Source organism: Ursus maritimus, unplaced genomic scaffold, assembly GCF_017311325.1.
Source record: "Ursus maritimus isolate PB19 unplaced genomic scaffold, ASM1731132v1 scaffold_16, whole genome shotgun sequence".
Taxonomy (NCBI): Eukaryota; Metazoa; Chordata; class Mammalia; order Carnivora; family Ursidae; genus Ursus; species Ursus maritimus.
The window spans coordinates 1,063,590-1,134,592 of NW_024424008.1; the positions used below are offsets into that span (position 1 = coordinate 1,063,590).

General features: G+C 40.6%; 8 protein-coding genes across 9 annotated transcripts; all 8 read right to left on the reverse strand.

Annotated features, from left to right (window-relative positions):
- Positions 1-1,793: 1,793 nt before the first annotated feature.
- Positions 1,794-2,806, reverse strand: LOC103680077 (olfactory receptor 52A1-like). The gene has a single exon (XM_008709617.2). The coding sequence runs from the start codon at positions 2,730-2,732 to the stop codon at positions 1,794-1,796; it is 939 nt and encodes a 312-aa protein (XP_008707839.2). The 5' UTR covers positions 2,733-2,806.
- An 11,834-nt stretch (positions 2,807-14,640) lies between these two features.
- Positions 14,641-15,606, reverse strand: LOC103680121 (olfactory receptor 51I2-like). The gene has a single exon (XM_008709657.1). It carries the CDS (start codon positions 15,604-15,606, stop codon positions 14,641-14,643), a length of 966 nt encoding a protein of 321 aa, XP_008707879.1.
- A 7,405-nt stretch (positions 15,607-23,011) lies between these two features.
- LOC103680075 (olfactory receptor 52Z1-like) lies at positions 23,012-23,983 on the reverse strand. Its single transcript, XM_008709615.2, has one exon. The coding sequence runs from the start codon at positions 23,981-23,983 to the stop codon at positions 23,012-23,014; it is 972 nt and encodes a 323-aa protein (XP_008707837.2).
- Positions 23,984-25,305: 1,322 nt separating this feature from the next.
- On the reverse strand, positions 25,306-26,244 carry LOC103680074 (olfactory receptor 52A1-like). Its single transcript, XM_008709614.2, has one exon. It carries the CDS (start codon positions 26,242-26,244, stop codon positions 25,306-25,308), a length of 939 nt encoding a protein of 312 aa, XP_008707836.2.
- Positions 26,245-33,153: 6,909 nt separating this feature from the next.
- Positions 33,154-34,113, reverse strand: LOC103680073 (olfactory receptor 52Z1-like). The gene has a single exon (XM_008709613.2). It carries the CDS (start codon positions 34,111-34,113, stop codon positions 33,154-33,156), a length of 960 nt encoding a protein of 319 aa, XP_008707835.2.
- A 9,686-nt stretch (positions 34,114-43,799) lies between these two features.
- On the reverse strand, positions 43,800-45,179 carry LOC103680072 (hemoglobin subunit beta). Its single transcript, XM_008709612.2, has 3 exons — positions 45,011-45,179; positions 44,660-44,882; positions 43,800-44,053 (listed from the first exon to the last, which is right to left on the reverse strand). The coding sequence occupies exons 1-3, from the start codon at positions 45,100-45,102 to the stop codon at positions 43,925-43,927; spliced, it is 444 nt and encodes a 147-aa protein (XP_008707834.1). The 5' UTR covers positions 45,103-45,179; the 3' UTR covers positions 43,800-43,924.
- Positions 45,180-49,828: 4,649 nt separating this feature from the next.
- LOC103680071 (hemoglobin subunit beta) lies at positions 49,829-57,046 on the reverse strand. Of its 2 annotated transcripts, none has more exons than XM_040630710.1 (3): positions 56,940-57,046; positions 56,606-56,828; positions 49,829-50,084 (listed from the first exon to the last, which is right to left on the reverse strand). In XM_040630710.1, the coding sequence occupies exons 1-3, from the start codon at positions 57,029-57,031 to the stop codon at positions 49,956-49,958; spliced, it is 444 nt and encodes a 147-aa protein (XP_040486644.1). In that variant the 5' UTR covers positions 57,032-57,046; the 3' UTR covers positions 49,829-49,955. The 2 variants fall into 2 exon arrangements, with proteins under 2 accessions (XP_040486644.1, XP_008707833.1); XM_008709611.2 differs by lacking the exons at positions 56,606-56,828; positions 56,940-57,046 and adding exons at positions 50,962-51,184; positions 51,313-51,481.
- A 5,042-nt stretch (positions 57,047-62,088) lies between these two features.
- LOC103680120 (hemoglobin subunit epsilon-like) lies at positions 62,089-62,385 on the reverse strand. The gene has a single exon (XM_008709656.1). The coding sequence runs from the start codon at positions 62,383-62,385 to the stop codon at positions 62,089-62,091; it is 297 nt and encodes a 98-aa protein (XP_008707878.1).
- Between the last annotated feature and the right edge of the window lie 8,618 nt (positions 62,386-71,003).

Consider the following 71,003-nt stretch of genomic DNA (forward strand, 5'->3'; position numbering starts at 1 on the left):
ACAATCTAATATTTTTATATATACCTTGATTTTAATGTCATAAATCAAAGAATCTGCACACATGTGAATATTTTCCATAATCTTTAAAAAGGTGATCTAGGAGCTGAGGTTTTCAGGATCCGCCCACAAGTCTTAAGTTCTCAAGCCATTAATTTAGATGGAATACTCTATATATTCATTAATACAATAGTCTTGAGTGATTATAAAGCATAATGTTTTCTATCCGCTGAGAAGATATGCTGCCAAATGCCACGTAGGTCTACACAAAGACAAACACATACACACCTGCCTTTCTTATAGTAAAAAGCTCACCAGTGACATATGATAGCTTTCAGAATAAAGTTCAACAACTTGACACAGTGTCCGTAATCATTCTTGATATTTGTATTTGTCTTATCTCTACAAATTATACATTACACTGAAAAAGACCTGTGCAGTTTCCTGAATCTCTATTTAATCTCCAATATCATCTACCTGTCATGAATGCCTTACCATAAATTTGTCTTTCCTTAAGAATCAGACTCTTTACAGAGAAAGACAAATACCATATGATTTCATTCATATGTGGAAATTAAGAAACAAAACAAGCAAGCGAAAGAAAAAATTAAGAGTGAGAGAGGGAGAGAGAGAGAGAGGGAACTCAAGAAAGAGACTCTTAACTACAGAGAACAAACTGATGGTTACCAGAGGGGAGGTGGGTGGGGATATGGGTGCAATAGCTGATGGGGAGTAGGGTACACTTGCAGAGATGAGCACACAGTGATGTATACAAGTGTTGAACACCATATTGTACACCTGAAGCTAATATAACACTGTATGTTAAATAACTGGGATTAAAAATATAAAAATAAAAGAAGAATCAGACTCCCTAATTTAAAAAAAAACAAAGAAAATAAAAATAACTCTACAGACTGCTGCTTTCCGCTGAATTTCAGTGCTTCACTGATTTGCTAACCCACATTCCATTGGTAACTCTACTACTTTTCTCACATTTTCCTCTCTCTATCTCTCTCTTTCTCCCAGAATATAAAGCTATGGTGGCTATAAAATCAAAACATGTAACACTATGTCAAATTTACCATTATGCCTCTATTCTTTAATATAGCATTTATAATATTGTAGGTTTTCTCTAACACTTGATGAATTAATAAAGAAGTAATGGTGAGGGTACAGAAAAAGTAGTAAAGTGTTAAAAGGAACACCGGATTGTTCAGGATTTTTGTGTCTTAATGCCCTGAATGACACTGCAAATGTTGAAATTTGAAGACTATGTTTCATCAGATATATAGAGTTTTTGCTTCTTTGTTTGGTTTTTTTTATTTGAAAAAGAATAAAAAACTTCCTTTCATTTGTTTTAAAGATAATTGGGATGATCCAGAAACAAACAGTATCAATGATTTTCTTCACTGACCTGGACAATCAAAAACAATGAGACATGAGTGCATTTAAATTCATTCAGAGATACATATTTGTTAATCCTTCTGGAGAGGATATTTAGAGAACAAAGTTCAATCAAGAACTAAAAACTTAAAAAAAGGAAATGATATATGTTCACTAGTTTGCTCTTTCCTCATTGCTCATCCTCACTACCCACTAGGATCTAAATCCCATGACCAATAGGTATCACGGGCTGTGATGAGAAAGCCATCTACAAGGCAGACAAATTTCATGAAAGAATTAAATAGAAAACTCGAGCATCACAATTAGCACACATTTTTGCTGTTTTATTAAGTTTTGAGAGATTGCTACTATTGCATAGAGGGGAAGGCTACAGGTGTTAATCACAGTGGATTTTAGGAACACAACATCTTTACAACATTGATGCGAATCTGCTTGGTCTTGGCACCATAGACAAGTGGATTGAGAAATGGGGGGACCAGCAAGTAGAGGCTAGAAAAGAGGATATGAATATAAGGGGGAACATGAGCACCAAACCTATGTGTGAAGAAGGAGAAGAAGGCGAGGAAGTAGAGCTGGAGGAAGACACAGATGTGGGCGATGCAGGTATTGAATGCCTTCCACCGAGCCTCCTTCTGGGGCAAACGAAAAACTGTGATAAATATCTGTATGTAGGACAAAGTGATGAATATCAGGTCAAATCCTGCAACAGCAAATGCCACAAACAAGCCATAGATTTTGTTAACCTGCACATTTTCTGCAGCCAGTTTCACTATGGCCATATGCTCACAGTAGGAGTGGGAGATGATGGTTGTATGGTAAAATTGCAACCGGCACTTTATTAGTATTAAAGATGGGGCTACCAGAATGGCAGCCCTGAGTGTTACCACAGCCCCTATTTGGGTCACCAGCTGGTGGGTGAGGATAGCAGTATATCTGAGGGGATAACAGATGGCCACATAACGGTCCAGAGCCATGGCCAGGAGGATACCTGACTCTATGCACTCAAACGTGTGGATGAACCCCATTTGAAGCAAGCAAGACTCAAAATAAATCTCCGGTACATGAAACCAGAAGATGCCAAGCATCTTGGGAACAATGCTTGTGCCAAGTACAATATCTGTGACTCCTAGCATGCCTAGGAAAATGTACATGGGCTCATGGAGGCTGCGCTCTGAAACGATGATGATCAGAAGCATGGAATTTCCAAACAAAGCAAAGAGATACATGGCACAGAATGGAATCCCGATCCAGCACTGCACAGACTCTAGGCCTGGGATCCCTATTAGTGTCAACACAGAAGGCATGAAGACTGTCATGTTGGAGATGGACATAATGTCTTTGGGTCTCCAGAAGTGAATGAAAGAAGTATCTCAGTCAGTGGTACTCTTCTCCTCTACTCATTTTTTTTTTTTTTAATCCAGAGTCATCGTAGTGAGTCTCTCTGATTCTGGCCAAAGTCTAAGATCATATCATCCATCTCATGTATGTTACTGATGGAAAAAGACGGACCCATTGATGCACATCAGTATATTGAGGGAGGGCATCCCCAAGCACTGGTTCATAATAAGAGGTTATGTGCCTGGCAGGCCAAATGCATTAGAACCACCAGATCATCTGAGTAAGGGAATCAACTGCTGAATTTTCTGTTATGTCCTTCTGGACCTGCAGACAAAATAAATACTTATTTATCTTGTTTGGAAATTATACATTAATCAGATTTTCATCAATCTCTCCCTATCCCAAATTGCAGCTAATCCTTAGTGCTCATTTTTTTTTCCTCACTGTCCCTGAGTCAGGAACAGTTTAGATAAGCAAGTAATCAGACTCTAACCTATATACTGGTATCAAAAGCTTCTTATGAAAGAGAAGAATCGTAGACACAGCTCCACCCAAGAATATAATATATTTAGATATCTTCATCTATATATTACATATCTACATAAGAATGGATGTTCTTTCAAAAGAATGTAAGGTAGAGCTTGAGAAAAGATGACGCAAATCCATGTAATTTTCACAATCTGGATCAAAGTTCCATGCTATATTTTACCTTATTAGTAAAACTGTGCTTTATTTTTGTGTTTATTAGTAACATGGAATTACATAAAATGAGGTTCATGTTAAAATAGCAGAAATGCTGTAATACACGTTTCAGAATAACCAGAGGCAAGAAATATCTAGGAGGCAAGGAAATCCAGAGCAAAAATGTAGAGGCAAGAGGAGACATTCTTGGTGATTACAGGACATAGGTGAATAGGTAACTTAGCCAAAATAGAGGTTAGTTTCTAGGGTTTAAAGTGTTTATATTTACCATTAGCAAAAAATTGGCAAATTTAGGTTTGTTGATGTTTAAGAATATACACATCATTTGAATGCTTTGATCATTTTGGAGGTCAAGCATCAAAAATCAATAGAAAATAAAGGGGTGAAAACATAGACTCTTTAAATGGAATCCAATCTAAAAGTAGAAATGGAAGACAGAGGGCAGAACTTGGGAAACCAGAAATGATTCAGGAGAGGACTGTAGAGCAAGTAATCATTTGACCACCACAATTCACTGATGACTGAATTTTCTAAAATCTCATAATCCCCATATGAGAGCTCTTCTCTAATAAAGACCACTGCTTAAAAAATTGCATATCTAGAATTATGAAATTTTCCAGTTGTACAATAGAAAAATAGTTGCTATCTTATAGAAAACGGGGTTCAGTTATGTCGTTCCTTCCTAGACTCTCCAAAACTGTTGCTTTATGTCAGCAAGCTCACGGTGACCTAACCATGTACTGACTGTCACCAAATATGCCAGTAGTTCAAGAACAGCTGTGGTTTCTGCAGCTAAAACTCTAGGGAAGCATCATAGTCACAGGGATCATTTGTGAAGAAAGGCTGTATTCCGCCAGCATGCATTTAGGATAGACTAGTCAGTCAGTCAGCTAAGTCCTGGGTTTCCACAGCTTTGCTCTCCGGTGCTTCATTCTACAAATCCATAGGCCACAGATTGTTTCTCAGAGGCTTGACTTTTTCCTTTCTCATAGTTAATCAGAATTAGAATAGGAATCCTTTAGTAACAATCCCATTGACTGACTTACTCAACAGAAAGCAGCTGCCAGGGGAGCATTACCTGACAGGTACAGATGGTGGGAAGGCAGGTGGGAGAGGACATAAGTGAGTACAGGGCGGGTGGGAGGGAGTGCTTATCATTGCAACAGCCAGTAGGGAAGCATCCTCAGTCTTCATAGCACTATCCCTCATTGCTTACCTCTCACCCATCTTTCTTCCTCCTGAGATTCTGGTCTCATTCCCTGGTATCATGTGCTGGGCAGTGCCTCTTCTTTCTGTCCGCACCCTCACTAACAGCCCTCATAGTGTCATGATCTCTGATCCATTTGCTGCTGGGGCCATTTCCAATATGTGGACATCTCTGGGAGAACCTTTCCTGCTTGTCTTCTGTCCCTGAAAAAAATTTTACCCTATCCTGTAAACGTCTGTCTGAGATCACGTTCATGGGTTCACCCTCCAACAAAACTCACAGCAAGGTCTGTGTCGTGCTGGGGCAGCAGCATACATTTATTGAGCTTGACTGTAGAGCAAAGCTGCTGACTACCAATTAAAATGTTCCCCAGTGAATATGGAGAAGGAGGAGTTCTGAATATGAACTGAGAGATTTCCTCACCACTAGCCCGGTCCCGGAGGGGCACAGCTGCTCAGAATGATACTGTTTTGGGTCCATCCACAGCTCATGTCTCTGAAATGATTTCTCTAACTTGCAGAATTTCATTGCTCTTCTCTTTTCTCTTTCCCCACAGGATAAATGTAGAGCAATGAATATACACCAGTTGTATTTTTGTGAGTTCAGTCCCTTTTCTGCTGTCCTCATTTGGAAAAACATCTATTTGCAGATGACATATCACATAAAGGACTAGTATCCAAAATATATAATTTATCAAACTCAACACCCAAAGAGCAAATAATCCAATCAAGAAATGGGCAGAAGGCATGAGGAGTCCTTTCTCCAAAGAAGACATACAAATGGTGAACAGACACATGAAATAAATTTTGCTCAGTGTTACTCGGCATCGGGGAAATACAAATCAAAACCACAGTGAGATACCACCACACACCAATTAGAATGGCTAAATTTAACAAATCTGAAAACAACAGATGCTGGCGAGGATGCAGAGAAAGGGAAACCTTCTGACACTGTTGGTGGGAATGCAAGCTAGTATAGCCACTCTGGAAAACAGTGTGGAGGTTTCTCAAAAAGTTGAAAATAAAGGTACCCTACAGCCCAGGAATTGCAGTACTGGGTATGTACCCCAAAGATACAAATATAGTAAATGGAAGGGGCACCTGCACCCCAGTGCTTATAGCAACAATATCCACAACAGTCAAAGTATGGAAAGAGCCCATTGATTGTATACACACACACACACACACACACACACACACACACACACACAATTGAATACTACTCAAATATCAAAAAATGAAATCTTGCCATTTGCAATGACATGTATGGAAATAGAAGGTATTACGTAAGCAAGATAACTCAATCAGAGACAGACAATTATATGATCTCACTGGTATTTGGAATTTAAGAAACAAAACAGAGGCTCATAGGGGAAAAGAGGGAAAAATAAAACAAGGTGAAATCAGAAAGGGAAACAAACCATCAGGAACACTTAATAATCGGAAACAAACCGAAGGTTGCTGGAGGGGAGTTGGGAGATGGGGTAATTGAATGACAGACGTTAAGGAGGGAACATGATGTAATGAGCACAGGGTATTATATAAGACTGATGAATCACTGACCTCTACCTCTGAAACCAACAATACATCATATGTTAATTGAATTTAAATTTTTAAAAATGGAAAAAATATAAAATAAAATATAATATAAAAATAGAAATCTAAAAAATCAAAAAACAAACAAAGTGATTATACCATTTTACACTCTCATCAGTAATATATGGAAAAACATCTAAAGGACACTTAGATGTGGCCATGTTCCTTTGCCATGAACTCTATAAATATCCTTATGACCCTTCTTTCACTGAGACACTTCTGGAAAAAAAGAAAATCTGTATCCACACTGGCTCTTTACCACACATTTAACTCTCATTCTCCTGCAGTCTCATTCATCAGATTTTTATTATATTGAAGCTATGTTTGTAAATTCAGTAATATTCTCAGAATGACCAGCTAGGATGGACATTTCTAAATCCTTCTGTACTGAGCTCTGAGCCGGTTGTTGCCCATTTGATGAAATTTCTCTCTATCCCTCCCTTTTATACCTTTCTTCCTCTCTTCTTCCACTCTTCCCTCAGAATGCAGGTGTTTTGTGTCTCATAGATGTGGAGGAATCATGTTATCTGCTCTTGATGCAAGTAAAAAGAAGATACAATATATACTTTCAATTTTTTAGAAATGTGGGAAGAAGAATCAATGCATCTTTTATCATTAGAACAAATGATGAAATCAAAGAAATACTTATGTACATAGTACCTTTCTCATTGACATGATTCACCTGGTTTCTAGACTTTCTTGTATGTTGCTAACTTAAGATGTACTTGAGGTAATGTTGAGATGCTGGCGAATTTAGGAAGAATCCTTTCAGTAGGATGGAGATGGCATTCACAATGGATTTCAGGGAGAAGAAGAGATAGAGATGAAAGGGTGAGGAATCTTAAATGCTTTTTCCAGAATTTCATCTGTGGAGGAGACAGACACAATGGTACTGATTCATGTCGAATGGAATTGATTCAGAGGTCAGACTGGCATATGTTAATCATTAGTTCAGTCTTGAGACACCAAAGAATAATTTAGACTGGTTTATCATTTTGTTTTCCTCCTCTTCTTCTCTTCTACTTATTTTTTTTTTTAATTTTGGTGCCCCCCCCCCAATATTCTATCCTGGGTCCCTTTCACTCTCAAACTATGCATTATTGCTGGTAACCAAATCTCTCTTAATAACTGAGGTATCAATTTTGTTATGCCAACTCTTATAACAATATTTTCAGCACATATCCTGATGCTGTTCCTGGTTTGTCATGTCATCCAAATTTCAGTTCGTGTTAAACATACTTTGAAAGACTGTCCTGATCATTTCTTTTGCCTGTAGAAAGAGAAACAACTTTTTTCCACTTGATCGCAATACCTGGAAGTATCTTCACAAACAGATCAATACCTATTTGTTTTCCTTTTTATTTGTATTTCATGGGTTTCTTGGGGGGGAGTAGGCTAATGAATCATCTTTAAAGGATCATCATTCAAAATCTTTCTCAAAAAAATATTGATATGTATTCATTATGAAGCATACACCAATGTGGCAATCCAGGTTTTAGCAGAGTAAAATCAATTACATCTATTTCCTGTCCATCTTTTTTTTTTTAATAATCTAGTCATTAAGTAGTTCATATTGCCAATATCACTGATAAATCATATGAAATAGAGAGTCAAGAAATTAATGTCTATGTAGGTCAATTGACTCTCAAAAACAATATCTAGATCATTCAACAGAGAAAGAATAGTCTCCTCTACAAATAATGCTGAAACAACTGGATATTGATATAAAAAAATCAACCTTTTTTTTCTATACAACAATTAACTTGAAATGGATTATAAACCTAAACAAAATATCTAAAATTATAAAATTGCTAGAAGAAACCAGAACAATTTTGTGACCTCGTAATTAGGCAAATATTTCTTAGAACAGACCAAAAAGCATAAACTAAGGAAAGAAAATGATACATTAGACTTCACTACAATTTATTTTTTTAATTATATTATGTTAGTCACCATACAGTACATCCTAGTTTTTGATGTAAATTTCCATGATTCATTACTTGCGTATAACACCCAGTGCACCGTGCAATACGTGCCCTCCTTAATACCCATCACCAGCCTCTCCCATTCCCTGACCCCCCTCTCCTCTGAAGCCCTCAGTTTGTTTCCCAGAGTCCATAGTCTCTCATGGTTCATTCCCCCTTGTGTTTACCCCCCCTTTCTTCTTCCCTTTCTTCTCCTACTGATCTTCCTACTTTTTATGTTCCATAAATGAGTGAAACCATATGATAATTTTCTTTATCTGCTTGACTTATTTTGCTTAGCATTATCTCTTCCAGTCCCGTCCGTGTTGCAGCAAATGTTGAGAAATCGTTCTTTTTGATGACTGGGTAATATTCCATTGTATATATGGACCACATTTTCTTAATCCAGTCATCTGTTGAAGGGCATCTCGGCTCCTTCCACGATTTAGCTATTGTGGACAATGCTGCTATGAACATTGGGGTGCATATGGCCCTTCTCTTCACTACGTCTGTATCTTTGGGGTAAACACCCAGTAGTGCAATTGCTGGATCATAGGGTAGCTCAATTTTTAACTTTTTAAGGGACCTCCACACTGTTTTCCAGAGTGGCTGTACCAACTGCATTCCCACCAACAGTGTAAGAGGGATCCCCTTTCTCCACATCCTCTCCAACAATTGTTGTTTCCTGCCTTGTCCATTTTTGCCATTCTAACTGGTGTAAGGTGGTATCTTAGTGTGGTTTTCATTTGAATTTCCCTGTGGCTAATGATTTTGAACATTTTTTCTTGTGTCTGTTAGCCATTTGTATGTCTTCATTGGAAAAGTGTCTGTTCATATCTTCTGCCCATTTCTTGATTTGTTTATTTGTTTCTTGTGTATTGAGTTTGAGAAGTTTTTGTAGATCTTGGATACCAGTCTTTTATCTGTAGTGTCATTTGCAAATATCTTCTCCCATTCCGTGGGCTGCCTCTTAGTTTTTTTGACTGTTTCCTTGGCTGTGCAGAAGCTTTTTATTTTGATGAAGTCCCACAGGTTCATTCTTTCTTTTGTTTCTCTTGCCTTTGGAGAAGTGTCATGAAAAAAGTTGCTGTGGCTGTCATAGAGGTTGCGGCCTATGTTCTCCTTTAGGATTTTGATGGATTCCTCTCTCACATAGAGGTGTTTCATCCATTTGAAGTTTATCTTTGTGTATGGTGTGAGAGAGTGCTCAAGTTTCTTTCTTTTGCATGTAGCTCTCCAATTTTCCCAGCACCATTTATTGAAGAGACTGTCTTTTTTCCACCTTAAGTTTTTTCCTGCTTTATCAAAGATTAGTTGCCCAAAGAGCCAAGGGTCCATTTCTGGGTTCTCTGTTCTGTTCCATTGGTCTACGTGTCTGTTTTTGTGCCAGTACCATGCTGTCTTTGTGATCACAGCTTTGTAGTACAGCTTGAAATCTGGAAACATGATGCCCCCAGCTTTGTTTTTCCTTTTCAACGATTCCTTAGCAATTCGGGGCCTTTTCTGGTTCCACACAATTTAAAAATACATTGTTCTTTCAAAGATGCTATTAAGAAGATTAAAACAAGCCGTGGACTGGAGAAAATACTTGTAAAACAATTATCTAATCAATTACTTGTACCTAGGATAGATTAAAAAAAAACATTTTCAATAAAAAAACAAATTCTATTTTTTTCTAAAATTTTTCTTTGTTAACTCTTTAAATCCATTTTCTCATTATCCCATGATATCGGTGGCACAACAGAGAGCATATTGTTAAGACAGGCTTGTCATCTCAAAATGAAAAATCTAGAGACAAACAGACTTTAACTTCCTTTGTGGAGCCAGAAATATTTAGTCTATTTCGATATATTTAGGAATATTTATTAAGCCATGCCCACTGGATTTGAAGTTACTGTGCATACACACACAGAAAGATAACGAATGGGTCATAAGCTCATGAAAAGGGTCAGCATGTTCATTCATTAGAGAATGCTAATGAAAATCACAATGAGGTGGGGCAGCTGGGTGGCTCAGTCGGTTAAGGGTCTGCCTTTGGTTCAGGTCATGATCCCGGGGTCCTGGGATGGAGCCCCACATCCATAGGGCTCCCTCCTCAGCAGGGAGTCTGCTTCTCCCTCTGCCCCTCCTCAGTGCTTGTGCTCCTTGTCTCCCTCTCTCTCTCAAACAAATAGTAAAATCTTTTTAAAAAATCACAGTGAGATGTATCTACAAATCAGCTACAACAGAGGAAATTGAAGACCAATTTTGCCAAGTACTGGTGATAATGTGGAACATCTGGAACTCTCACATACTGCGGATGGGAATGTAAAATTGTAGAGCCACTTAGAAAGTGGTTTGAAATTTATTTTTTGTTTTTGTTTTGTTTTGTTTTGTTCTAATGTTTTTTTATTATATTATGTTAGTCACCATACAGTACATCCCTGGTTTCTGATGTAAAGTTCGATGATTCATTAGTTGTGTATAACACCCAGTGCACCATGCAATACATGCCCTCCTTACTACCCATCACCGGCCTATCCCATTCCCCCACCCCCCTTCTCTCTGAAGCCCTCAGTTTGTTTCTCATAGTCCATAAAGTTATCCTTACACATAGCAGAAGACCCAACATTCCTACTCCTGGTACTTACCCAAGAGCCATAAACAAGCTAGCGTGTGCAGGATTTCTATCCAAATCATCATACAGTATTTTTCATAGCAGCCTAAAATTTTGGACGTGTGGTTTCTTTTCAAAAATGTGTTAACATTGGACTTTTATTCCTAAAAGATAACAGCTGTCTGGAACTGAAGCGTATCTGCCTTCTTCATGAAGGGAAATGCCTGTTCATTCTGCTTCAGTCCTCACTAGTCTCTATCATTTTATATCCAGTCTGTTCCATTTTTGTGATGTTTCTGGGCCTGTTAGTATTTTAGGTTTTTGTGTTGCTGTTGTTCTCCTGGCTTTTCAGATCGGGATGATAAACATAATTTTGGCATCATGTCCCCTCTGTGCCACTGACAGGCTCTTATGCTGCAAACAAGCTCAGGGGATTTCTGACAGTTATTTCCTCTTTCCTGTCAGACCGTGATGGCCTGTTTGCACTCACACACTCGTGCTGTTTACCAGTATTTCTCGGTTTTCTTCTTTTCTCTGCTCATCTGTAAATTTGTGGCTTTTTAACTGCCTCTGCATCAGTGACTATGAGCGCAGACGATGTGTCACAGATGAAAGCATTAGCATTCCGGTGTGCGCTCACCGTCTTTTTTTCATTCACGTGAATCATCTATTCTAAGAGCTTCATATTGAAATGTTAAGAGGCTCCAACAACTTCTCTTACTCATACTTACATGGTGTATAAATTCACCCTCCACCCACTACCCACATTGTAAAGAGAGAGAGAGAAATTTTATGTCCCTTGAGATTTGGGGGCTATTTGTTACTGTAGCATAAATTAGCCTAAACTGATTTGTACAACCATGAGATGAGGCATATTCTTGGTGTGATCCTCAGAGTGAATTAAGTCTGTCACCTGCAAGAACTAAACTCACAGTGAATATCATGTAATAAAATGTTACAATAAAATCGAGTTGCTGTTTTCAACATTTCTCTATCATCAGTGTAAGAATGAAAGTTTGACCCATAGGATCACGGGTGATGTTTCTGGTGGTTATAGGGATTGAAGAAGAAGAGAATCCCTTGGAAGCCAGACTGGTTTAAGGGGAAGCCCATTGTATAAAGATCCTGTTGAAGAAATATTTAGGTGACATCATTACAGACTATAATTAGTTAATTATAATTAATAATGTTATATTTGAATTTTAAGATATAATACACCACTCATAATATGATTGGTTGAAAGCTTAGTTTTTTGTGATGTCTAGTTTAGAATCCAGATTCTGCCACAGGCTAGCTGAGATTTGGAGCATTACACTTGACTTCTCTATGTTTCCATTTCCATATCTGCATGCTGTAGAACATACTGATAATGGCTTCATATAACTGTTCTACGGATTAAATGATCTTCATCTATGTAAATCACTTAGTATAGTACACCACATAGAGCTTCTGTCAAATAAATTCAGGCTTTAATTATGATACGTTTGAACTTAATATTAGGATACAGAGCTACTATTGGGCAGTGTGAAATTTGCACGGTGTTTCACACATTTCTCTCAGATATTGTGAGAGAGTAATGACTAATAAAAATCTAAGTATTCATGGAGCAAATTCTACCAGGAACTTTGCCAATTGCTTTATTTACATCATTGTATTTCATTTTTAAACCATCAAGTTGAAACTCTATTTTATTCCCTATTTACAAATGAGGAAATTTATTTCAAACAGGTCAAATCACAGAAAAGTCCCACACATATTAAGAGTTAAAATAGCTAAATTGTGGAAGGAGCTGAGATGTCCATCAACAGACAAATGGATAAAGAAGATGTGGTCCATATATACAATGCAATATTACTCAGCCATCAGAAAGAATGATCACCCAACGTTTGCATCAACATGGATGGGACTGGAGGAGATTATTGTAAGTGAAATAAGTCAAGCAGAGAAAGACAATTATCATATGGTTTCACTCATTTATGGAACATAAGAAATAGCAGGGAGATCGGTAGGAGAAGGAAGGGAAGAATGAAGGGGGTAAAGAGAAGGGGGAATGAACCACGAGAGACTACAAACTCTGGGGGAAAAAAATTGAGGGCTTCAGAGGGGAGGGGGTGGGGGATTAAGATAGGCCAGTGATGGGTATTAAGGAGGGCACATATTGCATGGAGCACTGGGTGTTATACGCAAACAATGAATCATGGAACACTACATCAAAAACTAAGGATGTATGGTGACTAACATAACATAATAAAAAAAATTTTAAAGAAAGAGTTAAATAGGTATAATTTGGACTTAATTATAGCTGATTTAATCATCCACCATCAAATTATAGACTTTGTTCTTGCAAGTACCACCTTATCACTGTGTGGCTTCAGTAAAGTTACAAAAATTCTTTCAACTTCTTCATTTATATAATGAGAATAACAATACTAATGAATTCACAGGACTGCCATGGAGATCCGCACTAATTATTGTTATGAAATGGCTTCTGAACTACCTTGAAAAATTAAGAATTAGGTCAGTAAAAAATATCCTTACCCATTTTCATGATTCCACCGAATTGAGCACTTTCAAACATAGGTACATAAAAAATGGAAGAGAACTCAATAAATCGAGTGAATTGGGTAATAACAGAAAAAAATGGTATAAATGATGCCACCCATTGCCTTATACACTTACCACTTTTTCTAAGGCAGGGACCTGTCTTAATTACTTGGCTGACTGGTAATTAGTCAAAACTCTTGTTTATGAGGATATTCATTCTGGTTTGTGGAAAATCAAAACCACATGGAAAAAGAAGTTGAATCTTGCAGACCCCATCTAGGACGTTTACTTCAAGTTGTTCCTTCCCTCCCTGACTTCCTGTTCCTCACAAGCATGTCTACTGACATCTACTACTGAGTGATTCATGTTAACCAAATTTATTACAAAAGTTAAGGAAGGCATGTGATAGGATGAGCACTGGGTGTTATATGCAACTAATGTATCATTGAACATTATATCAAAAACTAATGATGTATTATATGTTGACTAATTGAATTTAAATTTTAAAAAGTGGAGGCTTATTTTTTTGAGTTCTTTCCTACTGAACCCACTATTTTCAAATCATTCTTTTTTCATGCCATTAGTTAATTAAAAATAAAATGGTTTCTTAAAGTCAAAAACATTTTTTTACTTTATATATTTGTTCTGTGGATTAAATTATCTTAATGTATGTAAATCACTTAGTAAGGTACCAATTGAAAGTTATCTCTGCTTCACAGGCACACATTCAATGAATACTTAATATCAGCCCAGGATGTTTTTAAATTTTTTTATTACAAAAGCTTTGAACATCTACAAAACCAACATTATAATGAAACCCCATCTACCCATCATCCAGCTTCTATAATGGGCAACATTATGCTGTTCTTCTATCTCCCACACTCTATACACTCCCCTACTATACACACTCCTTTGTGTCCTCACAAATTGTATCACAACTATGTACCACTACATTGTACATACTTGGAAATACAAACCTGCCTAAGACCCATTCTACCTATTCCCAAAGGGAAAAACAAATGAATCAAGTATTTAAGGACTAGTCAAACAGTGTCCTTACCAGGGTAAAGTCTGGAGACTGTGTCTCCTTCTATAAGCTTACATCAAAGTAAAGACATTCTGTATTTTCAGGGAGAAAGGGTGAGGCTATTTTTCTTTTCTCCATCTATTAAAGCTCACAGATTTCTCAAAAGCAATAAAAAATTATGGAATTTTTTCCCATTTGTTGGACTAATATCCAGGCAATAAGGTCTGATCCAAATTCCCGCATTCTTAGGGTATTATCTATCTGGATTAGACCCCACGCCTCTTTCTAGGCAGTGTTCGAGCAATGCTATTGCGAATTTCCTTGGTTTTCATACTATAGACAATGGGGTTGACGACAGGTGGGAAGAAGAGGTAGCCATTGGCCAGGACAGTCTGGAGGAGTGGAGGTAAGTGCCGCCCAAAACGATGCAGCAAGGAGAGGCTGATCATGGGCACATAGTACACAAGAACAGCACACATGTGTGACACACATGTGTTGAGTGCCCTCCACTGCCCAGTCCCAGAAGCTATTCCCAGTACCGTGTGAAGAATCAACACATAAGAAACCACAATGAGCAATGAGTCCAGCCCAAATGTGGAGGTAATGACAAACAGACCCAGGATGCTATTGGGGCGGGTGTCTCCACAGGGCAATTTGATTAGATCTGAATGGAGACAGTAAGAGTGTGTGAGGGTATTGTGGCCACAGAAAGGTAGGCCCTTCAGGAGGAAGGGCAGTGGGAACATGAGCACCACACTTCGAAAGGCAATGGTGGCACCCATTCCAATGATGCGGGGAATTGTCAGGATGGTTGTGTAGTGCAGTGGGCTGTAGATGGCCACAAAACGGTCTACAGACATAGCCAGAAGGACACCTGACTCCATGATGGTAAAGGAGTGCATGGAAAACATCTGGAGCAGACAACCACCAAAACTGATATCATAAATTCCACAGAGGAAAATGCCTAGCACAGTGGGCATGGTGGAAGCAGAGACCCCAAGTTCAACAAAGGCTAGCATGGCCAAAAAGAAGTACATGGGTTGGTGCAAAGCAGGGTCAATCCGGATGATATGAAGAATGATGCCATTTCCTAGGAAGATGATGGCGTACATCAGGCAGAAAGGGATGGATACCCAGATGTGCTCTGTCTCTAGCCCTGGGATGCCAACCAGAGTGAACGTCGCAGGTGTGAACGCAATGGACCCATTGAAAACGTCATGGTGAGACTTCATTTGACGATACATGGAAGTGCATGGGGACTGGAGAATATAAATCTCTGGTCAGTTATTATACATCAAATTTCAAGCTCTTAATAGTCTTATTTAAAACATTTCCTTACCAAAGAGATGGAAACTTATTTCTGAAACAAGGACACATGGAAACCATCCTGTGCGGAAGAGAAATCTATTTAGATATGAGTAAAGATTATTTCTCCATGGGCTACATGCCAAACACAAAAGGCATGAACAGAAATCTCCACTGGGCCATTTATGGCAGTGAAAGGCAGTGATAATAAGCATGGAAATGACAGCTTTCCATGGAAATTGAAGACTGAAGAAGGATCTGGTAATTTTCTGCAGTTTGTGCAGGAATGAATGTAAGTAGCAAAAGAAATATAACACAGTAGTAAAGAGAATTCATGGTTCCAACACTTAATAGACTTGTGATCTTGGGAGAGCCACTTAAGTATCTGAGATCCAGGTATTTGATATAAACAGAATAACAGTTAAATAGGATAATGTATGTAAATTGTTTGTCATTATATTTGGGACAGTAAATACTCAACACAGGAAATCAAAGGAACAATTAAGTATTAGAAAATGGGGCTACGGGTGGCACAGCGGTTAAGTGTCTGCCTTCGGCTCAGGGCGTGATCCCGGCGTTCTGGGATCGAGCCCCACATCAGGCTCTTCCACTATGAGCCTGCTTCTTCCTCTCCCACTCCCCCTGCTTGTGTTCCCTCTCTCGCTGGCTGTCTCTATCTCTGTCGAATAAATAAATAAAATCTTTAAAAAAAAAAAAAAGAAAAAGAAAACGGGGCTACTTTCTCCCAGTTTTTAGTATTTTTCAATGTCTTTTTTTTAACTTATCAGTTGACTCTTTCTCCACCTACTACCCACGGATGATGGGGAAAGCTTCTGTATTTTGTAGAAGGGTAAGTGTCTCCTGTCGGAACCTGGGGTCCAAAGCCATCAGGATCTCACAAGCTGAATATGATGGCAAGAGTTCCTTACTGGGGAATAAGTTCATTAACACTTAACTCTACGCATCTGTAGCAGAGCCTTGGGTGTGAAGGTGAGGAACCAGAGATGGAATTCACGATAGGGCTTGGCATAGAGGTGCTGCATGAAGGTGAAGTCTTTTTCTCATATTGGGCTGGTGCTCTTGGTTAGGTATAACCAGTGGAATGCTAATAAATGTTTAAAAACCAACTGTCTGAGTAAAATACCCTGATCTGTACCAGTTGCCAGTTTCTCTAGGTTAAATACTCACACTGTAAGCAATTTCAGGCTACCAATGTGATACAGAGCTGAGATTTTTATGAACAGCCTTCCCAACCTGGTGCAAGGCAGTTACCACAATAGCATTAAACATAACTCAACTGATCCTAAATTTGAGATATTTTCTTACCAGGTGAACTGGCAGCAGGCACATCAATCCATGTCTACCCTTTCTTGCTGTTTCCTTCTAACCAGGCCATAAGCACAGTTATTACTGTCCTTTATATGCACTTAACTGATCAGCATGGGAGGCAGGATGAGACAGAATCCTTCAGGGAGCAATTATCGAAGAATAATTATCCTTGGAAACTTCATCTAGATTCTGGAGAAGGGGAGAGAACCAGTCCCGCTGACAGGCTTGCCAAGAAACATATGCTAAGGGTGTATAGATGCCAAAGAAGAAAAAGAAACAACAAATAATTAATTTTAGCATTAATTACTATTTAAATATAGAACATTTGTTTACATTTTAATATGTCTGTCTTTCTATTGTCTTTTGACTTAATTTTTGTCCTATACAATATACATGTCGTATGTAATATTTATGTAGTAAACATTTTTCTCTATGACAAAATTTTTTATCTTAAACAGCTATTCCATACACAAATTCAAAAGTAGAAACAATTATGGAGTTATAGATAAAGATAGAACTGCACATGGAGATGGGAAGTGATCTGGACAGTGGTAGACATAGAGACAGGAATAGTGATGGAGATTTTACTAGAATCAAGAGAAAGCGAGGAGAGTGTAGAGAACTTTAACTCCATCTGGAATTTGATTTGGGGACGTGGGTAACTAAGGGTTTCATTTAATTATTCACACATGTAGAAACCATTTTTTCAATACATGTATTAATAGATAATCTGGTGCTCCCTTGATCATTTTGAGGGAATATATGTTTTAGTTTAAATTTGTATATAAATACTGATCTATATCTTGACTCCGCAGTCTGCTTTTGGATCTAAATGTCTATTATGTCATATTTACACTGCTGCAATTATTGTTTTTATAATATATAAATTCATATTTAACTGGTCAAGGAATTTTTAAAAATTGTCTTACTAACATCTATGTTTCTTCTTTTAAATAAACAGGACAACCCAGCATATAGAAAAAGAGAGCAATGGCGCATATATACACATTAAAACCATAAAATTCTTAGGAAAAAACATAGAGGTAAACTATCATGACCTTGGATTGGACAATAGATTCTCAAATGTGACACCAAAACATTAACAGCAAAATAAAAAACCATAGCTCAATTGTATTTCATCAGCATTAAACTTTTTGACATTATTAGATGACATTATCAAAAAATAAAATAATAACCTACAAAACGGGAGAAATATTACAAATGATATATCTCTAAGGGTTTAAAACCTAGAGTATATAAAGAACTCAAACAATTCAAAACCAAGACAAACAACCCAATTTAAAAATAGGCAGAGGAAAAAAAATAGGCAGAGGACTTGGGTGATTATTTCGCTAAAGACAATATGCAAATAACCAACGGCTCATGAACTAAAAATTAAAACCATAATGAGATACTACTTCACACTCACTAAAATGTCTAGAATTTTAAAATTAAAAACTAACAAATTGTGGCAAAGATAGGGAAAATTGGAACCATCATAAATTCCTGGTGGTGATGTAAAATGGTGCAAATTCTGTGGAAAACTGTCTGGCAGGTTCTTAAAAAAATTAGGCATAGAATTCCATATAACGCAGTAATTCCACTCCTGAGTATGTCCCCCCCAAATTAAAAGCAGGTATTCAAACAAATACTTGTACATGGATTTTTCCCTGTAGCATTATTTACAATAGCCATTTGGCGGAAACAACCAAAGTGTACATCAACAGATGAAGGTATAAAACAATGTATAGACATACAAATGAGACGTTATTCATCCATACAATGGAATGAAGTATGGATACATGCTACAAGGTGGTTGAACCCTGAAAACATTATGTTGAGTGAAATAAGCCAGACACAAAATATAAATATTATATTATTCCACTTATACAAGTAAGCAAATTCATAAAAATGTATAGTAGATTAGAGGTTACCAGGGGGGTGAGGAGTTACTGGTTAAGAGGTATAGTTTCCCAAAGCGATCTGATCTGTCAATCAAAGAAAGACAAATAGCGTATGATTTCACCTATATGTGGAATTTAGGAAACAAAACAGATGAACATGTGGGTAGGGAAAAAAAAAGAAGAAGAAGAAAGGAGGAAGGGGGAGACAAACTATAAGAGACTCTGAATGATAGAGAACAAACTGAGGGTTGACCAAGGGAGGTAGGTGGGGGATGAGCTAGGTGGTGATGGGTATTGAGGATGGCATTTGGGATGAGAACTGGGTGTTATATGTAAGTGATGAATCACTGAATTCTACTCCTGAAACCGATATTGCAATGTATGTTAACTAGAATTTAAGTAAAAATTGAAAGAAAAAAAATTTGAGTGTTCCTCTGTTTTAATAAAACTGTATTTCTTCCCCCCAACTCCCAAAAAAGAAAAAGAGGTATAGAGTTGCTGTTTTGGGTGATGAAAAATTTTGGAATTGGTGTTGATGGTTATATAACATTATAAATATTATTAATTTCATTGAATTGTAATTTTAATAAATATTATAGATAATAAATGTTATGGCACATATATTTCACCACAATAAAAAAATTGAAAAAAATATCAGTAGGCAAGCAATAAAATAGGTTAGCATTTAACTGGGATTATGCTGAATTTATGGGTTGTTTTGGAGTCAGTATTATTACAATGAACAATATGCAATGAACATCTATTTCAGGTACACATACCTTTTTGTTTACCAAGTCATTTTATTTAATTTATTTTTTTATTTTTTTAAGTTTTTATTTATTTATTTGTGAAAGAGAGAATGGGCAAGAGAGGGGGAGGGAGAAGCAGACTCCCTGCTGAACAGGGAGCCCTGACACAGGGCTAGATCCCAGGACCCTGGGTTCATGACCTGACCTGAAGGCAAACACTTGAGGTACCCAGGCACTCATTGTTTAGCATTTTAAATGACATCATTTTCTATTTCATTTTTCCATTTATTATAGCTGCTATAAAACATTATGGACTTTCCCACAGCTTTTTTGAAGTATAATTGGCAATCAAAAATCATTTATATTGGATGTGTGTAACTAATGACCCAGTATAAGTATACATTATGAAATATTCACCAAAACCAAGCCAATCAACATATCTATCACTTCACACCTGTACCATTTTCCCATTTTTTTTTCTCTTTTGTGGTGAGAATACCCAAGATCTACTCTCTCAGCAAATTTCAAGTACACAATACACTATAAAAATATATGGATTTGTATGCTGCTTTTCTGGAACTCTGTTGACTTTCCTATGCTTTATAAAGCCTAGGAAAATAAGTAAATAAATAAATAAAAATCATTTGATAAAATCTAGAATTTGTTTTTTTTCTTTCCCCAATTCTTATACTTCTTTAACTTGTGTTAGCTAAAACCCCAATTATAACATGATATTCTGCATGAGTCTTGACGCTGGGTATACTAGTCTATTTAGCCTCTTCACACTTTGGGATACATTTTCCTGATGCCCTGTTCTTTCCGTCACAGAGTTTCACCATTGCCGAGACCACTTAGGACAGAGCAAAAACCACAAGAAGGAAGATTTATTCTTCTGACTCTCTTGTCTCTCTAAATCTACCTCTGGGGAAAGCTATCGCTCAACTACTCAGATGACATATTCTTTAATTCTCTGTGTCTCAGAGTCTGAAATTAAATTACCCAGCCTCCTCTTCTTAGGAAAGACTGTTCTCACTTACCAATTTCTTAGTGCCCTGTTTGTTTAATTGCATCTGGAAGAGTATGTCAGTTTTCTCTAAGCTCCTCCAGAGCTCTCCATTTCTATCTTGTGTGGTATTCCATCTTTCTTATTCATTGTTCCCCAGCTGAAGATTTAGTGGTCAGGAGACAGTAGGATATGGAGGGTCACCTTCAAAATTTCCAGGGCACTGGCTCAGTAATGGTGCCTTCAGCAGCAAAGCACAGACAGCGGTCTCCTACCTCTTTCAGCATCCACACATCCCTGAGCCCTCAACCTGAAAGTTTCTTAAAATTAAGGCTACATCATTTCCATCATTGTTTATCCTATCATACTTCATACATTCTGGGTGGGTAGTTGGCATTTTCTTAGTTCCCCAGTGCCAAAATCAAGCATTTAATGTTTAAGTCTCACTTAAACCACTCATTTAAGCAACTATTTTGTCAGAATATTGTAATCTATTTACTCTCAGACTCTCCATCGTTCCTTGGAGAATTTGGCCCTGAACCAGAATATTATTTTTTTAAAGATTTATTTATTTATTCATTTATTAGACAGAGAGAGACAGCCAGTGAGAGAGGGAACACAAGCAGGGGGAGTGGGAGAGGAAGAAGCAGGCTCACAGCGGAGGAGCCTGACGTGGGGCTCGATCCCAGAACGCCGGGATCACGCCCTGAGCCGAAGGCAGACACTTAATGACTGCGCCACCCAGGCGCCCCGAACCAGAATATTATTTGCTGCAACTTTTTGTCAACATTTTATGTGACTTCCATATCTATGACGATGATCCATTTCAACCACTTTTCTTCACATTATTGTTAGCAGGGCTAGGTTCAGTTTGGTGAATTGGGTTCTTTAGTGTCTTTGTTCATAAAAATTACCATCATCATCAAAATAAAATTATACTTATTAAATGCCAAGTGTGTCATACATCATATTTCATTTACTTGTCAATCCAATAAAGAAGGTACTAAAATAATTCCATTTTACCTGTCAAAAACCAATACTTACATAACAGGACAATTTTATATGCTTAGTGTGGGATAGGCAAACAAGGATTTCTAATATCAAAGTATTTCTTTACCTCCTAGAGTAGATTTCCTTGATGAAATTCAAGTGAATATAACATATATTTCAATCCAAGATAATTATTCAGGATTCCAAGAGTCAAGGAAACAGCCTTTGATTTCTCTCAATGACACTATACATGCATAAATGTGTATTCACACATATATGATATATACATAACAGAAAAACAAAGAGAAAGACTAACCCAGAAAAAGCTGTAAATGTTCAAGAAAATGCTTCCAAGTTCTTTTTATTGCTTTCTTCAAGTGCAAATAAGGTCACATTTCACATTCCCACAGCATGTGATAGACCTTGAGAAAGCAGAGATTATAAACATATTTACTTTTTTTTCAGATTATAATAATATCTTCTTAAATAAAGAAATTATGATACAGTCTAGAGACAAATTATAGAAAATTATATTTGGTGTGATAAAAGCCTTTTCAGGGAAGGTAACATGTAAACATGCTATGTAATCTTTTACTGCCTTTTAATTTTGGCCTGGGTATGGCATTTTTAATCTCCTACTCCCTCCTTCAGTGAAGTCTCTGTTAACAGGATGCTTCATTGATATTTGGGCCTGAAGTCCCCAATATATAGGGGAAAAAGTATGGATTTCTAAGGTGTCTACATGGTCTCAGATGGGTTAATATAATTATTTGTTTTAATTCAGAATTATCTGTTCATATAATAAACCAATGCTCTGTGCCTATTCCATACAGTAGACTTTGTATCAGTAAATCAGAAAATATCTCATTTTAGAACTCACATTTTAATTTACAAAAAAGGTGAAGATGACTATAGTTTAGTGCTTCATACTACTGGCCCAAGTGTTCCCTGATTGCAGTGGGAGTGTTTCATATTTCAGCAAAATTGTAACTGTCTGTATAAAAGCTCAACAACTGACCATTCTCACTTCCTAGCCCTACCCAAGAAAACTCCACTTGGGTTGAACTCTAAGATGTATTTCTTTTTACTCATAGTTCAATTATGTTTGCTTAAGAAGAAGTTACGATGCAAGATAATAGCATATCTACGAGAATTGAGAAGATCATTATTTTTTCAGAGTCTTATTGCTTTAGGAAAATGCATTGGTACTTTGGCATTTACTGTCCTTTTAAGTGTATTGAGGATTATTTAAGGATTTCATTTATCCCCCTTACCCATTCAAATAGTGTGTGTGTGTATGTGTATGAGTCTGCATGTTTTCTTCAGAAATATCCAGCATTAGACATTAATCTTCATTTTAACAACACGTGCTGAAATGGGAGAAAAGCAAAATTGCTTGGTCTTGGATCTGTTTGGTCTTGACCCCATAAATGATGGGGTTTAGCATAGGGGGCACCACCACACAGAGGTTGGCTACGAGGATGTGCACATGGTGAGGGATGGCTTTCTCCCCAAAATGATGGACAAAAAATGAAAAGAATGCTGGGGCATAGAACATAAGGATGACACAGATGTGCGAAGCACACGTGTTGAGGGCCTTGAGTCGGGCAGCCCAGGAAGGTATCCGAAACACCGTGCAAAGGATCATGCTGTACGACATAATGATGAACACAATATCCAGTCCTGTATACAACAGGGCCACAGTCAGGCCATAGATGATGTTCCCCCTGATATTGTCACATGCCAATCTGGCAATGCCCATGTGCTCACAGTAGGAATGGGGAATGATGTTTCTCCCACAATACCTAAGGTGGTATACCAGGAAGACGAATGGAAGGCAGATGATAAAACTCCTGACCACAGCTACTAGGCCCATCTCCCGGGTGACTGATGAGGTTAAGATATTGGTATATCTCAGAGGGTGACAGATGGCCACATAGCGGTCAAATGCCATGGCCAGGAGAATAGCAGATTCTGCCACAAAGATGAAATGTATGAAGAACATCCGGGACACGCAGCAACCAAAGGATATATCCATGGACTGGAACCAGAAGATGGCCAGCATCTTGGGTGCTGTGGTCGTGGAGAGCAGGACATCTGCCGAGGCCAGCATGGAAAGGAAGATGTACATGGGCTCATGGAGGCTGCGCTCAGTCACAATCATGAAGATCAAGAAGACATTGCCTACGACAGCCGAAACATACATTGAACAGATAGGGATGGAGAGCCAGGTGTGAGAATCTTCCAGCCCTGGGATTCCAATCAGGACATACCACATAGCCTGGGGACTGGTGTGATTGTACGGGGAAGGAGGCATCTGTGGCAGCATATTCCACACCGAGTACCTTGAATAAAAACCACAGGGCTGACTGAGGTTTGAGGAACACTGCCGTAGGCAGAATGATGTCTGATCAGATTTTTCCCCCAATATGTTCTTCTCTGTGGAAGAACAGGGAGATGTATTAACTAGCCTAAAATTGTACTCTGAATCTTTCCATGGAAGAATTAAAACATCCTGAAAAAAAAATTAGAATTTAATACATGCTTAATATGTCTCATAGTACTTTCCAAATATAGCTCATTAAATCTCCACAATAAACTGTTGAAAAGACCTTTACATTAATCCTTGACATGGATACTACTATGACTCCTATGGATGAAAAAAATCCCACAGACTTTCAGCTTCTTGACCTAGATCCCGTTGGATTCAGAGTCAAACTACATAAATTTGAAAGATCTGATCTCAGCCACCATCCAATGCTGACTACAGAAATAAAACTCTATACAAAAACATGTCATCAAATGACTGAATCATGAATATATGCATGGAAGCCATGTGTGGCTAATAGGGACAGTATAAGTCTGGGGCCCATAGATTGATTTCAATACTAAGTCATACCCTACTGTATTATCATTAAAAATTACATAATTTGAAGCTTAGTTTTCATATATAAAATACCTAAAATAAACATCAATTGTAGGATTGTTTTTTTAATAACACTTGATGAATGAATAAAGTAGTAAATGGTGATGAAGCAGAAAAAGTAGTGATGTGTTACAAGGAATACTGGATTTCTGATGATGTTTATGTCTTAATGGCCTAAGTGACATTGGAAATGTTGAAAATTGAAGACTATGTCTTATCAGTACATACAGTATTTTGCTTTTCTGTTTGGGTTTTTTTGTTGGTGGTAGTAGTGTTCACGTAAAAATAAAAAAAAATCCTCTCATTTTATAAAGATGATTAGGATAGTATAGAAACAACAGAATCAACAACATGTTACCAGTGAGTACGTGGACAATCAAACCAATGAGTGTTGGGTGCATTTACATTTTTGTGATATATATTTGTGAATGCTTCTGGAGACGGACACTTAAAGGAGAAGGTTCAATCGGGAACTAAAAAATAAGGAAAAAGGAAATGATATACGTTCATTATTTTGCTCTTTCTACATTTCTCATTCTCATTACCCAGTAGGTGTCATAGGCTAGGATGTGACAACCATCTAATGGGCAGGCAAATTTCATGAAAGAATTAAATAGAAAACTCAGGCATCACAATTACCATGGATATTTGCTCTTTTATTTAGTTTTGAGCGATTGTTACTATTGCATAAAGGGGAAGGCTGCAGGTGTAAATCACAGTGGATTTTAGGAACACAGCATCTTTACCACGTGAATGCGGATCTGCTTGGTCTTGGCACCATAGACAAGTGGATTGAGAAATGGGGGGACCAGCAAGTAGAGACTAGAAAAGAGGATATGGATATAAGGGGAAACATGAGCACCAAACCTATGTGTGAAGAAGGAGAAGAAGGCGAGGAGGTAGAACTGGAGGAAGACACAGATGTGGGCGATGCAGGTATTGAATGCTTTCCACCGAGCCTCCTTCTGGGGCAAACGAAAAACTGTGATAAATATCTGTATGTAGGACAAAGTGATGAATATCAGGTCAAATCCTGCAACAGCAAATGCCACAAACAAGCCATAGATTTTGTTGACCCGCACATCTTCTGCAGCCAGCTTCACGATGGCCATATGCTCACAGTAGGAGTGGGAGATGATGGTTGTATGGTAAAATTGCAACCGGCACTTTATTAGTACTAAAGGTGGGGCTGCCAGAATGGCAGCCCTGAGTGTTACCACAGCCCCTATTTGAGTGACCAGCAGGTGCGTAAAGATGGCAGTATATCTTAGTGGATAACAGATGGCCACATAACGGTCCAGAGCCATGGCCAGGAGGATACCCGACTCTATGCACTGAAAAGTATGGATGAACCCCATTTGAAGCAAGCAAGAATCAAAATAAATCTCTGGTACATGTAGCCAGAATATGCCAAGCATCTTGGGCACAATGCTTGTGCCAAGTACAATATCTGTGACTCCTAGCATGCCTAGGAAAATGTACATGGGCTCATGGAGGCTGCGCTCTGAAACGATGATGATCAGAAGCATGGAATTTCCAAACAAAGCAATGAGATACATGGCACAGAATGGAATCCCGATCCAGCACTGCACAGACTCTAGGCCTGGGATCCCTATTAGTGTCAACACAGAAGGCATGAAGACGGTCACGTTGGAGATGGACATAATGTCTTTGGGTCTCCAGAAGCAAATGAAAGAAGTATCTCAGTCAGTGGTACTCTTCTTTTCTACTCTTTTTTTATCCAAAGTCGTCATAGTGAGTCCCTCTGGTTCTGGCCGAAGTCTAGGATCATATGAACCATCTCATGTATATTATTGATGGAAAAAGACGGACCCATTGATGCACATCACTGTTTTGAGGGAGGACATCCCCAAGCACTGGTCCATAATAAGAGGTTATGTGCCTGGCAGGCCAAATGCATTAGAACCACCAGATCATCTGAGTAAGGGAATCAACTGGTGATCTGTCTGTTATGTCCTTCTGGTCCCACGGAAAAAATAATTATACTTTTATATTTTGCGTGGAAATTGTACATTAATTGGATTTTCAAAAATGACTCCCTATCCCAAATTGCAGCTAATTCTTAGTGCTCTATGATGTTTCCCACTGTCTCTCAGACAGGAACTGTTAGCCTGGACAAGCAAATAGTCAAACTCTATCCAGTATATTGCTATCAATGGCTCCTATGAAAGAGAAGAGAGATTAAACAACTCCACCTGCGAGCATAATACACTTATATATCTAAATCTATCTGTATATGACATTGCATATCCATGTATGAATGGATGTCCTTTCAAAAGAAATTGAGATAGAGCTTAAGAAAAGATGACTCAAATCCATGTAATTTTTACAATCTGGATCGAAGTTTCATGTTGTCTTTTATATTATTAGTAAAACTGTATTTTAATTTGTCTTTATTACTAACATGGAATTCCTTAAATTGAGTTGTATACTTAAAATAGCAGAAATTCTGTAATACACGTTTCAGAATAACCAGAGGCAAGAAATATCTAGGAGGCAAGGAAATCCAGAGCAAAAATGTAGAGACAAGAGGAGTGATTCTTGCTGATTACAGGACATAGGTGAGTAGGTAACATAGCCAGAATAGAGGTTAGTTTCTAAGGTTTAAAGTGTGAGATTTACCATTAGCAAAAGATTGGTAAATTTAGGTTTGTTGATGTTTAAGAATATGCACATCATTTATATGCTCTGGTCATTTTGGAGCTCAAACATCAAAAATAAAGAGAAAATAAAGGGGTGAAAACATAGGTTCTTTAATTGGAATCCAATCTAGAAGTAGAAATGGAAGACAGAGGGCAGAACTTAGGACACTAGAAATGATTCAGGAGAGGGCTGCAGAACAAGTAATGATCATTTGACCACCACAATTCACTGATGACTGAATTTTGTAAAGTCTTGGGCTCTTAGTCCCCATATGAGAGTTCCTCTCTGATAAACTTCATTGCTTTGAAAAATTGCATATCTAGAATCATGAAACTCTCAAGTTGTACAATAGAAAAATAGTGGCTATCCTGTAGAAAGGAAGGTTCAGGTATGTCGTTCCTTCCTAGACTCTCCAACACTGTTGCTTTATGTCAGCAAGCTCACGATGACCTAACCATGTACTGACTGTCACCAAATATGCCAGTAGTTCAAGAACAGCTGTGGTTTCTGCAGCTAAAACTCTAGGGAAGCATCATAGTCACAGGGATCATTTGTGAAGAAAGGCTGTATTCCGCCAGCATGCATTTAGGATAGACTAGTCATCAGTCAGCTAAGTCCTGGGTTTCCACAGCTTTACTCTCCGGAGCTTCATTCTACAAATCCATAGGTCAGAGATTATTTCTCAGAGGCTTGACTTTCTCCTTCCTCAGTTACTCAGAATTAGAATAGGAATCCTTCAGTAACAATCCTATTGACTGACTTACTCAACAGAAAGCAGCTGCCAGGGGAGCATTACCTGACAGGTACAGATGGTGGGAAGGCACGCGGGAGAGGACATAAGTGAGTACAGGGCGGGTGGGAGGGAGTGCTTATCATTGCAACAGCCAGTAGGGAAGCATCCTCAGTCTTCATAGCACTATCCCTCATTGCTTACCTCTCATGCATCTTTCTTCCTCCTGAGATTCTGGTCTCATTCCCTGGTATCATGTGCTGGGCAGTGCCTCTTCTTTCTGTCTGCACCCTCACTAACAGCCCTCATCAGTGTCATGATCTCTGATCCATTTGCTGCTGGGGCCATTTCCAATAGGTGGACATCTCTGGGAGAACCTTTCCTGCTTTTCTTCTGTCCCTGAAAAAAATTTTACCCTATCCTGTAAACGTCTGTCTGAGATCATGTTGGTGGGTTCATCCTCCAACAAAACTCACAGCAAGGTCTGTGTCGTGCTGGGGCAGCAGCACACATTTATTGAGCTTGATTGTAGAGGAAAGCTGCTGACTACCAATTAAAATGTTCCCCAGTGAATATGGAGAAGGAGGAGTTCTGAATATGAACTGAGAGATTTTCTCACCACTAGCCCAGTCCCGGAGGGGCCCAGCAGCTCAGAATGATACTGTTTTGGGTCCACCCACAGCTCATGTCTCTGAAATGATTTCTGTAACTTGCAGAATCTCATTGCTCTTCTCTTTTCTCTTTCCCCACAGGGTAAATGTAGAGCAATGAATATATACCAGTTGTATTTTTGTGAGTTCAGTCCCTTTTCTGCTGTCCTCATTTGGAAAAACTTCAAAATAACACAGAGATGTGGGCATGTTCCTTTGCCATGAATTCTGTAAATATCCTTATGACCCTTCATTCCCTGAGGCACTTCTGGAAAGAAAAGTCTGTATCCACAATAGCTCTTTATCACACATTTACTCTCATTCTCCTGCAGTCTCAGTCCTCAGATTTTTATTTTATTGAAGCTATTTTTGTAAATTTAGTAATATTCTTACAATGACCAGTTCAGATGTACACTTCTAAATCCTACCACACTAATTTTAGGATGATTTGTTCCAACTCTGTGAAAAATGTTGACACTATTTTGATAGGGATTACACTGAATGTGTAGATTGCTCTGGGTAGCATAGACATTGTACCAATATTTATTCTTCCAATCCATGAGCAGGGAATAGTTTTCCATTTCTTTCTGTCTTCCTCAATTTCTCTCATAAAGGTTCTGTAGTTTTTAGAGTACAGATCCTTTAACACTTTGGTTAGGTTTATTCCTAGATATCATGGTTTTTGGTGCAATTGGAAATGGGGTTGATTCCTTCATTTCTCTTTCTTCTGCCTCATTGTTAGTGCATTATATAAAACGGATTTCTGTGCATTGATTTTATATCCTGCCATGTCGCTGAATTCTTCTATGAGTTCTAACAATTTTGGGGTGGAATCTTTTGGGTTTTACACACGAAGTACCCTGTCATCTGAGAAGAGTGAGAGTTTGACTTCTTGGCCAATTTGAATGCCTTTAACTTCTTTTTGTTGTCTGATTGCTGAGGCTAGGACTTCTAGTACTATGTTGAACAATAGTGGTGAGAGTGGGCACCCCTGTCTTGTTCCTGACTTTAGGGGAAATGTTCTCAGTTTTTCCCCATTGAGAATGATGTTTGCTGTGGGATTTTCATAGAAGGCTTTTGTGATATTGAGGTATGTTCCCTCTCTTGATGTGGATGGAACGGGAGTGTATTGTGACAAGCGAAATAAGTCAATCAGAGAAAGACCAGTATCGTATGGTTTCACTCATATGTGTAATATCAGAATCAGTGCAAAGGACCATAGGGCAAAGGAGGGAAAACTGAATGGGAAGTTATCAGAAAGGGAGAAAAACCAGGAGAGACTCTTAATCATAGGAAACAAACTGAGGGTTGCTGGAGGGGAGTAGGGTGGGAGGATGAGGTAATTGGCTGATGGGCATTGAGGAGGGCATGTGATGTGATGAGCACTGGGTGTCATACGCAGCTGATAAATTATTGAACACTACATCTGCCTAATGATGTAGTATAAGTTGGCTAATTGAATTTAAATAAATAAATAAATAAATAAATAAATAAATAAATAAATAAATCCTGCCATACAGAATCCTTAGCCAGGTGTTGACCGTCTGGTGAAATTTCTCTCCATTCCTCCCCTTTATACCTTTCTTCCTCTTTTCTACCACTCTTCCCTCAAAATGCAGGTGTTTTATGTCTCAGAGATGTGGAGGAATCATGTCATCTGCTCTTAATACAAGTAAAAAGATATCATATATGCTTTCAAATTTTTAGAAATATGGTAAGAATTCATATATCTTTTATCATTAGAACAAATGATGACTTTTAAGAAATACTTATGCACATAGTACCTTTCTCCTTGACATGATTCAACTGGTTCCTAGACTTTCTTGTATGTTGCTAACTTAAGAGGTACTCAAGGTAATGTTGAGATGCTGGCGAATTCAGGAAGAATCCTTTCAGTAGGACGGAGGCGGCATTCACAAGAGGTTTCAGGCAGAAAGAGAGATAGAAATAAAAGGGCAAGGGACCTTAAATGTTCTTTCTAGAATTTTGTCTGTGAAGGAGACAGACACAAAGGTACCGATTCATGTTGAATAGAATTGATTCAGAGGTAAGACTGGCACGTGTTACTTAATCATTAGCTCAGTCTCAAGTCACCAAGGAACAATTGAGACTACCTTATCACTTTCTTTCGCTCCTCTTCTACTCTTCTATGGATTTTATTTAAATTTTGTTGTCCTTCAATCTTCTATCCTGAATCCCTTTCACCCTCAAATTATACATTATTGTTAGTAACAGTATCCTTTCAAAATAACTGAGGTATCAATTTTATTATGCCAGCTCATAACACTATTTTCAGCACATATCCGATTCTGTTCCTTGTTTGGCAAATTTCAGTTCATCTTGAACATACTTTGAAAGATGGTCCTCTGAGGCCCTCAGAGGGGAGGGGGGTGGGGGAGATTGGGATAGGCCGGTGATGGGTAGTAAGGAGGGCACGTATTGCATGGTGCACTGGGTGTTATACGCAACTAATGAATCATCGAGCCTTACATCGGAAACCGGGGATGTACTGTATGGTGACTAACATAATAAAATAAAAAATCATTATAAAAAAAAAAAGAAAAAAAGAAAGAAAGATGGTCCTGACCATTTTTTTTTTTTGCCTGTAGAATGGATAAACAACTTTTTTCCACTTTATTGTACACCAGGAAATACCTTCACAAACAGATCAATACCTATATGTTTTCCTTTTTGCCCCTGAATTTTGTAGAGTTTTGGGGGATAGACAAATGAATCATCTTTTAACGATCATCATATTTTTTTTTCAAAAAAATCTGGCAATTCTCGTTTTTAGTAGAGTAAAATCAATTGCACCAATTTCCTACCCATCTTTTATTTTAAGAAGGCTATAGTCATTAAGAGACTCATATTGCCAAACCACTGATAAATCACATGGAATACAGAATGAAGAAATTAATGTCCACCTATGAGGTCAATTGATTCGTAAAAACAATATCAAGATTGTTCAATAGAGAAAGAATAGTCTTCTCTACAAATAATGCTGAAACAACTGGATATCCTGGCTAGGTTCAGTTTGGTGAGTTGGGTTCTTTAGTGTCTCTGCTCATAAATATTACCATCACCAAAATAAAATTTATTTTTATTAAATGCCAAATACATCCTAAGCATATTTCATTTAATTATCAAGCCAATGAAGAAGGTAATAAAATGATTCCATTTTACCAGTCGAAAACCAGTAGTTACACAAAGGATAATTTAATACAGTTAGTGTGGGACAAGCCAACAAGGATTTCTAATAACACAGGTTGTTGTTTTTTTTTTAACTTCTCAAATAGATTAACTTGCCAAAATTCAAGTGAATACACCATGTATTTCAAGCCAAGGTAATTTTTCAGGATTCCAAGGATCAAGAAAACAGCCTTTCAATTCAATTTCATATATATATATATATATATGAAATTGAATATACGAAATTGAATATATGTCATATCAATATTACATTATATATACATTAATATGTATATGCACACATACATGATATATACATAATAGAAACAAAGAAAAATTTGCAAATGTTCAAAGTATTGCCTCCAGGTTCATTTTTGCTTTCTTCAAGCATCAATAAGGTCAGATTTCACATTCTCAGAGCATGTGCTAGGCCTTGAGGAAGAAAAGATTGTCAAAGTATTTTCTTGAATGAAGAAATTAAGGTACAATCTGGAGACAAGTTTATAAAAAATTACATTTGGTGTGATTAGAGACATTTTAATGTAAGATTCTGTGTAAGCATCCCATGTAATCTTTTACTGCCTTTTAATTTTGGCCTGGGTAGGCATTTTTAATCTTTTACTCCCTCCCTCAGTGAAGTCTCTGCTATCGGGATGCTTCATTGGTATTTGGGCCTGAAGTCCCCAATATATAGGGAAAAAAGTAGTGACTTTTAAGGTGTCTACATGGTCTCAGATGGGTTAATATAATTTATTATTTGTTTTAATTCAGAATCATCTGTTCATACAATAAACCTATGCTCTGTGCCTATTCCATACAGTAGATTTTATATCAGTAAATCAGAAAATATCTCATTTTAGAACTCACATTTTAATTTACCAAAAAGGTGAAGATAATTATAGTTTAGTGCTTCATGCTATTAGCCAAAGTGTTCCCTGATTGCAGTGGGAGTGTTTCATATTTCAGCGAAATTGTAACTGTCTGTATAAAATCTCAGCAACTCACCATTCTCACTTCCTAGCCCTACCAAAGAAAACTCCACTTGGGTTGAACTCTAAGACGTATTTCTTTTTACTCATAGTTCAATTATGTTTGCTTAAGAAGAAGTTATGATGCAAGATAATAGCATATCTCAGAGAATTGAGAAGATCATTATTTTTTCAGAGTCTTATTGCTTTAGGAAAATGCATTGGTACTTTGGCATTTACTGTCCTTTTAAGTGTATTGAGGATTATTTAAGGATTTCATTTATCCCCCTTACCCATGCAAATAGTGTGTGTGTGTGTATGAGTCTGCGTGTTTTCTTCAGAAATATCCAGCATTAGACATTAATCTTCATTTTAACAACACGTGCTGATGCGGGAGAAAAGCAAAATTGCTCGGTCTTGGATCTGTTTGGTCTTGACCCCATAAATGATGGGGTTTAGCATAGGGGGCACCACCACATAGAGGTTGGCTATGAGGATGTGCACATGGTGAGGGATGGCTTTCTCCCCAAAACGATGGGCAAAAAATGAAAAGAATGCTGGGGCATAGAACATAAGGATGACACAGATGTGCGAAGCACATGTGTTGAGGGCCTTGAGTCGGGCAGCCCAGGAAGGTATCCGAAACACCGTGCAAAGGATCATGCTGTACGACATAATGATGAACACAATATCCAGTCCTGTATACAACAGGGCCACAGTCAGGCCATAGACGATGTTCCCCCTGATATTGTCACATGCCAATCTGGCAATGCCCATGTGCTCACAGTAGGAATGGGGAATGATGTTTCTCCCACAATACCTAAGGCGGTATACCAGGAAGACGAACGGAAGGCAGATGATAAAACTCCTGACCACAGCCGCTAGGCCCATCTTCCGGGTGACTGACAAGGTTAAGATAGTGGTATATCTCAGAGGGTGACAGATGGCCACATAGCGGTCAAATGCCATGGCCAGGAGAATAGCAGATTCTGTCACAAAGATGAAATGTAGGAAGAACATCTGGGACACACAGCAACCAAAGGATATAACCATGGACTGGAACCAGAAGATGGCCAGCATCTTGGGTGCTGTGGTCGTGGAGAGCAGGACATCTGCCGAGGCCAGCATGGAAAGGAAGATGTACATGGGCTCATGGAGGCTGCGCTCAGTCACAATCATGAAGATCAAGAAGACATTGCCTACGACAGCCGAAACATACATTGAACAGATAGGGATGGAGAGCCAGGTGTGAGAATCTTCCAGCCCTGGGATTCCAATCAGGACATACCACATAGCCTGGGGACTGGTGTGATTGTAAGAGGAAGGAGGCATCTGTGGCAGCGTATTCCACACCAAGTACCTTGAATAAAAACCACAGGGCTGACTGAGGTTTGAGGAACACTGCCGTAGGCAGGATGATGTCTGATCAGATTTTTCCCCCAATATGTTCTTCTCTGTGGAAGAACAGGGAGATGTATTAACTAGCCTAAAATTGTACTCTGAATCTTTCCATGGAAGAATTAAAACATCCTGAAAAAAAATATTAGAATTTAATACGTGCTTAATATGTCTCATAGTACTTTCCAAATATAGCTCATTAAATCTCCACAATAAACTGTTGAAAAGACCTTTACATTAATCCTTGACATGGATACTACTATGACTCCTATGGATGAAAAAAATCCCACAGACTTTCAGCTTCTTGACCTAGATCCCATTGGATTCAGAGTCAAACTGCATAAATTTGAAAGATCTGATCTCAGCCACCATCCAATGCTGACTACAGAAATAAACTATACAAAAACATGTCATCAAATGACTGAATCATGAATATATACATGGAAGCCGTGTGTGGCTAATAGGGACAGTGTAAGTCTGGGGCCCATAGATTGATTTCAATACTAAGTCATACCCTACCGCATTATCATTAAAAATTACGTAATTTGAAGCTTAGTTTTCATATATAAAATGCCTAAAATAAACATCAATTGCAAATGCGAGTCAGCTCTGAATCTGGTATTTTACGATGGTTGCTACATAAATCAGACACATTTTTATCCCAGCCACAGATGAAATCTGGGCACTTCCAGCATTGCCATCCTTAAGATCAAAAGCATTGTTACTGTGAACTAAGTTCAGTTTTTCGGACTGCAGGCTTATGATCCCCTGGACAGAGATTAGAGTTGCCATGCAGGACAAGACTTATACTCTCATGTTAGACACATGAGACCAACTGTAATTCTCACCCCAATTCTGTCATGTGACGTTTATAGGGTGCAGGCGGCTCAGCATGGTGAACTTAGTGGGCTTAGAAATGGAGTTTTATTCTTGCCCCAGCACCAGGGTAACATCCTTGTTATACAGGGAGGGGAGTCCACATCTGAGCCTCAGCTGCTTCCTCTGGGCTGAGGGGAGCACCTGCTCTCTGGTGAATACCCAGTAAACTCTACGGAAGAAGTGCGTGCATGGATTTGTGTACACACACGTGTGCATGGCCTTTCACTGCTAGGCTTGTTTATCCCCTGAGCCTTATTCTTATTACTGGAACTGATTATAAATTCACTGCATTTATGCCCAATTCAGAGCCACATAGCAAAGGTAAACAACCAGTGCATAAATATACTCAGAAAGAAAGAAATACACTTGTGCTCTCTGCAGATGACCCATTTAGGAAAAGAGCCCAAAGAGTCACTACAATTGCCCAGGCAGTCCAATCACAGCCACACACAGCACCTCAGAGATCAGGGGGGAGAGAAATGCAGGATGATCAAGTTCTAGGGACACTGAGCAGCTTCTGTGGTTTCCTGAGATTTTCTTCCTTTCCATCCGTTTCCTTCCTTTCCTTTCCTGTCCTGTCCTGTCCTTTTCTTTTTTTTTCTTTCTTTTTTTTTTTCCAGGTGTCTTTTTCCACATGTCTTTGCTGAGCCAAGATCAGCTTCTTACCTATCTTTTCTAGGATCCTGAAGACGTTTAACTAGTTGAGAGGGACAAAAGAACAGCCAGACGATGTTCACAACACGGTGAGGGAACGTGGAGCTGGCTATTTATACGTCCTCTGAGCATCTCTTGGGCCCAAGATCCTCAGTCCCCAGAGGACGGAGCTTGACTCACTCATGGGAGCAGAGGGCCCACAGCTAACTTCGGGGAGAAGCGCCCCCACATGCTCTCCAGGGACCGCGTGTGCAGCTCGTCCTCTGCACAGCACTCGCACACCCAGGTTAACACACACTTGCCATTAAACATGCACGTCTCCTTCATGTGGCAGAGACTCCTGCTAGTGCGGGCTCAGCCTGTTCCCACGGAGGCATCTGCAAATGGAGATGGTCAAGGCCACATGGGGAAGCACTGTATGCTCTCTAGAAGGCTGCATCCTGGGTTCTTATACGCCTTGACTTTTTAAGGCTCCTTGGCTTTGTCTCTCCTCCTTTGGTCACATGGTAGAATTAGCATCCGAAGGGTCCAAAATGCCATTAGGTACTATAGAGATCTTTATTTGGATTTTTTTTATTTAAATTCAATTTAGACAAAATAGAGTACATCGTTAGTTTCAGTTTCAAATTAAACAGATCATTCTCGCAGAGGAGTCTTGCCTTACACCCTCCAGTTCAAACTGACCTGCATGTTCTGGCATCTCTGTCTTTTCTTCTATTCTTCAGAAACGATCCTCTATGTGACTACCTGCTGCCTTTTTCAGATTACATAGCATATTGACCAATAGTCCTTATTGACCTTAAAGGCAGAGAGGAGGAGTGTTGGCTCTGAAAGTCAGAGTCTTTATCATTATATTGAATAAAAAATCTCTCTCTTTGCTAGAAGGGTCCAGGTTTTTGCTAGTTTATTGGTATCATTACTTAAGGACACCCACACACAACCTGCTTTGGACAAGAAATTGGAAGATCTCACTCTTTCCCAGGTAGCTCCTCTAATGGTCCCATCTGGACACCAGCAGGGGGCAGAAGCAGCCCATTGAATTTTCCCCTCTTCAGATGCATAAGCAGGTTTGCTTTACGATTGGGTAAGTGCAAGGGAGGCCAAGCCCTTCAGAGTCTTGGCATGGCTGAAGAGATAAGAACCTTCTACAACTTAGTCCAAAAAACTGGGTGTTCAGGGGTTCTCAGGATGTTAGCATTGGTGGCAACTTTTTCACCACAAACCAGGTTACAGGAAGGGTTACTATTATTAATTTTGTGTGTGTTCTCTTTATTAAGTATTATTGGTACATCTAGTCTTGCTTTGTATTTTATTACATTACATAAGATGTTTATAAATAATACTCCCATCATGACTGAAATATTGAGAAATGATTATCCATAATTTAGAACCATGATAACAAGTTCTATTACACGGTACATCTGTGTAACTGTAGCCATTTGTATCTAGAAGTCTCCATCAGGATTTGTAGTGTTTGACTGCACTATGGCCTAAGTGATCTCCATCAAGGAAATTTATGTCTTATTACCTTTTCTACATTTTAGACAAAGTCAGACTATTAATGTAAAAACCAGACATAATAAGACATCGGACACTGAATGAAAGATGAAAAGCAAGCAGAAAAGTACAAATGGGAAGTAAATCCCTCTTTAATGATACTGAAATAAGGAGCTAAAGCTTTGAGGATAAATACTTGAAGTATTATACAGATTTTCAACTGTCCCCTGAAAATTGCAGGCTAGGCCAAGACAATCTCTTTCAGCCCCCTCCTTTTCAAGATAGAGAAACTTGCAGGGTCTTTCTAGGAGACGCAGGACTGGGATCCACACTGCTGGCTCCTGCTGTTCTCCAAGGCACTTGGATGGCTTCAGCGTGGCCCCCAGAATCACCCTCTTCATTACTGCTCTGTTCTCTCGTCCTCACTTGAGAAGAACAGCTTGCTCAGCAATAAAAAGTATAGTGTCATATTAAATCAGTAAGGCCTTCAGAAAGAGACCTAGAAAACTGCTGGATATGACATAGACTTACAGTTACATCTAGAATTAAGATTCATTCATGGAAGTTTATGTCCATGATCATATTTATGTGTTTGACAGAAATGTTATTACTAATGAAATTTTGAATTCATATGCTAGTGTTAATTTCCAGTTCCATCCTCCTCCACTGGAAGAGGACATAAGAAGTAAACTCGTACCTCTAATTGTTCCTGCTTCATCTCAACAGAGAGAGCCCTACTTTGCTGAGAGTAGAGTCTAGGCCCAGATGACTGGTTACTGTGTCCCCGGAGCATAGGAGAGAAGGATACTGTAGGCAAGACTGGAACTGGGGGATTCCCAAATGATTGTTCAAGACTCCTTCACAATCAGTGGGATCCCACATCCCAAAGAGCAAAAGGGGCCTCCAGGTCATCCCTACATAACATGCCTTGCCTGCTAGCCCTTCTGTTGCCACACAGGTGGGAATATTAGCTGCAATACCTGTAATGCTGGCCATATCTTAGGATGGTCAGTTTGCTGAGGGGCAAAAATCAACTCACCCAGTGAAACTTTTACCTAAGCCACATGATGGATCTGTGGGAATGTAGTCATGGCATCTCAGCGAAGGGAGTTACTCAAAGACTTCACCAGGATGTTGTTGCTAGGATGCGTTGTTACTGGGGGAAAAAGACGGTGGAGTACAGATGGGTAGACTTCCCTGTAGGGCTTTTGAGAAGCCATGGGTGATGAACCTGGCCTCTTGCCTTCCCTGTCCAACATTCATCTGCTCTGATGGACGCAGTGCTGGAAGACTGCTCTTGCTGTGGACTTTGACAATGGGTTCTTGCACTGCATGAGAATAGATCACTTTTATGTATGTGTTTATTGGACATTGTTGTTTTGTGAACTTGTAGAAGATGTAACATTTTAATTGCTTAGACTCCTACAGTTCCTAGATCCTTGGATTTCTAGAATGCCCCAGAGGTGGTAAAGGCTCATTACCTGAAACTCCAGAGCTAGGAATTTTTTAGTGTCTCAGGATCTATGGCCTTACAAATCAGGTATGAGCCAGGAATGTCTCTCAGAATGGACATGGTAACTATTCAGAAGGACCCATTGTCCTAAAATAGGACAAAATTCGCAGGTACCATAGAAATGGTTTGTTCGTTTAATCCTTCATCATCTTAATAATTTTTTCCTTCCTTGTAGTTCTTTTTGTTGTTGTTTTATTTTATTTTTGAGACTACAGAATGTACAGGCACCTGGATCCAGTCTCTATATTTAAAAAAAAATAGAGAAAACCCAGGATCACATAGAGCGTATATTATAGATTGTATAATGTGAGTAATAGAGTCTGAGGTGATAGCTGTTGTACCACTTTTAAGCATATCTATGGAAACACATGGAAACATAAATGAAGGTCACACTAAAGAGTTTCAGAAGGATAAAAGGGCCAGAAAAAAAAATATATATATATACATATATATGTATATATATGTGTGTATATATGTGTGTGTGTGTGTCTATATATATATATATTAGAAAGACACATCCAGCACCAGAAATGCCTTCTATATCTGTCAAAATAGCGGCAGTGGTGATCCAGGATGGGGAGGTAGCATGAGTAAGTGTCTAAGAGGAAAAGTACATGCATGATGCAGGTGCAACCTCTCTGTCATTAGCCTCATTCTCCGCAAAGGTAATCAATATCCTGGTTTGTCTCTTTTTATCTATTGTGATTGATTTATTTCCTTCTTTTAAAAATGCTTGTGTATTGTACGATATCATTTTCATAATGTCTGACTTATTTCTGCAACCTGATATTTATGAATTGCATTCACATTGTTGATATAACTAGAGTGGTTCATGGTATTCCACTTCATGTCTATACCACAAGAAATCTCTATTGATACCACTATCGATGGGCATTTGGGTCCTTCGTACCTTTGACTGTCATGAAGAATCTTGCTATGAAGGTTCTTGTAAAAATTTTGTTCACACGTATGCACACGGATCTCTGGAAATTGTTGGGTCATAGAATGTGCATATGTTCATCTTTAGCATGTGCTGTTGGACAGTTTAGTTTTCCACTGAAGAAACCAAGTTCCAGCAAAGTTACATTTTTTGGTGGCTACATTCTGGAACAAAAACAAGCACACATATTCTTGCCCATATTTGACTGGAAATTGTATGAGAAAGACAGTTGTGGGAAGGGACGCGGCCCCAGTAGGCACACAATGAGAGAAATACAAAGGCAGCCCCTCTCAAGGGCATCTCCAAGAAATACCTGATTAAACTTTGGAGGAGGCTCTAAGTCATCTTGGCAAGACAGGAAATATCATCCCTGAAGATGGGCGGGTCATTCTTTTTCCACAAAAGTCATCATTCTTTATCTGAGAACACTTAGGGGAGAATCCTATCAATCCCTACCTTTTCACAACCTCAGTTGTTTGTTTGTTTCCAGAATACTCCTTGGCTTCCAAAGCCCCTTTGGTAGATAGCTCCTTTGGTTCCTTGCACACTGAGGTATAGCTGGATACATGGTTCTGTGGAGTCCCCAACAAATGAGGTAGATCGTCCAAAGTCTGAAGAAGGTAGACAAGATCTTTAGGTGTGTGTCATTTCAAAATTTGAGAAGTTATGAAAGACCCAAGAATCCATTGGGAAACTGATTCTGGGCACTCAGGGGAGTGTAGACATCCATTCAAGCACATCAGTAGCATTGCTTCTATGCTCTTACTTTCTTTTATTTCTATTACGGTTGCAATACTCAGCAATGGTAAAGTATAAAGGAGATCATCAGATGACCTATCCATCAGCCAATTGACTTGCATTTCTGTATTGATTATTGATGTCTCTATTTTTGTTTCTGTTTTGTTTTATTTCAACAGGGCTTTTTTCAAACCCCTTCATCTTCAACTATTTTTTCACTTCTACTTTGACTTATCAGTTCTCAAAACTTTGACATACAAATGACAGATGTTTCCCTACCTTTTTGATTCCAGATGCATGTAACAATCCAACTTTCTTCTGGACCTGACTCCTATTAACATTGCTGCCTTGATATTATTCAGGTCCTTAAAAATAAGTTTCAAAAATTCCCTAGTGCTCAATATTTCTCTCCCATGTGCTACTTTCTGGTTATGCTGTTAGAAACTGACCTGAGTCTCTGTCAGTCGCAGTACTGCCCACAGTTATGGGACAACTATGGCTGAATTTTGTTAAGTATCATTTATATGCCTGTTTTTCCCACTTCCATGGTGTCCATATCTTTCTTTCACTGTGTCACTTATGCCTTTCATCATGACATATGATTGCTTTGTGGCCATCACTAACCCTCTGAGATATCCCTCATTGCTCATCAGCCTCCAGGTAGTGAAGATTGGAGTGTTTGGTGGATTCCGGGTACATCCTCCACCATCCTTCATGGCCTGCACCTCCTTGGTTTCTATCACTATCATGACAATATCCTTTCTCACTCCTACTGTCTACACCAGGATATGATCCAACTCCCCTGCTCTGGCTCGTGGATCAACAGCCTCTATGCTTTGTTGGTCATCTTGCTTGCCATGGGTCTAGACTTTCTTTTAATAGTCTTTTCTTATATTCTGATTCTCAGATCTGCAATGGACATTGCCTCCTACAGGGAGCCACTCAAAGCTCTCACACCAGTGTGTATGTCTTATATTCTGACTGACCTGTAATTGTATGTCCCTGTGCTAGGGTCTTCCATTGTTCACAAGTGTGCAAGGCATTCCTCCTCCTTCATCCATATCATCACGGGAAGGTGTCCATCCTCTTCATACCACTGATGAACCCTGTCATTTATACCGTCAAGACCTGCTAGATCCACTGAACCACTATCAAGGTGTTCTCTTTGAAATGGATAGAAATCTTGTGTGTTCTCAGCCAGTTAATTCCCCTTCAACTGGACTGGTTGTGACAAAATCTCAGGTCCTGTGCAGCTCTAATGTCAATCCTTCACATCTATGTGAGAATCCCCTTTCTCATTTAGTTATAAGAACATAGTAAATGTATTCATTTTAATAGCACCCAGAGATAATCAGAATATAAAATCAGTCCTAGAAGAGAAATCAGTAACTTTATAAAGCAAATTGCAGAAGGAAGAGTAATTTTGGACCAACTCCAGCCCTTACCCATTTATGAATGTGAATACCTGAGATTGTTTCGTCCTGTTTGATGGCTATTAAAGTGAGAGACTGATTTCCATGAGGCTACATGACTTTCAAACCAGAATAGTAATCTCAACATACGATTTACACACGCCGTGTACTCTGTCCCTCTCTTTCATCCTTCTCTACCTCCAGCTAATGTTGGTACTGGAATAGAACAGCAGCCAGATAGTACCAAGTTTTGTCAGAGCTGAGCATGTATCTCTTGGAGACATTATACCTCTGGCCTAATAGCTATAAAGTGGTGCTTATTGATTTGTTAATTAGTAATGTCTACTGACCCTTTCCCAATCTTGAGGTTACATTTTTTATAATACTAATAATTAAAAGAAGCAAAATCAGGAAGGGGACACTTGAGAATTTGGATGGTAAGAGGCAAAACCTAGCAATACAAGTGAAAACTGGAGTTACATATCTGATGGATGTTGTTTCCATAATAAATCCATCTTTAGCTTAAAGAATTTTGCACAATTCTGCTTAAAAAGAGTGCTCTGCTAATAGAGCCCTCACCAAATTATAGAATCTGGGCCATTTAATATTATTAGTGTTTCCCATCCTTCCTCGGGCCCTTCATTGACCTCCTGGACCACCACACCCCTGCCTACCCACTCTCCCACCTCATTCTCATGCCCAGCAGGCATGCGTAGTCTGCTTTCTCTTAGATGCTTGCATGACTCTTCCTTCCGCTTTTAATTTATGTCTTCACCTATCAATCCTCATTGTATCTAGATCTACAGGACCTCTGCTGTCCTATGGTCTCTCTGCATGCAAGGTCCTAACACTCAGGTCAATATCAAACGTGAAGTTCCCTTCAGTGGATGACCAAAATTGTCACGAAGGCACACTTCTGGCTCCCCTCTGATCCTGAAGGCTTAGAGAATTATCATTTATGTATTTATAAAGACACCTTGTATTCATCTCCTTTCTGTGTTTAGATGAAGATTGTTTGCATATTAATATAATTAATCAATTAGTTTACTTATTAGTGGTGATACTTCCATGGTCTTCCTAACTTTATTCGGAATTAGAATGTGTGAGGGGACAAGGACCATTTCAAAGTCATTTTATTTCTGGCATCTAGCATCCACATAAGTGGCCATTGACTGACATAATGAAATTAGGGTATGTTGCAGTTGGCAACACTGTGCTAATAACTAGAAAGGCAGAGAAGGCATCAGAGGCATCAGAAAGAGGAGGAGGTGAGAGCAGACCTCCAGTCACTTCCTGGTTATACATGCTAAAGCTTCCTCAGAAGAGGAGGATGCAATTTGGTGTGAACTCATAATAAGATTGCAAGACAGCAGCGTATATCAAGCCCCCAAAAGTTCCTTTCCACATTTGCCTTGGTCATGTATCGGACAAAATATCACCAGTTCCTTCCTTCCAACGCAAACCATGAAAGGCACTAGGGAAGAGGCAGGGAAACTTCCTCTCCTGCTTTGGGACCTTCATGCTGGTCTCTGTTGTAAGAGGATGGAGGGAACCAGGATAAGAGTGATGGGGAGGGCGAGTAATGAGACAGCAAAACATAAAAGAAAATCGGAGAGGAACAGTGATGTCTTCAGACAGAAGAACTTAGTGGATTGAGGGCTGCGAGGTTCTGGACAACAGGGGAGAGGGAGGACATTTATAAGGAAAACTAAATAAAGACTTGATTTAAATAAAGCATAGGAAAAATCTAGACCCCAAATCAAGCCTCGGCTTGAATTCTTTTCTAAGGGAAAGTTAAAATTGGCAGCAGAGTCTGTTTCCCACATATTTGGCTATTTCCAACCACTCCTATTGTGGAGTCTGAAATATAGATATATTTTCCCAAGAACTGAACTAGCCCCTCATTTCTTTATGTCTTAAACTCCTTGCCCTCCCATGTCCTGTAACAACTCCAGTGAGAGACGCAGGAATAATTTAAATACACCAGTGCAATGAAAAGAAGTGTTCTTTATTAGGCAGGAGCCAGGTGCTCAAAGCACTTCACAATTTCCCCAAGTTCAGGTGTTGGGTTCTAGGGACCAGGGGACTCTTCCTGGAAAGCAGGAAGGGAGCTCAGTGGTACTTGTGGGCCAGGGCATTGGCCACACCAGCCACCACCTTCTGATAGGCAGCCTGCACCTGAGGGGTGAACTCTTTGCCAAAGTGGTGAGCCAGCACACACACCAGCACGTTGCCCAGGAGCTGCGGGGAAGAGACAAGAGACATGTGCGTGATTAGCAGACAGACCCAGCCAAGACTCAACGTATTCCAGCCCCATCCACAGCCCCAAGCTATGCCCCTAGAATATAAGCAGAAAGATAGCTGGATCTCAGATGTTACTACCCTTGTGACTCCAAACATATCAGACTGATTTTACATTTACAAATGTTTCTTTCCTCCTGCCTTAATCCAGAACTTAAGTTACCATGGTTATTCTTTCCAACTAGGCAAAGAAGCAATCAGATTTTATCCTCTTTGCTTTCAAAGGAAAAGACAAGGGAAAACAGTATTAGGAAAAAAAATGATTTTGAATGGATTAAAAGCACTTTTCAAACACTCAAAAGTTTAATCAAAACAATAAAGAAAATAATTTGCGGGAAACAAAAAGAGAACAAGAGGAAACAACTGTGAGCAAGAGGGTAAAAGAAAAAAAACACACACACACACAGTCCTGAGGAGTCCATACTGATGCTTTGGAATACCTCCTTTCCACTCTAAACAGCACCCAAGGTTCATACCCTTTCCGGACACCATGAACTTGATCTTAAAAAAAGAAAAAGGAGAACACTGAGGGTCCCACAGACTCACCTTGAAGTTCTCGGGATCCACGTGCAGCTTGTCACAGTGCAGCTCGCTCAGCTTAGCAAAGGTGCCCTTGAGGTTGTCCAGATTCTTCAGGCCATCACTAAAGGAGTTCAGCACCTTCTTGCCATGGGCCTTGACCTTGGGGTTGTTCATAATAGCATCAGCAGAGGACAGGTCCCCAAAGGAGTCAAAGAACCTCTGAGTCCAGGGGTAGACAACCAGAAGCCTGAGGGGTGAAAACAGCACAGAGCACAGAGGAGTCAGAGCCTGTCAGAAGCCCAGGTGACTGAGCATTTCCACCTGCCCAGCTTCCATTCACTCTCCGTAAGCCTGCCTTGCCATCTGGATACCTACCTGCCCAGGGCCTCACCACCAACTTCATCCACGTTCACCTTGCCCCACAGGCCGGTGACGAGAGACTTCTCCTCACCAGTCAGATGCACCATGGTGTCTCTTTGTGGTTGCTAGTGAACACGGTTGTGTCAGAAGCAAGTATAAGCAGCAGCTGGCCCTGCTCTTCCTTTTATGCCCAGCGCTGATCTTGCCCTCCCTGGGGCTGTGAGATTGGCCCAGGCCTGGGTGTGGTTCTGCAGGGTGAGGCCTGAATGGTGACTGCCATCCCTCTCCTTGACAGTTTTGACACCTGCTTGTGAGTCTGACTTCAGACCCTGGTCTTCTCTCTACGGATCTCTAGGTCTCATCCTAGCAATACAGCTTGCTACTAAAATCATTCTCCTTGACAAGAATAATCCTGCAACTTTGAGAATCACAACGTGGCAATCTCTCAGAGAGGGCCTCTTCAATTTTCTTATTACACAAATGAAGAATCCCAGGTCCAGAAAGTACAAAGCCTTCATCCACTGTGGTTCTACCTAAAAGCATATGGATGGTTCTCCTCCTGTCTTCAGACTGAGCAAAATAATTACAAGGACAGCATGGGTGGAACCTCTGCCTCGGTTCTAACTGTATCTCTTCTCTCGGTTTGGATTAAATCGTCCTAGGAAGAAACCAAACATCCATCCATCCATCCATTCACTCATTCATTCATTTTTTTTTCTTAATTTAGTCATATAACCAAACAAATGATGATTTGAAAGTGGAATTACATATGAATCAGGAGTGTCCTGCAAAGTAACAACTATTCAGTTTTGTGGACCCACAGATGAAAACATAGAGATCTCTCGACATACCAAGAAATAAAAACAACCAAAAAATCAATTATAAACCAAAATTGTTGGTAACACTGAGGGAAGCAATGTCTTTAATTAACCCGAGACATAAAAAAATGGTTTCTTCCTGGTCTGTTAGAAAAGCTTTTCTGTGACTAGAAATGAGGGACAGGAAAATGGAAAGGCACTCTGGCTTTGGCCCAAATTTTTTCCCTCCTAGACAACTAAGAATGCTGTGTGTATAACCATTTCTTTTATTGAAATTCATCATCCATAATTCCATTTCTCTACATATTTCTGTTCGCTTCAATCTTTTTTACTAGCATATATCCTTCTATCTCTACAGTTTTTCCAATATCCCTCCCCTCACGTTTCTCTCCCCCATGTCATGAGTTCTGATGACTAACCTCTTAGGTGATGAAAACCTGAAGTGGAGAATTCTGCTCCTTACCATTAAAAGATACCATTAAAAAAATCAAAAGCTGTGAGCATTTCTGAGCTCAGCATCGGCTCTTGGTATTCCTGAAGAGCCCTGCTGGTTCTTTTTCTAATTTCCCATCTGTGTCTCCTGCATCTCAGCCTGCTCCTGAATTCCCATTTCCTTTAAGCAAGGAAAGGGCCATGCATTTTTTGACTTACACTGTTTTTCCCACCTTAGAATCTCCTTTTGATCCAGGCACCCCAATGTCTAATATCACCTTTCTCTCTCCATTGCCATCACTGGCAACAAATATTTAACAGAAATTTCTCATCCTCTCAGCTCTAACACTAAGAAACCCCAACTACAAAAACATTTCTAGGTGAACCAGAAGAAAAGGACTTCTCTGTTTCTACTCGTTTCAAATGAACTCCTAAAATTCCCACTTCCATTGCTCCATTTCCTAAACTACTTTTTCCATCATCGCTAAGTAAGTAAGGATTCCTTTCCCCTTTTACTTGTCCCAAGCCCATAAAGTACTTGTGAACAACCTCTTTCTGATTGTTCTCAGACGATGTAGGAAAGGCTTGGTTCTTGTCTGGTAATCTGGAGGTTAGGTCAGAATTACGTGCCCCAAAAGATTACAGGGGTTAAAGAGATAAAATTCCAGCATTTTCTATTTATATTCAGTCTTCTCTAAAACGCTTAAGCAAAGATGTTCTTACTATTGGGTGCTTATGTTGATCCCAGCCCCAATGACCACTAAACCCACGCATGTCCATGCATATGAACAGACACACACACACACACACACACACACACACACACACACACACACATTGAGCTGTAGGCTTTGAATTTCATTTTACTAAATTTAAAACTTCATTAGCTTTACCATTGTTTTACATTCAGACTGTTTTCAAGACTCTATTTCACACCCCTGATGTCAGAGTTCTGGTATAAGTGTGCGAAGCGAGGTCTTCTAGGGAAGTTTGGACATGCCTTTTGCTGGAACTCTCTGCCATGAGAAATTCACAGCCCTTACTAAATAACAGTATTGCATATGTTTATACTTTTCTGTAAAGAGCCAAATTGTCGAGGCCACAGCTTTGCCATCTTGACTGACTGAAATTAGCGTCTACTTGGACTTCCCCTACCATTTCCTGTACTCAGAAAGTGTTCCCCTAAGTTCTCTTACATCTTCTTCCTCAGCCTTCTTTGCCATGAATGACCTGTGGACTAAGCTTTTGTACTGGTGACTGCTGGAGCCACCTTGTTCCTGGCTTCAGGACAGAAGCTGCTGTTCTTGCTCCCATCACAGCTGCTACTTGGCATGACTGCAGAGGGAGGCAGACTGCTCCTTTTCTTACCACTACCATGCAGGGACAAGGCTGCAAGTTGTAATAAGACATCAAAAGCGCAGAGATATCACATGAAAATAAGAATAAACTGATAAATGTGATTATGTTCTGAGCCTCAGGCTCACATCGCGATCAGCATTCAAAGATTCTAGAAAGCTTCTCGACGCACTGCCATCTTCACCATTTTAAGCTTATTTCTCCCCTGTGAAGGATAGCACGGGGTGTGTGCTTATGTTGATCCCAGCCCCAATGACCACTAAACCCACGCATGTCCATGCATATGAACAGACACACACACACACACACACACACATGTGCATGCACACACATACACACGTGTGCACGCACACACATATGCATACACCCTATGTCCCCAAAAGAGAGACAGAAAGACATTTTGTCCCTTTTCTCCAGTTTGTCAAATTTGCATACTTCGATGTTTTGAACCAGGATGGACCTGGTCTGAGTATAATCAAGAGTGAGGATCAAGAGATTCATGCCTGTCATCGAGAGGTGTGTGGTTTGATTTGGCTCAAAAACGACACTCAACTAGGGCACCCGGGTGGCACAGTCGTTAAGCGTCTGCCTTCAGCTCAGGGCGTGATCCCAGCGTTCTGGGATCGAACCCCGCATCGGGCTTCTCCTCTGGGAGCCTGCTTCTTCCTTTCCCACTGCCCCTGCTTGTGTTCCCTCTCTCGCTGGCTGTCTCTATCTCTTCAAATAAATAAAATCTTTTAAAAAAATGACACTCAACTAGAACACTGTTGTACCTACAGTAATGTTTAGTTTTAAATTCCGTCCAGTCATTTTGGCATGTCTACAGCATAGCCCTTATTTTCCTGGGTCAGGCACATTTAGTGGTCACTCTTCTCTCCCAGATGCACAAACTCTTGGTTACCTCAGTTAAGCATCCTTCCAAAAATTAAATTAAATTCATAAAATTAAACAAAATAAAAATATTCCAAGAAGATCAGAACTCACAGAAATGATGGACATATATTTTTAAAAGTCATATTTCTGTATGAAAAACAATAAAAGCCAATCTAGACACGAGATTGATAAAGTTTGTGCTAGTTATTACAAACAATCAGTGTCTCAGTCTGTAGTGACCACGCAAATATCTCCTCCATTGGGCTCAGATGGTCATTCAGAATTAGATTTTGTTGACATCACGATGTGGGCCAGGGTGTTGATTTAAGAAAAGCAAAGGGGCGATTTTTCCCAAGTTAAATTTGAAGCCGTACATCTTAGGAGCAAAGTCGTGGCTTCAGTCTGGGCCCCTTTACAAATATACAAGGTCTTCGTTCATAAGGCCAAGCGTCTAGCAGGCTCTGAGCAGAAAGCAAATGTCTGATCAGTGTTTCCCTTCCCTCATTCGATACTGGCGCATCGACACCAAAGGACCTCTCTCCAGGTCCCTGGTTCAGAGTGTCCTCTAGTTCCAGCAGTTCTAAGACAGGCAATAATCCTTCCCTCATTCATTCAGTCACCAACCACCTTAATTAATAAATATTCACCTCCTGCCTACGCAGGAAAGTCAAAGGCACGGTGGTCATGTGGGACAGTACAAAATAGGCAGAAATGTTTATACAGCATAGAGTGTGAGTGTGAGGGATAAGAAGAAATGTGAAGAATAGGAAGAGGGGAAGGCTTTGGAAAGATTTTCTTAGGCAATATTGGAAAGTGCATTGAGGCCAGGGTGCAAAGGCATCACAAGTGATAAGCAAACATGCAGTTTGTCTGAAATGGGAGGGTGGGAGCAGGAATTATTGATGGACATGTTTGGGGCAAGTAAAAGAGGGAGGTAATTTCTTAGAGCAGGCACGCTTGATGGAGCATGGTGTTGCCGGCTACACTGCAGGCAAGGGAGGTAGGGAAAAGGAAACACAGCAGTGTCTTGATCATTCATTATGTCTCTAACTGAGCACCGTAGTTTTTACTAATTGTAGGAAATAGGTCAAAGAATTAGCCTGAGGGCTGTGTCTTAGGTTGCAAGTCTTCCCTAGAGCCCCTGTAATGCCAGTGTTCTCTGTAGATTTATACATTGACCATGCCTGTGCTTTGGAGGGAGAAGTGTCAATCACTAGTGGTATGTATGATCGCCTTCCTTTCTCATTTCCCTTGACCTCTTTGACTAAGACACAAGAGCTTCCAATCTGTAGACCCCCAGGGATGTTCCATACCCCCAGACAAGAAAATAAAATAAGTGAAATGAATCAGGAAGTTGAGCTGAAGGTTCTTTATTAGGCAGAAACCATACCCTTGATGGTGGACATTATTTCCCCCAGTTCAGAAGATAGAATTTAGGGGAACAGGGTCTTCCAGGGATCACCAGGAAACAGGCCAGGAGCTCAGTGGTACTTGTGGGCCAGGGCGTTGGCCACACCAGCCACCACCTTCTGATAGGCAGCCTGCACCTGAGGGGTGAACTCTTTGCCGAAGTGGTGAGCCAGCACACACACCAGCACGTTGCCCAGGAGCTGCGGGGAAGAGACGAGATAGACGTACATGCATGATTCAGAGAGAAATCAAGCTGGGCTGATGAGACACTGAGCCAACAATCTTTTTTTTTTTTTTTTTTCTGACCACACTCCAGCCCAAACTGACCTTCACATTATCTCCATCAGCATAAACGAGTAAATATATATGTAGGTATACTGTATATTTTTTATTATGCATATACTTAACAATTACTTGGTTAATTAGGATGATGCTGGGCTGTCTTTTAGCAGCTACAGCTGCCCTGCTTCTCTACTTCTGGTCTATCATCCTCAGATATTTTTTTTTCTTTTCCTTTCCATTGAGTCTTGACTCGATAGACATGCAATTTTTCTTTTTTTTTAATTTAAATTCAATTAACCGACATAAAATACATCATTAGTTTTTGACTTAATCTTCAATGATTCATTAATTGCATGTAACACCCTATGCTCATCACATCACATGCCCAATTATTCTTTAATTTTGAGATGATTTGTAGCCTCCAGAGTGACAACTCTTTGAAGAGCCCTTCCAATCCCCATATGGAAAGACAGAAAGACTTTTCCAAGGGCAGAAGGAGAAGATGAGAGCTAGTGTGCATAAGTTGGGTATTGAGTAGGGGAAAAAAGTTAGGAGGAAAAGAGAGGGGCCAAAGATAAGTAATTAAGTAAAGAGCTTGATGAAATAAAAGCTTGTGAGAAAGGAAACAATATGGAATACTGAAGGGTAACATGAAATTATGTAAATTCTGAAAAGCATTCAATGATAATACATAGTGAGGGAAAAGGAAGGTGGGGGGGAGAACAGGTAGGGAAAAGAATCAGAGTGAAAGACTAGAAAGTGAAAAGGAAAAAACAGAGCATGTCATAGACTCACCTTGAAGTTCTCGGGATCCACGTGCAGCTTGTCACAGTGCAGCTCGCTCAGCTTAGCAAAGGTGCCCTTGAGGTTGTCCAGATTCTTCAGGCCATCACTAAAGGAGTTCAGCACCTTCTTGCCATGGGCCTTGACCTTGGGGTTGTTCATAATAGCATCAGCAGAGGACAGGTCCCCAAAGGAGTCAAAGAACCTCTGAGTCCAGGGGTAGACAACCAGAAGCCTGAGGGGTGAAAACAGCACAGAGCACAGAGGAGTCAGAGCCTGTCAGAAGCCCAGGCGACTGAGCATTTCCACCTGCCCAGCTTCCATTCACTCTCCGTAAGCCTGCCTTGCCATCTGGATACCTACCTGCCCAGGGCCTCACCACCAACTTCATCCACGTTCACCTTGCCCCACAGGCCGGTGACGAGAGACTTCTCCTCACCAGTCAGATGCACCATGGTGTCTCTTTGTGGTTGCTAGTGAACACGGTTGTGTCAGAAGCAAGTATAAGCAGCAGCTGGCCCTGCTCTTCCTTTTATGCCCAGCCCTGATCTTGCCCTCCCTGCTGCTGTGACCAGATTGGCCCAGGACATTGCAGAAGCTTATTGGTTTGTGAGAATGTGGGTTGCGTCCTCATTCCCCAGTTCCCTTCAGTTGCCCTGAGGGTGGCGTTCTCGGTGTTGTGTGTCTTGACTCAGAATCCCTGCTAGATCTCTTCCCAGTTCATCCCCTTCAGCAGCGGCTTCCATGAATACAGGACCACTCTCGTTATGTGCATATGATGTAGTCTGATATAGTGAAATGTTCCTCAGAGTTTAACTCTTCTAGTTCTTTCACTTCGTAGATAAGGAAACTAAGCCCTAGAGAACAGAAAGGTTATCAAGTTGACTCTATGTGGTACTTCTCTTTGTCTCTAGAGATATTTGTAAGTGGTTGGAATAAATGCTTTGCCATACTTTTAACTTGCTTTCTTTCTCCTTCTTTGGATAAATACTTCTAGTAACAAAACTCTTCTCATTCCTTCACTGAAATAAATGTCCTTTGAAAGAATGAGAAGTAATGAATATTGTTTCTGTACCAGTTACTAAAATACATCTGGGGAGCATGGATTTAACAGAAACAATTTAATGAGTGATAAAGAAAAAGATATCGGAGACCTATAACGTGATTATTTAAAACTATGATATGACTCAAGAAAGAATGCAGAGGATTTGCAATGAAGATTTACCTTATTCAACCAGATTAAGTCTGACAAGGTTTCTGGGAAAATGCAGGTGCAGAAATTTCCAGTTGTGTCCTCAGGAAAAAAGTAGAGTTAGATCTAGAAATGAAGATTCAAAGGGAATTTTAGTCTTTTCTGAATATGAAATAGTATTACATAGAGGGAGGGAGGGAGGGAGGGAGGGAGGGACCAACCAACAGAAAGGAAGAGAATGGAGTGGGTTGGAAGTCAGAAGGCAAAGAATATAAAGAAGAGGAGGAGAGAGAGAAACAATTTCAAAATTTAGCAAGGATGTGGATCAATAAAACTCAGGCTCTGCTGGCGACAGTGTAAAATGTACACCTGCTTTAGAAATATCTGATCGTAGCTACTAAAGCAGAATATATGCAAAGCCTACGAGCTAGCAATTATTCTTCTAGAAATGCAGAAATGCATGCTTGTGTGAGTCCAAAGACTGTGACATCAGTATGCATGACGATCCCAAACTGCTAGCAACTTAAATGTTCCTCATTCAGTGGAAGAGATAAATCGTGATATAAAGAAAGAATGAAATATTACACAACAATGAAAAGAATCAACCACTGCTTCCCTTGCAGAAATACAGATGATTGTACAACATCACGTCAATTAGAAGTAACAGAGGGGGGCGCCTGGGTGGCACAGCGGTTGAGCGTCTGCCTTCGGCTCAGGGCGTGATCCTGGCGTTATGGGATCGAGCCCCACATCAGGCTCCTCCGCTATGAGCCTGCTTCTTCCTCTCCCACTCCCCCTGCTTGTGTTCCCTCTCTCGCTGGCTGTCTCTATCCTGCCGAATAAATAAATAAAATCTTTAAAAAAAAAAAAAAAGAAGAAGAAGAAGAAGAAGTAACAGAGGGGTTCCTGGGTGGCTCTTGGTTTCGGCTCAGCTCATGATGGTTGTGAGATCGAGCCCCATGTTGGGCTCTGCGCCGAGCATGGAGCCTGCTTGAGATTCTCTCTCTCCCTCGCTCCAGCTCGTCCACCTGCATGCACAGGCACTCTGTCTCAGGCTGTCTTAAAAAAAAAAAAAGTAACTAGAGACAATGATTCAATGTATATGATTTATATGCAAAAAGCAGGACAATGTAACTGTAATTTAAATCACAAGGGGGAGTGTTATATGATAGAAAGGTGCAAAGGAGCCATGAGTGATCTTAAAACTATGTTACAGATTATCTGTCTTTAACCTGAAAGCGAAGAAAAACTATGGAAAACTTCAAGGACCTGGGTGACATGATTTGATTTGTATTTTTAAAAAAATTATTCTGACTTCCATATATAACTGGATTTATGGGGTAAAATAAATGAGAAACAAATAGTTAAGATGATATTATAGTTGGTGGGGGTGGTAAAAACGTCATCTCTATTTCCGGGCTTAAGCAATGGATGATGTGCTAGTCCCTAGATGGGGAACAGATTAGCAGGAATAGATTAGGAAACTGTTGGGGGTTTTTTTGGACGTACTGTATTCGATGCACTCTTGAGCAATGAGATATGGACCACCAAACAAATAGATATGTGGGTCTGGAGCTCATAAAGAATACAGTCGGTTCGAGAATGCACAACGGAACAGGGCACAGAGGAACAGATCAGCGTGCATTGTATAAACTGCTACCACTACCTTCTCAATAATGACAGCCAAAGCACTTTAAAGTGACCTCCTTAAAACCTTGGAACATAGTTGTGAGGTAGGAATTTTTATTCCATTTTACAAACAAGGAAATTCATGCTGGAAAATGTTCACCAAACTTTTCAAGGTGATGGGGCTGGATGTGATCTTTTACTGCTAATCCCAAAGCCCTGGCTTTTCACTTCTATGCCAGGGACTTGGGCACAGAATTTGAAGTGATGGCCACAAAAGTGGACGTGCTCAATTGCCAGCTCCGAACAAGAGACTTTTGGCATTTTCTGTCCTGAGAATAGACTTTCCTCTTTTCATTCACGGGCAGGGAACCCGGCTGTCATCGGTGACTTCACCACTTTCTACTGCATTCCATTCCAAGTCCTGTGGTATCTTGGCCACGATGGTCTCTTACTTGAGTTGTTCTTAGTTTCATTGCTTCTGTGAAGTTCAGTCCTTTGCCCTCATTATAATCACAGTACATTCCTGTGGCTACATCTAAGTTACACTCTGCCTTGTTGGTTCTATACCCATACATGGATCAGTTTCCCTAAAATTCCCTATTCACTATGTTACTCTTGTGTGCAGGAAATTTAACTGGTACTTTGCTTATAATAATAGCTTCTATTCCTGCTTTTCATGGCAGTAGTGTTCCTAATTCTATATCACCCCACTGCTTTTTTTTTAAGGTTTTACTTTTTTATTTGTCAGAGGGAGAGAGCACGAGCAGGTGGAGGGGCAGGCAGAGGGAGAAGCAGGCTCCCCGCTGAGCAAGGAGCCAATGCAGGACCCTGGGATCCGACCTGAGTTGAAGGCAGAGGCTTAACCGACTGAGCCACCCAGGCATCGCCACTGCACTGCTTTTAAGGGGCTAATTTCTCCTCTGTCACTTAGACCCAGCATGCTAATTCCTGAATTTGTCATTTTCCCACATAAATGGCCTTTTATCTCCACTGAAGTCTTAATGGAATTGGAAACATGTTCCAGGTCGCAGAGCTAGCAGATAGGGTACAGAGTCAAACCAAGGCAGTTAGTTCCTATGCTTTAGGAATAGTTCCTCCATTAATACCACTGAAGACACTAGGGAAAGTCTAGAGCATGGTCCTCGCCTGGGTCTCTGGGAAGCTCCATCTCTACCCTGTTACAGCTGATAAAAACATGTTTCTTATATTATTTAATATAAGTGAAATATAGCATCAAAAAACTCAGAGATTATAAAAATAGCAGCCTAGACAGGTCCCCTACTTGGGGTTCTAATGTGCCCCTACTCACTCTATCAACCATCTTCTTGCATTTCCCAAGAGTACCTCCATTCGCTCCCTTGCCCTGGAGCCACTATTCAGTTCAAGAGTCCACTTTCCCTTTCTAGAAGTAACTGCCCCCTGAAGCCACTCTTTTTTTTTTTTTTTAAGATTTTATTTATTTAGATGACAGAGAGAGAGAGACAGTGAGAGAGGGAACACAAGCAGGGGGAGTGGGAGAGGCAGAAGCAGGCTCCCAGCAGAGGAGCCGGAAGCGGGGCTTGATCCCAGGACTCTGGGATCATGCCCTGAGCCAAAGGCAGACGCTTAATGACTGAGCCACCCAGGCGCCCCTGAAGCCACTCTTATCTTGCAGAATCCTATGCATCTCTTCTCTATTCTCCCCAAATAACCTCCTTCCCTAAAGAAGTGCTTTCTTTTAGCTGAATTAACATTAAAGATAAAAATCAAGAGAGAAGATAAGGATATTCATTACAGAGCACAATTTTTATTTTACTTGATTATATAGCAGTTAGGTCTGGAGGCAGGGCACCCTGCCCATCTTCAGGAGAGGGACTCTTGGAACACCTCCGGTAGGCACCTCAGTGGTACTTGTGGGTCAGAGCGTTAGCCACGGCAGTTGTCAGCTTCTGCCAAGCAGCCTGCACCCGGGGGGTGAACTCCTTGGTGAAGTGGGTTGCCAAGACGACCAATATCATGTTGCCTAGAAGCTGGGGAAAGAGTAGGATACAAAGAAATAGTGCCGAGTGAACAGAAAACCTCAAGCTGGCCACATCGATTTTCTTCCTGATAGGAGATTGAGCAACGTTCGGGGCCATGCTCCGACAAAAGTTTACCATCATATGCTGGACACTGGCGTCAATATGACTCCCAGCCCTGTACCTCCTATTGTGCTCTATCCTTCTCTCCTTTGCCCTGTCAACTTCTGAGCCCAAAACATTACCATGGACGGCTTCTCTTTTCTAGAGGGATTACAGGACTGCAAGGGGCCTTAATATGTATAGTCTACATCCCCAGATCATACATTCTTTCAAATTGTTTGGACACTCAGATGAAAAAGAATTTTGAGCCAAGTATACAAGAGCATTTCATCACTGCTAAAGGGGGAGAGGGGTCATATTGTCCATTGAAAAGATTGCTCTTATTTTGTCTTGCTTAGTCCTGGTTCTAAACTCAAGAATCATGCAGAAATGTATTCATCATTTTTGGAGAAAATTTCAGTTACCAAAAGTAAGATGTTCTTGCTATAATTGTACTGTCCCAGCCAAAAACATTTAACTCAATTTGGCCAGTGTTCTTCACACATGCATTTTTTCAGAAATGTAAGATGGCTAGTGGCCTCCACTGGTCATGGTAATTACCCTAATCGGTCTTACCTATGACCTTTGGAACAACCTACCTACCAAAATCAAGCCCCTCCTTGATATAGAATGTCCCAAAATATGGGATCAGACTTAACTACCTGTGTTTTCGAACATATCCACACTGCGAATATCTAGGATGAAAGGACAAAGCTCAGGCATGCCCAGAACTCACCTTGAAGTTCTCGGGATCCACGTGCAGCTTGTCACAGTGCAGCTCGCTCAGCTTAGCAAACGTGTCCTTGAGGTCATCCATATGTTTAACAGCATTTCCAAAGGAGGTCAGCACCTTCTTGCCATGGGCCTTGACCTTGGGGTTGCCCATTATTGCAGACTCAGAGGACAAGTTTCCAAAACTGTCAAAGAACCTCTGGGTCCATGGATAAACAACCAGGAGCCTATGGGACGATCACAGTCACAGACGAGATGGGAAGTCAGAGCAGGTAAGAAACCTGACCAATACCGCTTCAGGAATACTTTCTGCCTTTCTGCCCCCCTCCAGCGCCTACCTTCCCAGGACCTCGCCTCCAACCAACTCCACATTCACCCTGGCCCACAGGCTAACAACCGCAGCCTTCTCCTCGGCAGTAAAATGCACCATGGTGTCTGGGAGCTTACTGGTGACCAGTAATGTGCCAGAAGCAAGTCTGTGTTGTTACTTCTCTGTGTGGCCTTTTATTCCTCATTTCTAGTTTCCAGGCCCTCGCTTCTCCCAATGAAATGAGACCATTGGTCAAGGGTGGGTTGTCACACCAGGGGTGGGGTTTGGACAAGGGAGGGTCAGCAGGATGGACATCTGGGTCTCGATAGCATTGGGTGGCTCTATCAGGGGGATTCTGCTGTCCTTTCCCCACTGTCTACTAGGCATTTCCTATCTCAAGCTCCCCACCCCATTATCCCTGAGGTGACCTTGTTGGCTGACCATGAGGCACAACTGGACTTAAAAGGAGTAAGAATGAGAAATCTGTTGGGCATTGTATCGGATGATTACAAGATATCATTCATTGTTCACCTTGGGTATAAAGGAAGCCACGGCTTTTCCGGGTCACCATTTTTTTCTAAAACTTAGACAAGGCTCATAGTTTTGTAGTGTTTGTAAGAAGAAAAGACTCCAATCTAGCCTCAGTTCAGATACAAGACAGGTAAAAGCTGGATAATTTAGAGAACCAGTATTACACTATTGTCATTGGGTTCTATTAAAATATATGTACTTGTTTGAGTACATTTTTTCACTTGGACTACTCAGCAGTGTCTCTGGCCGATAGCATGTATCCACTCTTCTATGTCAGCAAGTGCACAATTGAGTACTGGGAAAATTGCATGTTCAGTGGAGGGAACATTAGACTCTGGCAATAGTGATTGATTAAGGCAGGTGCCTTTGGCATTTGCTGGAGCCACACTCCCTTGTTGTGCTTAACTGTTCCTCGTATCTAATGAGGCAGAGGCAAACTTCACTGACAGTATTGCACACACCGCTGTCCCTGTCACCTAAGGTGCTTTGGTCTCGTGTATCTCAAACAAGCACTTATTGGTCTAAACGAGGCACATTTTCGGAGGGAGAGAGAATGGCTTGTTTTTTGTTTTTGTTTTTTTCTCTCTCAGAGTTTATTGCTCCCACATTTTGAGCTCCAGGAAGCTGGTTTGTTTCTCCCCAAGACCAATTCCACCAAAAAAAAACAAACAAAAAAAAAACAAAAAAAAAACAGTTTAAGAAATAATCTCCATGTGTATTTACAAAGGTACTCTAAAATTTAAAAAGTTCAACTCAATGTATTAGTGTTGAATTTCTGCTATTAGAAAAGAAATCCTTTGGGGCGCCTGGTGGCACAGCGGTTATGCGTCTGCCTTCGGCTCAGGGGGTGATCCCGGCGTTATGGGATTGAGCACCACATCAGGCTCCTCCGCTATGAGCCTGCTTCTTCCTCTCCCACTCCTCCTGCTTGTGTTCCCTCTCTCACTGGCTGTCTATCTCTGTCGAATAAATAAATAAATCTCAAAAAAAAAAAAAAGAAAAGAAAAGAAATCCTTTGAGACATTGAGAATTTTTATCAATTCATCTTGGAAAAAACTTACATTTAAAATGTGGATTGTTCTGCCCTTACCATGCTTGGCAGTTTACTGTGGTGCCTTCTGAAATACAGGGTTTTTCTTATTACCACCACCTATGTCATTCATAAAGAGCTAATTGAATTCCCAGCATTTGAGAAATGCCTTTGAAAAATATCTTTTAAAAGTAGCAAAATGATCAAAAGAATAAAATGTAGCAAAACAAAGCAAAACAAAAGTAATACAATCTGGATAAGAATTGCTAAGGTGCCAGAGCTAGTTTACCATGACAGAATTGCTCGCAGTCCCAAACTATGATGATGTGAACACTTTGGTACAGAGATATTTAAAAAAAAAAAAAAAAAAAAAAAAGTGTGACTCAATCCCAAAAAGATTTCTTCAAGGGAAGAAGTCAATGAAATGAAAGAAAAGCAAGGAAACTTTGGCCACAGCCAGGAATCCCACCTCCCCTCAGCCATGGGCATGGTCTGAGGGAATGGTCTCAGGGTCCATGCTCTCCCATGGCCCTGGTGCTTGTCTCCCCAGTGCGCACACACTGCAACCCGTCAGACTCAGGGACATTTGCGACTCTGAATGTTGGCAAACAGCCTCCCATCTTCCCAGCAAACCAGACAGTGATTATGGCAATTACCTCTAACTCCTGTTTTTCTCTCATCTTCTCTAGACAATTACCTTCCAAGACTTTCTGATTTCTCTCCTTCATGGCTGTTCCACACTTTCACTTGACTTCCACGCTCACGGTTCGCACTGTTGTCCAGAAGCTTATCACATCAATGCTAGCCCATCACCGTGGTCATCTAACAGTTTTACAGTTATTTATCACATATTTAAAAAGCAAATATTGGGGCACCCGGATGGTTCATTTGGTTAAGTGTCTGCCTTCAGCTCGGGTCAAGATCTCAGGGTCCTGGGATTGAGGCCTGCATGGGGAGGGGGGGGTCCCTGCTCAGCGGGGAACCTGCTTCTCCCTTACCTGCTGCCCCTCCTCCCGAGCTCACCTTCTCTCTCTCACTCTCTCCTTCTCAAATAAATAAATAAAATCTAAAAATACAAAGGTAAAAAGAAATAAAAAATAAATATCTACTGAGTCCAATCATTCCATGGATTGTTCTAAAAACTGGGGATCTTGAAAAATAAAAAGTGTATATAGTGTCATGCTCACATTCTAGGGGGCAGAGGAGACCGACACTGAGAATTAAATCAGCGAAGAAGAGAATTTCAGATGGGTGTCATATGACAAGAAAAAATGCATCTGATGACATGGTAGCAAGTGACTAGAGAAAAATGATATAAGGATAGAGGTTCTAAAGGAAGTTACATTTGAAGAGGGACTTAATGATAAGAGGGAGCCAGGCATACGTCGTTTGGTGAAACAAGCTCCCAGAAGCGGGGAAGGGCAGGTGCAAAACTCGAAGGCTGGAGAGAAAAGGCGAAAGAAAGAAAGAAAGAAAAAAAAACAGATTTCCTTTAGAGAAGGCATTACAAGGTCTGAGAGAGAGGTGTTAAGGGAAGAGTGGGAGGGAGCAGAGTTGGAGCGACTGGCCCTGGCCTCGCTGTTTGGGCACATGCGGGTGGAGTGGGTATTTACACGAAGGCACGGAAACCAGTAGAGATTTGTCAATGTGAGCATGATCGCTAATCTGCCCAGCACCCACAGCCAGGCTTACCACGCTACAGCCTTGCTTATAACCCCGAGTTAACGTCCAGCCAGTCGGATATTCCTGTGATCTAGCCTCCCCGTGGCTCTATGCAATTCCTTTCCTTTTCCTTTTGATCTCGAAGAGCTCATCTGCTTCCCTGAGCTGCCTTCTCAGCCTCTTCCGGCTCATCTTCCCACCCAAACCCCCTCCTCTCTGAGTGCTTCACGGGGAAGTCCCTTCTCTGAAACACTGCAGCAAATCTGCCCCCTGGGACACGGTCTCTCCTGATGACACATAAGCAATATACCATTCCCCAGCAGCTCTGACCACTTAAACCACAAAGTTCTTCCGTAAAGCCCAAGGCCAGTTCTTAAGGGATGATTTCAAAAAGAGTCACCCCCTGCTCGGACCTCCAACCCCTCCCATCCCTAATCTACCCTTGCAAGGGCTTGTGACAAACCAGCTGCTTTTAGAAAACGCTTCCCTCTTATCAGGAGAATGGAATTACAGTCCTTGACCGGACCCTGCCCTTTTCAGACCTGGGTTAATTTTCCTCCGAAGAATCCCCACACTGGTACTCAACCTCCACCCACATCCTTGGTTTTCACTGGCATCTTCACTCAGGCCCATATAATCTCAGGTTCGGAGGAGTTCTTGTCCCATGACACCAGCCCTCTCTCATCAGAGCCCCCCCACGTCTGCAGCTTTAACCTGAAGAGCCCCCAAGTGTATGTTCTCCCCAGGTGTATGGCCCAGGCACATATTCCTTTCATTGCCTTGTTTTTTATTTGCTTGCCAAAATCTTTACTTCATACAAAAATTGAATGGGGAAATTGCACACACGTACACACACACACACACACACACACACTCACACTTAGAATTCAACATATAATTCCTGGGGTTCCTACGAGTTTAACAGCAATGGGAAAAGTAGAACTGAAGACGATTACTGAAGAATTCTTTAGCAGAGCACTATTATTACCATTATGATTATTACTGTTACTAATGCTACCACTGCCATTGCTATTGTTTGAAAATAAAGCTGTTCCTGGTGACTCTACACCATTGGATCTCTATGGGTCAGGGCATTAGTTGCTCCAGTCACCATCTTCTGCCAGGCAGCCTGCACCTAGGGGGTGAATTCCTCGCCAAAATAGTCTGACAAAACAGTCACGAGCGTGTTTCCCAGGAGCTGTGGAGGCGGCAAGAGGAAATAGATGGGTACAATGAACAGAGTGCCCCGCGGGCCTCCAGGTACCTGGCCACCCATCTCCCATTCAGAACCACACCAATGTCAATTTCCCTCAAGCCTGGCGTCTTGCTTGGTCACTAACACAAGTGTGTTTGCCCTGCAAGACTAGTACGTGGCCATGATTTCACTTTTTCTTTCTTCTCACCACCACCACCCTCATATTTTGTGGGCTAAAAAACAAAAATTCACGGCTTCCTTTCCATATGCACTCCAAGCCCCATGTTCTTGCCATTTCCCTCCCTCAGGGACACTCTGCCCCATTTCAGGATTTATAGGATGTAAGGTTGAAATGGGTCTCTGGGGGCAATTTTGTACCAATATCCAGCCAATATGTGAATAACCTTAGCAATAGATTCGTGAACCCTAGGTTCCTTCTTTATATAGAACCAGCATACGCCTGCATAGATATTTCTCCTTGGCTTTGTTTTTTTCTGCCTCCCAGAGGGAAAAAAGTGAAAAATAAAAAGTAAAGTTCAAGTTCCTTCCAGACCATTGCACTTACCAATAGTCTATACAAGTCTCTTCTAAAAGCCCATAGAGTTCAAAGGAGTCCCTCTAGATTTTTGAGAAGCACTCCTTAGGCCCTTTGGTCTTAGTTCCGTCCTCTCAACGCCAGTGTTTCCAAATATCCCCCCTCCCACAGCCATCCTTGGCTGCAGTCAGGTCGGTGCTCAGCTGTCTGAGGCGTCCCGAGGTTCAGAGCAAGAGGATCTGAGCATCTCCTGGATTCACCCTGAAGGTCCCAGGGTCCACCTGTAGCATGTCCCAGGGTAGCCCACTCAACCGGACAAAAGTGGCCCTGAGATCGTCCAGGTTCCTTGTAGCTTCTCTGAAGGAAGTCAACACCTTGCCACGGAACTTCCCTTGGAGTTTCTCATGATGGAAGAGGCAGAGCAAATGTTCCCAAGAACGTGTCTGCCCAACCTCTTCCACATGCACCTTGCCCCATGGGCTTGCAAAGATATCCTTCTCCTCAGCCGTAGCGTGAACCATGGTGTCTGGTCTGGGAGCTTACTGGTAATCACAGATGTGTCAAAAGTAACTATTTCCTGCTGCTAGAATGGGTGGCCTTTTATTCGCCATGCATGAGTTATTGTCCCCTTGCTTCCCCTGATTCCACGAGGCTATGGATTAAGCCTAGACTCTGAATACAGTTGAGGTATCTAGGCACAGAAGAGTTCTGTGGTAAGTTACATCTGTGATAGCGTCTTGGAGTCCCCCCACCCCACTGAGTGTGTGTTGTGCCCTGTTCAACTCAGTTATGAAAATTTCTCTATTCACTTTTTCTTTTAGCTACTATTTCTCCACCCCACGACAGAAAATTTCAGTGCTCTTTGCCAGTCTTCCCTGAAATTCTTGTCACTCTCCCAGACATGTCCTTCAATTAAAGCTGAAGCATGGGCACGAATCTGGAAAGTTCGGAGAGTTTAGATTTCTTTGGTTACCAGTACAGGAGCTGTGTTGGTTTCAGTGTAAGTCTCCTTCAGTTAGGAGTGACTGCCACAGGCATAGTGACCTATTGACCTTGACTGGATCTCTTGTGGGTCAAATCTGGCCCATGGTCCCCTAAATAGTCAGGGGGAAATGGTTCCCATAAAGCATCAGCTTGATTGCAACAATAGAGTAGTTAAGTAATAATATATTGGACCACACATCTTATTATCTAGGTGCCCATTTAAAGTAAAGCATGTCTGCTTGTCTGGAAAAATGGTTTATCTCTGTATTTGCGTCTACAACCGACTATGTACATTTCCCACAGCACAAGGGTGTGTTCTGGCTGGGGGCCCAGGGTTTTGGTTTGGTGTAGCTCTTCCATCTCGATGAAAACAATGGTAGAAGGTTCACTGGCAGGTCATGCTGACTTTAAAGAGCCAATTCTGATAAATGTTGGGTCCACTTTTCAGCTGGTGTTAGCCTGAGAATTTACATCAGGAAGCACTTCCTTTGCTTTCTCTCATGTGTTGTAAAACTACTCTAGGGGCACCTGGGTGGCTCGGTTGGTTAAGCATCCTCCTTCCACTCGGGCCGTGATCCGGGGGTCCTGGCATCGGGCCCCACATCGGGCTCCCTGCTCAGCAGGGAGTCTGCTTCTCCCTCTTCCTCTGCCGCTCCCTCTACTTGTGTTCTCTCTCTCTCTCTCTGTCAAATAAATAAATTTAATTTAATTTAAAAAACCTCTAAAGGAGCAGAAATTCTTTTTTCTCTAATAGTCCCCGTAGTCATAGCTAAAACATCACTGCACTTTAGATAATTTTATTTCTAATTCGCTACAGATTTTGACAGGACACACTTCCAATGTGACAGAGTTCATACTAATTGTTTTCTCTCTGAAAGTGATGCATGACCTCAGATGCTATCTGATCAGGAGTCTTGAAACTTCATAAATCTAGCTTGATTATTTGCCCCTGAGACTAGACACCTGCTGATGGAATAAAAATGCAGATCAAAAGTTACCTGTGAATTGAATTTGAGAAAATCTCTATCTTCAAATTATTTTTCTCCTAACATAACAGATCGCCTGAAATTATATTATTATAAAATTGTAAAATCTTTTCAGTCCCGATGATCTCATGTGAAGCCTATATCTGTTCATTGATGGAGACTCAGGAAACGTTTAAAGGCCAGGAGAATGAAATTTATCCACAACTCAATAGCTACTTTAGAGCAATAAGCAAAAATTTGTGAATTCTCACACCCTATTGATGAGATGGGAACATTTCTGCTGGAATAAATGTTTAGTGCAGAGTCTAAGGGAAACTCAGATTAGAAGCTCTTCAAGCTCTTCAAGCTCTTCAACCCAACTTTGTGGGTTGAGTGTGGACAGATATTTGACCACGTCTGATGTATTCAGTGCAGAGCCTCTCTTAGAAGCACGACTTAAAGGCTGGTGTTCAAGCCTCTGAAAGCCTTAAGAAGTGAATGTGATTCTCGGTCACTGTCCTTCAGGCTGATGCATTTCTGTGATCCCTCATGTCTGTGAACAACCGCCCCGTGCTCCCAGAAACACAGACAGTGAGTCCAACAGTCATCTGGTACCACTGCTTCTCTCTTTGCTTTCAGGGCAACTGCTTTCCAGGGCTTGCTGACTCCTCCCTGTCTGCAGCTGTTCCACCCTTCCAACCTTCCCATTTCTTTCTTTCTGTTTTTTTTTTTTTATTTAATTTAATTTTTTTTTTAAAGATTTTATTTATTTATTCAACAGAGATAGAGACAGCCAGCGAGAGAGGGAACACAAGCAGGGGGAGTGGGAGATGAAGAAGCAGGCTCACAGCAGAGGAGCCTGACGTGGGGCTCGATCCCAGAACGCCGGGTTCACGCCCTGAGCCGAAGGCAGACGCTCAACCGCTGTGCCACCCAGGCGCCCCTCTGTTGTTGTTTTTAAAGAGTTTATTTTTTCAAGTAATCTCTACACCCTACATGAGACTCGAACTCACAACCACGAGATCAAGAGGTTCATGTTCCACCAACTAAGCCACCCAGGTGCCCCGTGTCACTCCTTCTGACGTTGCCTAAATTCTCACCTATGAAGCTGGTTTTTCACAAAAGCCCCCTAAGGTGTTTTCAAATATCCTTTTGGTGAATACGTTGAACTTCTATGCACCATTGATTGTTCTATGTACAGGTGATTTAAGACAAACAATTCAGAGAGGAAAACTGCTTTCTTGGAACTTTATTCTATAAAAGGGAAGATACATAGAATAAGTAAATGAATCGATCAGCAAAATCATTTCATATATTATTATTTGCTATGAGGAAAATTCATATCTTGATGTGAGCGAGATACAATTACGTTAGCAGTGATCTCTTGAGAGGGACAGTATTTGAGCTGAGACCATAATGACATGAAGAGGTTCCCATGGAAAAATATTAAGAAAGAAAAGTTCTGGAAGTTGGAATAGCAAATCTAAAGCCCCAAGGCAGGCAAACACACACAGTCACACACACACAACCTGCACACACAGGTATGTACACAGACAAACACTGGATTGATGCGGTTGATATGGAAATAGTAAAGAAGGGAGGGGTCAGAGAGGACGGTAGAGATAGCACCTGCTTAAATCTCTTCACGATTACCTTCATTATCTTGAGTAAGAAGCCATTAGAGAATTTTAATTGTGAGAATGACACCATTTCTAATCCATTTGTACTCTTGTCTAGATTAATATTGCAAGAATATCTTGTTCATTACGAAACTATTTTGCTCAATGGCTTTTATCGACTATTGAGAAATATTAGAGCCTATTTAAATATTAAATACTCTGATCCTGAGGGCGTGTGCGTGTGTGTGCGTGTGTGTACATGTTCATAGATAATCAATGAGGACAGCATGGGAGAAGGGTCAATGGAAGGAAGAGATTGCTCAGGTGAGAAATGAGTAACAAACAGCACAGGAAAAGAAAAAAAAAATCCTGCCACCTTAATTTAGAAAATAGAGTGATGTCTTAGATAGGCAGAGAATAGGGCAAATTTGGAATTCAAAAGTGTTGGAAACTATAACTGTTTACAGAAGGTGCTCAGTTAATGTGTTTACAGTGTGTGAGTGACTGCATGCTAATGGTGTATGAGTGACTCCTGTTTATTCTGCTTAGTGTGTTATAAGTGACTGAGGGACTCGCAAATGCTGTTCAATCACAGCAGCCATCATCCTACATGCCCTACCCAAGAAGACCGCATTTGGGGAACTCTTTGGTGTGGACACATATGGGAAAGATTCTGAGGAAGAAGTGTTAGTAGTCAGCATCAGTGAAATGGGACTAGAAAGGAGATTCAGTCTTTTAAAACCCATTAACTATTTCTTGAGTCAGTTGGAGCATTCTAGAGACTTTTTCAATGACATGATTGCCATGACACTGGTGATGCTCATTCCCAGCTCCAAAGTAAGGGACATCTAGGCATTTTTTTCTGTTAGTAGATGCCTTTCTTTCTTACTCGCTAGACAGGAAACCGGCTATTATCTGTGACTTCCCCACTGTCTGCCAATTATTTTTCAAGTCCTGCTGAATCTTTGCCCTAATTGTCCTTCTCCCAATCACTTCTTCAAAATCACACCAAGCTGCTTTGACCACACCCAAGTCTATACTCCTTCTCTGATCAGGTATGCACCCACATACGCATCAATTTTCTTAAAACATTCTATTCCTGTTCAGTCTCCTGAACAGTAATTTTGACTGGTTCCCTGCATATAAAATGACACTAACTCCCTTCTCTTCATCATCTGGTCTCTCCAACTGCTTTCCAAAATGACTATATCACCTCTCTGTTTTTAAAAAACCCATCCCTCCGAGGGACTCGGCTCTTCCTGTGAAATTTGATACTCCATTTCTTTCCCCTCTTCCCTCCTGCACCCACCCATCCTCATCCCCCAGCCAGTATGCAATTCACATCCAAGCCCCCCACCCCCAGCCTGCAATGTCTTGAAGACTAAAGATGAAGCATGGATTGACACTGTAAAAAGGAAGAATTGTAAATGTCCTAGGCATTGAGTGAGGAGCTGTGACAATGTATCATTCTGTTGTTCAGCCGGTTTTCACAGGGAAGAAGCCACAGCCCTTTTTGTTTCTCAATTCTGTTAAGATTGTACTATATATTGGCTAGTTGAATTTAAATTAAAAAAATAAATTTTAAATTCTAAAAAAAAATTACACTGGGCACACAATTTAATATATCTTAAAATAGTAATAATGCCTCTATTCAACATCACAAGGAAGCAACGTGAGTGAATTAGGGCAGGACTGGATGTTCCTTCAGTGTTTTTTAATCCACTTAATAGCGTATCTACCTAAGCGAAAGATATTTCCTCAGAGTCATCAGACAACATTCTGGCAAATTTCACGTATCTACTAATTTGTCTCAAGAAATACAGGTGTTTGGCAGGTTGGGGGAGAAGGGTGTTAGCATGTGTTCAGTGCAGAGAGCAGCAGAAGATTCCATGGCATAGGCTGCAGATTAAGGGAGCTGTCTCTGACATGTGTTGGAACCATACTCCCTTGCCGTTTCATTTCATTTCTGATCAGGCTGAAGCCATCTTCATTGACAGTATTCCACCCACTACTGTCCCTGTCACCTACAGTACTTTGGTTTTGAACATCTCAAACAAGCAGTTTTATAGGACGGGACAGGACACACTTCCAGGGAGAAGAGGAATGGTTCATTTTTTTTTTTTTTCTCTCTCTATCAGTGTCTATTACTCCTGCACTTAGAGCTTTAGGAAATGGGCTTGTTTGTTTCTCCCTGAGATCACTCCTTAAAAAAATAACATTGAGAATCCACCTCCGTGTTACTTACAGGATACTCTAAAACTTAAAGAGCTCAATCCAATACATGAAAGCTGAATTCCTGCCCTCGGAGAATTCATCCTTTCAACTTGATATTGTTCAGAGACTGTTATCTGTTCTTGGAGAAATGATGAAGACGATGCAAAGAAGAATAAGAATTTGAGGCAAAACCAAGAGGATTCTTTTTAAGATCAGAGATCAGTGAAATGAAGGAAGACAAGAGGCAACTTTGAGCACAGCCAAAGCCTGATACTTGCCAAATCGTGGTCCCTGAAGCTTTGGAAACCTGGCTTGATTATTTTCCTCTGTGGCCATTTTATTTCAGGATGTGTCTGTCTCCAGATTAATTTATCCTCTAACTTATCAGGTTGCCCGACATTACAATAGCATAAGTGAAATCTTTTCAGTCTTCGTGACCTCATGTAAAGCCTGCTCATAGATGAGGATAACAAAGTCCAGGAAGATGAGATTCATGATGAAATCGGTAGTTATTTTCCAGTTATAGCCATAATAATTTGTCACCAGTCTCAATTTAAGGGCATGCGTGGATTGGAAGGAGGTATAAGGAGCCAGATTTTAGTCTGTAAACTAGGAAGTCTGTGAGATGAGTGTATGTAGACCTTGATCATGTTTTAAAACCCTTTGGGTTCAGTTTGTCGAACCTGGCCATAGAGAATGAATCAGAGGCTGATTTCCAAGCTTCTGAAGTCTTTCACAAGTGAGAAAGCTTAACTCCTCCTCAGACGAATGGATTTCTATGACCCCTCATGTCTGTAAACAACCTCCCCACTTTTCCAGAAACCCAAATAGTTTTCCAATAGTTCTCTGTAACTCCTGCTTTTCTCTTAATGCTTTCAAGGCAGTATCTTCCAAAGGTTCGTTGATTTCTCCTTGTCCATTGCTGTTTTATCCTTCCCTTTTCTCCCAAGTCATTGCTTTTGACGTTGCCTAAATCCTCACCTCTAAAGTCATTTCATTACAGAAGTCATCCATGGAATTTTTTCTTTTTAAACACTTCTCATGTGTTCTGAGACCCTCGCTTAAACTCTATTTGTTGGGGGGCGCCTGGGTGGCACAGCGGTTAAGCATCTGCCTTCGGCTCAGGGCGTGATCCCGGCGTTATAGGATCGAGCCCCAGGTCAGGCTCCTCCGCTGTGAGCCTGCTTCTCCCTCTCCCACTCCCCCTGCTTGTGTTCCCTCTCTCGCTGGCTGTCTCTTCTCTGTCAAATAAATAAATAAAATCTTTAAAAAAATAAAATAAAATAAAATCTATTTGTTGGATAATTGTTCTAAGTACTAGAGATTTACGATAAATGAGGCAGAGAAGAAAAGTTTCTTCTTAACATTTATAATGTGGGCGTGGAACATATCAAAAATGAATAATTAAGCCAATCTACAAAATAACTTCAGTTACTATCATTTGCTATGAAGAAATTAATATCTGGACTTAATGAGGGAGGGACATGATCACAGCAGGATTAGCCCCTCTCAGGAGTAGTATTTGAGCTGGAGCGAGAATGAAAGGAAGGAATTTGTTATGGGGAGATATTGGGGTGAAAGGTCTAAAAGCTGGAATAGGGAATCCACACCTCTGAGGGAGGAACGACAAACCCTTGGTATGGTGGGAACATGAATAATGGGCTGAAATGGGTGACATGTAAAGGTAAGGATGCGGATAGGCAGGAAATGTGGCTGCAGGAAGCAGAAACCTAGTAACTCGCGATTTGTCTTCAGTGGTAGAGTGAGAAGCCATTACAGGATTTTCATCCTGGTAATGACATCATCTCTAAACCCCTGTACTCTTAATATTCCAAGAATATCCTGTTCATCGTGACGTTATTTTGCTCACCTGGCTCTTATTTCCTATCAACAATTAGTCCTTTTTTCCTCTACTTAAAGTCGGAGGAGCTCCTGGGTGGCTCAGCTAGTTAAGCATCTGACTCTTGGTTTCAGCTCAGGTCGTGATCTCAGATTTTGAGACACAGCCCTGTGTTGGGCTCTGTACTCACTGGGGAGTCTGCTTGGGACTTTCTCTCCCTCTCCCTCTGCCCCTTCCTCCTGTGCTCACTCTCTCTCTAAACTAAATAAATAAAGCTTAAAAAAAAGAATTGAGTCATCTAGACCTGTGTCTGCATGTGCATACGCACCTGTGTGTGTTAATTACGAAGTTGTTATCATTTAAATGGTCTTGGACTGGTAACATTGAAATTCAATCCCTTAAGGGATAAATAATGTATCTTCTGCCCACCACTCCATCATCACTGTCCTTGACCCCATGATAGGCAGAGCCAGAGTCAGAGTTGAAGGCAAGAAAGAGGCAATGAGATTGATCTATTAAAAATACATGTTTGTTATTGACTGAGACACTGACTGACTGACTGACTGACTGACTGGGTGAAAGATGTAGTGCTGGGAATAGCTTCTGTTTCCTTTGCTGAGGGGCATAAAGAGAGGCTACAGGGCTCAGAGACCAGTGCTGTGGGCAGCCTGCAAGTAAGTAATCATTTGCCTCTCATCGCTATTGTGGAGACGTGAGCCCAAATCAGAAGGTAATTCACAGGACAAATTCTGATCAATGCGCAGGGGCAATGAAATGCCTGAGAGTTGAATTTGCCAAGATACGACGCTTTAACTTATCAAGTGTGAAGGTCTTGAGCCTTGATGTGAGTTTGACTCAAGGCCTGGAGGTCAAGATTCCCTAAGCAACCTAGCAATGACTCCCTCAAGAGTGATTCACTTCATGCCACTTCCTCACGAGTGTCCCCAAGTCAGTGCAAGGCCTCTTCTTAGATTCCACCCCTCTCAGCCCCCCCACCCCCAGGCTGGGAGATTTCCGTCATCGACTCCCAGCTCCTTTCTTGTCATCCACTCCAGCCAGCCAGATACCATCTTTTCCTCACTCTACCTCTGCTTATCCTTCATGTTTTTGCAGATCTCACTGCTCTTCTTTGGTTTAGACCATTATGTCTGTTGCTTTGAAATAACATCCATGTCTAGTCTCTGCAATTTTGAATTCATTTTGTGTGAATTGATTACTTGCCCTCTAACTACTATTCCTTGAGTTCTTTTTTTTTTTAATTTTTTTTAATTTATTTATTTGACAGAGAGAGAGACAGCCAGCGAGAGAGGGAACACAAGCAGGGGGAGTGGGAGAGGAAGAAGCAGGCTCATAGCGGAAGAGCCTGATGTGGGGATCGATCCCATAACGCCAGGATCACGCCCTGAGCCGAAGGCAGACGCTCAACCGCTGTGCCACCCAGGCGCCCCTATTCCTTGAGTTCTTATAGTTCTAAAGATATTTATTGTTTATTCTTGCCAAAAGCATAGTAACAGTTT

Excerpts from the sequence above, each read along its gene's own strand:
- LOC103680077 (XM_008709617.2), bottom strand. The coding sequence starts at position 2,732 with ATGTCCATCTCCAACATGACAGTCTTCATGCCTTCTGTGTTGACACTA.
- LOC103680075 (XM_008709615.2), bottom strand. The coding sequence starts at position 23,983 with ATGCTGCCACAGATGCCTCCTTCCCCGTACAATCACACCAGTCCCCAG.
- LOC103680073 (XM_008709613.2), bottom strand. The coding sequence starts at position 34,113 with ATGCCTCCTTCCTCTTACAATCACACCAGTCCCCAGGCTATGTGGTAT.
- LOC103680121 (XM_008709657.1), bottom strand. The coding sequence starts at position 15,606 with ATGAAGTCTCACCATGACGTTTTCAATGGGTCCATTGCGTTCACACCT.
- LOC103680071 (XM_040630710.1), bottom strand. The coding sequence starts at position 57,031 with ATGGTGCATTTTACTGCCGAGGAGAAGGCTGCGGTTGTTAGCCTGTGG. Across the intron at positions 56,829-56,939 it reads GGAGGCGAGGTCCTGGGAAG|GCTCCTGGTTGTTTATCCAT; the intron begins GTAGGCGCTGGA and ends ATCGTCCCATAG. Across the intron at positions 50,085-56,605 it reads TGGATCCCGAGAACTTCAAG|CTCCTGGGCAACGTGCTGGT; the intron begins GTGAGTTCTGGG and ends TCTTCCCCGCAG.
- LOC103680072 (XM_008709612.2), bottom strand. The coding sequence starts at position 45,102 with ATGGTGCATCTGACTGGTGAGGAGAAGTCTCTCGTCACCGGCCTGTGG. Across the intron at positions 44,883-45,010 it reads GGTGGTGAGGCCCTGGGCAG|GCTTCTGGTTGTCTACCCCT; the intron begins GTAGGTATCCAG and ends TTCACCCCTCAG. Across the intron at positions 44,054-44,659 it reads TGGATCCCGAGAACTTCAAG|CTCCTGGGCAACGTGCTGGT; the intron begins GTGAGTCTGTGG and ends TCTTCCCCGCAG.
- LOC103680120 (XM_008709656.1), bottom strand. The coding sequence starts at position 62,385 with ATGGTTCACGCTACGGCTGAGGAGAAGGATATCTTTGCAAGCCCATGG.
- LOC103680074 (XM_008709614.2), bottom strand. The coding sequence starts at position 26,244 with ATGTCCATCTCCAACGTGACCGTCTTCATGCCTTCTGTGTTGACACTA.